A 62,148-nucleotide genomic window follows, 5' to 3' on the forward strand; every position below is an offset into this window, starting at 1 on the left:
AACACAAACTCTAGCCAATCACAGCTGACATTCAGCGAGGGCCGGTCTTACACTCTGGACAAGGTTGAAACCTTCTTGCTTGGGGGGCGAAAATGCTAACCACTGCACCGCCAAGCCGCCAGCACTGAAAACTTTGTTTTTATAATAATTTATAGGCCAGCACAAGCATAAATTAATATGTTTGAAAATTGCATTTTTTATGCTTTTATTGTAAATTAGTAATTGCTAAGTGTATTTTTGCTCTTCATATTCATGATTTTAATGAATATTCCTACTGGTCCCCAAAAGTCTCAAATTATGTGAGAAGGTGTCATTTGGTTGTGGTATATTATATTATATTATACATATATATATTTACACAGTTGCTCATAAAGTTTGAAATAAATATCTTTTTCCTTTTTCCATGAAATGAATTGGTGAACAATGTGAATTTATTTCATTTCACCTGGGTAATTGGGACAACATAATGTAATCATTGCAGATGGTCAAAAGTGATTACTGAGCATTTAAAGCAGATAGAATAACAGAGGATTGTGTTTGAAAAACAAAAATCATTCCAACTTTATGGGCGACAGTATATATCTAAGTCGTATATATAATTTTTGGAATAGGAAACAAGTATTAACTTGAAATTGAATGGGCCATAAGCTGGGTCCTGCATTGTTTTGCGTAACTTAAAGACGTGGTGATGGAGCTTCATTCATTTTTAACCATCAGTGTGAGCCAGTAGAGTGTGTGAGTGATGCTGCGCGTCTTACAGCTGCGGGGGTCGCTCAGGTGAGCCAAAGGGGCTGTAGGCAGTCAGGGCGATGTTCTTGGACCTGCAGAACTCTATCATGTCTGTCTGGACTAGGTATGGATGTAGCTCCACCTATGGATGGTATACAAAGTGAGCATCAATGCTGAAGGCCTGAACAATGGACACAAAAACATGATCTGTGACACAACATCACATGTAGTTTCTGACGGGGTAAACCGGTCATATGATGTTTGTACCATCATATGATGTAAAGCAATTACTATGTGGGAATATCACCCCTTAATACAAAAAAATCCTCATGTAAAGGATTCCTCAAGATGTTGAAACTTTCCTCTGACACTCCGCTCAAACCAGCGTCTGACGCCAACAATAACGTCGCAGTCAAAAGTCACTGAGTCACATTTTTCCTCATCCAGATGTTTGATGTGAACATGAACTGAAGCTCCTCACCTGTATCTGCAGGACTTTATGCACTGCTCTGATTGGATAATTGCATTAATGCGCAGTTGTACGGGTGTTTGTAATAAAGAGCTTGATGAGTGTATAAGGCAGACCATCACCAGACCACTCACTTTTTACTGTCACAGTAAATGAAAGTAAGATACATGGGTTCATACATTCATAGAGGGAAATAAGAATGTTTTGAATGTTCAATAAAGGAGTTAAATTTTCAGTACCTGGTTGACAGCCGGGGGAACCCTGCACAGAGCAAGCAGCCTCTCCAGCTGCAGGATGTTAAAGTTGGATACTCCAATGCTCTTCACCTTCCCTGAAACTTGTAGAGCTTCCATCCCCTGCAAACACAGCAACAGATCGTGACAGTAAACGCACATCTACCAGCCACTCCAAAAGGCTTATTTGGTTTAGGTAGGAGGCAACTAGAAGTGCACTTAAGGTATGTCCATATCACTTCTGCTATTTTAACAGCAGCCAAATTCATTAGTAAGGTGTATTTTAAACTAGTAAACAACTAAACTATTTTTAAGCTAGTGTGGAAGTTGGGCAACAGTGGATGAACTATTCAGATCTTAAATAGAGAAAAATCTAAAAGCAGGTAGACACACCAGTGTTCATACAAACAGAGAGAGTACATGTGTTCTTACCCTCCATACATCTACATAGTCTACGTCAGAGGTCAGTGTCTGTCCGTCCTTTTCCGGGAAAAGCTCATCACCCATTTTCTATGGAAGAATTTAAAGGTAAACAAAGGCAAAGATACAGCATGTATCCTTCTCAAAGTTTAGAACTGCTTCCCCTTTTGTTAAAGATATTTAGCAAATTTAGAAAAAAATATAGAGCCAGAAATGACACTTAAGCTGCATTAAATTATGTTTTTGATGTTGAATCAATACAGTGACTTGTAATTTGAATATGTTCAGTTGTGTAGTGGTGCCTAAAAAAGTGGGTATACTCCATAAACTGTATATAAAAAGGTATACTCTTAATTTATGCCCCAATTTTTAGGGGCTCGGATAATACTCTGGCTCTGATTGGCTCCCCCTGATACTCTTACCCTAATCAATAGTCCTCATGATTAAACCCAACCTATCTGGACCAATGAATGCAACAAGTACTGGCTCATCAGAGGGGAGAGGAGGGCGGGTCATGTCTTTGCTGTACAAGGAGAAAAAATGGTCTTGTAGCAGACTACTGAACCATGAACATCAGAGGGGATTTAGAAGTGGGTATGCAGTGTATAACCGCATATACCCTGCACTGCTGGTGGTGACAAACTGTAAGGTTGACTCCCACTAACACCTAATATTAAATGTTTTAACTCTATTTTCAGCAGCAGCTCTTTTCAGCAAACTCTGATGAGCTCTGATAAACCCACTGTATATCATCTGATCAAACAGCAGACAAAGCTGCAACTAGCAGCTCAAGACCTCTCCTTCTATATTGCATACTTTATACAGTGAGATTATTGAAGTTATTAAGTTATTATAATGTTACATTTGTTAGGTGGTTGGAAACACACGCTAACATATCAGCCATAACAATGAGATAAGCCATTGTGTCAGTTTGGTTTGGATGGTTCCTGCCCTCTGATGGTCAAGAATCATTTAATGCAGCTTTAACACATTTATTTAAAAAAAAAAAACAATGCCACAGTCAAAGATGTCTTTCCTAGCCTGGACCCCAACCATCTCAGACAGAGTAGGATAAGGGGTAGTACAATTTTAATTCTGTCATACTGTTTAGGATGTTATGCTCAACCTTCAGGCCAACAGGGAAATGCACAAGGTAGAGATCCAGGTAGTCCAACTGGAGATCATTCAGGGACTTGTTCAGGCATGCAGGGATGTCCTCTGAGTCATGGTGGGTACCCCACAGCTGTGAAGAACATGTACAGAACAGGAGGGTAAACTGAGAAATAAGATAAAATCATGGCCCACAGTATATAAAGGCAGCATAATGTGCATGAAAAGATTTTCTTTGCAGTTCAAAAAGGACATCATCATCATCACATTGCACCCTGGCCCCGCTATAACACCTGTTCTCTACAGCACCCACCTTACTGACAATGAACATGTCCTGGCGCCTGATGATGCCCTGCTGCATCTTGGAGTGCAGAGCCTTGCCAATATCCACTTCGTTGTTGTAGCTGTAGGCGGTGTCTATGTGGCGGTAGCCAGCAGCAATGGCAGCCTCAACTGCGCATTGGACTTTGGCGCGGGGCAGAGAGGAGCACTGCAACAAGTACTACAACACTTAAAAAATCTCTTCACTCTATGGTCATCATAAAAACCGCCAAAGGCTTCACTTCTCTTCGTGCTGTTCCATAACATTGGGGAGAATCACTCCAAGCTGAAATGCATTATAGAGTTTAGTAAAGGCTGCCAGTCTCCTCAGAAATGATCTAGTCCTCATGTAATATATCAGCACTTATACTAATGTCTCAAACTTCTTGTTGTGTGGTTAGAAACAGTTATTCACTTTTGATTGATGAGAAGATCAATACCACTCTCATACACATTGTGTACAGTTACAGAGCCTGCAGCTGCTAAGCCTGGTTTACCATAAAGACTGGAACAACAGGTAGCATGGCTCTGTCTGAAAGTAAGGTTGCCAGGAAGTTTGGGACATAACTACCTTTGAAAGCACAAATTGCCACATTTATATTTGTGTTTGTAATGATCAAGCAAATAAGATATAACATAATGAGTAAACTTTAGAGGTGCTGGTAGGCAGATATTGTTACAGAGCCATCAGTGCTAAGCTAAGTTTACCGGCTGCTGACTGTGGCTTCATGTTTAACGGGCTGAAATGAGAATGCACAAGTGCAATCAAACACAACATAAAAATACACAATAAATAACATTATAAATAGCAGCACAGGAAGAGATATGAGCTCACAGACAGTTAGAGAAGGTCACTTCATCAATACAGTACTATGTGGTAGGGTTTTTGTTACAGCAAGCAACAGGAAGTCTTTGTGTCTCTGGTCTTTCTTGTACCTTTGCATGTCAGAGAGTCTGTTTATAGATTTACAGACAAGCAACAGGGCTGTAAAATCTGCCCTAATACTGGAAGTCAGTGCAGGTGTGATGTGAACACTTCCTGTGATCCAGTAAGAACTCTTTGGCAGTAATTGAATATATAAAAAGCTAAGTGTAATGCATTGCACTACAGAACTATGTTTCTGAGCAAGGTTTTCCTCATTTGATCAATTAAGAGACTTTCAGTTAGGTTAAAGTTAGGGTTGGGTTAATCTTACAGGAACTGTTCTACATTTCAGGAAGTAGGCTACACTTTTTTACATTCTTGTCGAAAGTTAGATGAGAAGATCAATACCACTTTCATGTATTATCAATGAAGCTAGAGCCACAAGTCAATTACCTCACTTTAAAGACTAGATGCAGCTAACCTGGCTCTGCCCAGAGTTGAATGGCATGCCGATAAGATAAATAATTATATCTGGTTTGTTTAATCCAAACAAAAACAGAAAATTAACAAGGTTGTGGTTTCACAGGAAGCTACGTGCCAGTACTGGAGTTGCCAGGCAACTAGGGAAGACTCCAGGAAGTCACATTTTGGGTTTTGTAGGAATTAAACAACATGTTACATGTGTTACCTACAGGTTCTTCTTTTAACAGTAAGCAGAGCCAAGCTTATAGCTGCTGCCCCAGGCTTCTGGTCATTAAGCTAATCGACTCCTTTACCAAAATGTTGAACAATTCCTTTAATAAAGGAGGTGCGCTACAGCAGCCCCTTGCCCTTTGACCTGGAGGAGGGTACAAATAATAATCAAGACAAATAATCTGCCCATCAGAATCCAGTATTTTCAACGCCTCTAGGCTGATTTCATTCAATAAATACTCTGATGACTAAAACACGTCTGTGCAGCATTACTCTTAAACAGTTTGCAAGAAAACAAACTGATGACAACTGGATGGATTCTTTACAGTGTAAAGCAGTTACAGGAGTGAGTGTTGAGGCTACCTTCCATGTCCCCAGACCCAGAACTGGCATTTGTCTGCCGTCATTCAGCTCTATGGTCCTGGCCACCTGTGTGTCTTCCATGGAGAACATTTCACCACGTTCAGAGACAAACAACAAAACGAGAACCTCAGCAGAAACTCGTACACTGTCAGAGCTTCCTCTTTTCTCGCGTTCCTCTGCTGAGTCAACGTCCTTCCTTTTTCTCTGCTGATTTTGCTTCTCTATCTCTCTATGTGTTTCTTTCCTTCTCTCTCTCCTTTTTCTTCCACTCTCTCTTTGTCTGTCTCTCTCTCCTCCTGCCTTATCAGTGAGGTAGTTAATTATTGGACAACATACAAAGTACTTCACTTCCACGAAGTATTTATGTGTATACTCAGTAAGTGAGGAGGAGCGTGTTGCAAAGGTCACTTTTCTCATAGCATAGGGGTAACAGTGCAGTACCAGTAACACACACACACACACACACACACACACACACATATACACATACACGTACACATACACATACACACAGGCAGGGTCACATTGTAAGAGAAATGCTGTTGTAATAGTACCAGTTCAACATTAGATGGTGACATTAGATCACTGTATATGCAACTACGGTACAGATTTGCAGGAATTAGAATAACACTATAATAATTTATATCACATTCATGTCTGAGAAATAAAACCTCTCTGCAATTAAACAACTCTAGCCAATCACAGCTGACATTCAGCGAGGGCCGGTTACACTCTGGACAGGTTGAAACCTTCTTGCTTGGGGGGCGAAAGTGCTAACCACTGCACCGCCAAGCCGCCCAGCACTGAAAATTTGTTTCATAATAATTTTATAGGCCAGCACAAGCATAAATTAATATGTTTTGAAAATTGCATTTTTTATGCTTTTATTGTAAATTAGTAATTGCTAAGTGTATTTTGCTCTTCATATTCATGATTTTAATGAATATTCCTACTGGTCCCCAAAAGTCTCAAATTATGTGAGAAGGTGTCATTTGGTTTGTGGTATATTATATTATATTATATTATATATATTTACACAGTTGCTCATAAAGTTGAAATAAAATATCTTTTTCCTTTTTCCATGAAATGATTGTGACAATGTGATTTATTTCATTTCACCTGGGTAATTGGGACACATAATGTAATCATTGCAGATGGTCAAAAGTGATTACTGATGCATTTAAACAGGAATAAACAGAGGATTGTGTTTGAAAACAAAATCATTCCAACTTTATGGGCGACAGTATATATCTAAGTCGTATATATATTTTGGAATAGGAACAAGTATTAACCTGAAATGATAATGGGCCATAAGGTGGGTCCTGCATTGTTTTGATTATTTGCATTGTAGAGGGGCGTTTTGTCGTTATCCACAAACAGTCGAGCAATTGGGGCCCATAGCTCTCTTTCTTTACCTCGGGGCCTCCTAACAGATTTAAGGATTGGTTCACAGTTTCTCAAGTGTTACTTAAACAAGAGTCAGGAGCCCATCTGAACACTGAAACTGTTTTTTCTTGCTGTAACTTTTTCCTCCTGTTCATTAAGAAATCCCTTCACCAATGTGTCTTAACTGCAGGACAAAGTCCACAGTCCACAAAATTATAGTCTTTTTAGTGTAAAATGACCTCGACTCTTTTTGTGACCATCCCTCCAGTGAAGATCATCAGGGGAACACTGAGTGGAAAAACAAAGAGCGAAGAGAAAAACAAACTAAAATGAACTTTGAAACTTGATTTGATTCATGCAAATAAACTTTAGAAAACAGTTTTGCAAAACATGAGGGCTGTGGGTTTTGTCCTTCATCACTTACTGAAACAACATTATGGGATTTTTTTTTACGAACAGGATGAATGATTACAGCAAGCAGAACCTGTTTGGGTGTACATATGGCCTCCTAACAGACTGGAAAAACTACAGCCCATCCTGTAATACAATCTAGGGAATATTTGTTAGTTTTGGGGGAATGTGAGCATTTCTGTTTAGTTGCTGTTATTACTTGTTATTTGAAGATTGTATGATTTTACTGTTAAATGTCAAAACAGTGTAAAGAGATGAAGTACAAAGTGTTTGGGGACGGTTCAATCATGTCATGTAATTGTCATTTAATGTATCGTGTATTACTTGGTTCCAACAATGAAGGAACAAGATTAAGAGTCTGTTGCACCACTGTCAGCTCTCTGAGGTTGTACTTAGTCACAGTGTCGCTTTGAGCTAATTGCTAACGTCAGTAGCTTGTTCACAATGACAGTGCTAACATGTTGTTTAGCAGGAATAATGTTTACATGTTCACTACCTTAGTTCAACATGTTCATGTGTTAATGTTTTATAACCAGTCCTACACACAAAGCACAGCTGAGGCTGATGGGAACAAGTTCAAACAGTCCAAAAGTGGAGAAATTAGACGTAATAAAAAGTCAGAGGATCCATCCAGCAATCAGGCAGTAGGGGAAAAGTCATTAGGATTCATCCTCTAGGGACCATCTGTGCAAATGTTCATGGAAATACATCCAGTAGTTGCTGATATGTTTCAGTCTGGACCAGAGTGGTGGACTGACTGACTGTCGAGTGTTGCAAGAGAAATGCTGCCAAATGGAAAGAAATTGTATCCTCCATATGTTTATGGAAGGGCTCTAGATCAGAGGAGTCACAATCAACAGGCTGCAGAGTAAGGATCCATCTGTGTACTGTGCATGAAAAGTCACATGTACAGTTACATAAGAATCAAATACCCTGTGGAAAGCTGAAGAAGGGAAACCGGAGGCCTGAGGATAGAGTAGTGGTTTCCCACCTTTCCCAATTCATGTCCCACTTGAAAATCTCAAAAATGTTGGCGGTCCACATCTGACCCCATAACATTACAGAGGCCAAATAATGCCTTCTCAAAGCACTTTTTATTTGAATGATAACAATCGAACATTCAAGAAATATGTAGGAGGCTCAATTTTTTCTTTTTTGTTTGATGGGGAGAGATCACTTGTCTCTTGCCTCTGTCTCTTGACTCTCCTTCCTTTAATTCTTCCTGTTGCTAACCAGCTAATCATTTTGATTCTCCAGTGTTTCTTCTTTTAGCGTGCACAAACCAGTACATAATGTGGTCTGGACCGGCAACAAAATAAAAGTAGGAACTGTTTTGCAAAGGAATTTTTCGGCCCACTTGCAATACTTTCACAGTCCACCAGTGGGCCATGGCCACTGGAACCACTGGGATAGAGATAGCATTCCCTCACTGGCGAACACAGGACAGTCTTTTGATGGGTCTGCATGATTTGTGTGCAGAATGTTTCGTGAGAGTTGAGTATCTAATAATTATCTTCTCTTATATCAATCAGCACCAGTCATGTCAACATGTTTTTTTATTCGGTTACTATCAACAAAACTACTAAATAAGATTTTGTGTCTGTAAAAATATATATTTATATGCCTTTCAATATGACACAATCAACATACAAATATACAGAGAAGGTTCTGATAGAGCATGCCCATGCAGTCTAACACTTTGCACTGAGAGTCATTTTCTAAGTATACAGAAGATTATCAATACATAAAGTTTATAAAAATCGATACTGAATATATATATATATATATATATATATATATATATATATATATATATATACTGCCTCTAATTGTGGATCAGAGAGTAAAAAACAGGCGTAAAGTACCATAAAGGTGTGTTCATCATGCATGGATGCAGTTGATATCGAAGAGGCTACGTTACATAGGCATACAAAGCCGTACACAAATTATATAAATACACAAAAACAAGTAGAGGTTAATATAAGTTGCCTGTATAAAATATAAATATTTGGTCTTCTCATTTCATATGGTTTACATCAAAAATTACACCATGAATGGACCATCAGATACACTGCTCACAAGCTTTTGGTGCCACAGTGATGACAATATTAACACAGCTTTGACATCAGATTTGTGTAAGTATAACTTCATAACATGGTGGAATAAAATTTCAAAGCTGATTCCAGCTCAGTATACACTAATGAGCCAAGATATTATGACCACGCACAGATGAGGTGATAATCTCCTACCAATGGCGCATGTCAAGGTCTGGGGTTAGATTAGACAGACACCATGTGACATCATCCGGCAAGGTGTTGTGTTGGATTCACATACGTGCAAGTGCCCCTTCCATGCCCTGTCCCCCAACTGGCCTTCCCACATGTATGTCACAGACTCAGCAGTACATGAAACAACACACCCCCCCACCAAAGCAGGCCCTTGCACTGTTTTAACGTAGTCTGAATGCAGCCTTAGTTTGAAAGGATCTTAAAGGATCTGCTGCTAACATCAGGACCACACAACACTGTGAGAGAGTCCATGCTTTGGCAGGTCAGAGCTGTTTTAGTGGCAGAGGAAGGACCAACAATGTATTAGGTAGGGGTGGTCATAATGTTTTGGCTTATCAGTGTATGTGACAGTTCATCCAGCCTTTAAGGTTTAATCTCCACAAGGACCACACTGTTGGACTGGTGGAACTAGGTTCCATCACTGGTCCAGATCGTTGCTGTCGCGGCTGCGGGGCCGATAGTGGCACTGGCAAAACTCCCTGATCCGAACACAAGCCTCCACCATCATCTCTCCTGGCACCGTCACCACAATGCGGAAGAAGTTGGGATACTCAAATGCCTGGGAGAGGACACATCATGGATAGTCTTAGGTATTAAAGTGATGATGAAGCGCGTAGACAGATAAAGGAACAAATGGTACATGAAATGTAAATGATACGCAGTGACAGACAAAGGGATGGTGTCTTACCGAGGCAGGCAGACAGAAGACCGACTGCTCAGTTACCAGCCGTTCAGTGAAGTCCACGTCATTCTTAAAATTTGGAAAGTGATCCATGTCAATCCCCACCTAGAAAAACGTGCACATAAAAACAAAGTTTATATAATAAAATATTGTACAATCACAAAGAAAAGACTCAAATGCATGGATAGGCAGGATTAGAATGTGAATGTGATGTTAACATCTACCATTACTCATTCATTTTAGGTGATGTGGTGAATTTTAAAAGCTTTTTAAATGTTAAAATTACATATTCATTGATTTCCTCTTAATTTATGAATATGGCTATCAATTTTGAGATACTGTAATGTAATGTAAACTCAGAAATAAATGGCAAGCACTTTTTGAGGTCTTTGTCACCGCCACCATCAACCAGTCAAGTTGCAGTTTACATACATGTCCAGACTTATGTAGTATACTGTATGTAATAAAAGGTGTCAAGTGTATTTTATCATAATTAGTGAATTGATTTTCTGAGTTATGGCTAAAGACAATGGCCTTGACCTTTGACCTTTTATCACCAAATTATGATCAGTTCATACTTGAGTCCAAGTGAATGTGCCAAATTTGAAGAAATTCCCTGAAGGTGGTTCGCCAGGTCACCAGCGTGTAGGCAAAATGAAATATAAATATGCTGCTGTATATTTACAATATGACCAACTACTATGAGAACTAATCAATGTCTGACTTCATGCTCTGAGGCTATGTGCCCTAACTGCAAATATTTAGCACACAGACTGTCCAGACTGTATACATATGTTAAATACTCCAGCAATTTAGTGATGCGCTTCCATAACTTTGGGGATTTACAGGAGACAGATTTAAAAGACATGATTTGATTGTTAGAGCACCCTGCCTTGTCAAACTCCATGCTGCCAGTTTGTATAACAGGTTTTCTGAGCCACATCTGACATTATACTCTCTGACATGAAAACTGAACTTTGTGAGTAAAATCGGTGGAATGCCCCCCTTTAATTACAAAGTAATCTTGACATAATAAAATCTCATAATAAAATGTCGATGTTCAAAATGAACCCCACACACTTCTGGTACTGACCATGAGGTACATGGCTCCTGATGGCATGACGGGGTTCAGGCCGGGGATGGTGGACAGTTCATTGAAACAAATCTCTGAGTTGGACTGAAGAAGAAAAAATTAAAAAATATTACGTATTATTGTGGTACATATTACTGCAAGTCAGAATAAAAACAAATAAAACAAGAAAAAGTTTGAAGCATCTTATTTGTGTCAGAAATGATGAGAAGTGAATGGTTGTTGCCTTTGCTCAGGCAGAGATCAGGTCATTTGTTGCTTTAAAGCTGCACTAGCCAATCATTTTACACTAATACATTGTTTTTTATATCTACAGCACATTGAGCTTCTAATCTTATATTCTACAGAATACACACATTTGCATAACCGGGGTATTTAAAACATATACTCACATTTTTAATTGTACATAGCAGAACGTAGGAGTTGCTGCTGAGCATAAATAACACTACACAGGTAAGGGTCAGCTGACTGACTCATGTGTCCACGGTAACATTTGTATATTGATCAAACTGTAAATCTCAGTAAAATATTGAGATAGAGAGAAGATACATTGCACGTTACTCAGTCCTGATTAATTATCTCCATATTTACCTTCAGGAAGCTGATGGTGTCGTTGTAGAAGCTTTGACGTGTGTTGTTGAGGATGCCCTCCAGTGCTCCCTGGACAATGGTGCATGCTCCCAGAATGCGTTGGGTCAGTTTCACCAGCCCCTGTCGAATCTGCAGAAGAGACAGACAATTAGTAAAATATAAGAACATTGTACTATTAAAATATACACATATATATATGTATGTATATATATATATATATATATATTTATAAGATGTACCTGGGATCCAAATATATCATTCCTGTCATGGATCTGGATCCATCCCAACCTCCAACCAGGGACCAGCCAGCGTTTAGCCAAGCCGCCACAGGAAAGGATGGGAACGTCGCTGCTGAGAGACGCCATGGACGGACAACTGCAGCCTGGGAAAACCTAAAGACAGGAGCAGGAGAAGAATTGAATACGTTCAGAAAATCATCCATGGGAATGGGTCACCTTCAAGTTGATGGGGTTTTTGGCAAGTTTATGGCAGTCAAAACAAAAAGTTATTAAAACAAGCACAGCATGCAAATGATCTGTATCTCTTCATATTTAGCCCCATGAACACTTGTCAGAGCTGCACAATTAATCGAAATATAATTGAAATCACAATATAATTTTTTTGCATATCCTGGAGCCCTAGTAAAAAGTATCAAAAAAAATTATTTTTAAAGAATTTAAAATTATAGACAAATATGAATATCAATCTGAATTTGGAGGTGAGAGAGAAACCAAGTAAGACTAGAGACAATAAAAGAGTACAGAGAGAGAGCGATAACAGAGAGAGGATGACAGTAACCACAGTGATCTACGCTCCACCTACAGAAAGCTGGTTCTCATTAAAGCCGTACAGTATCTTTGACATTGAGCAGAGAACCGCCCCGCGTCCTATTGGTCAGACTGCTGTGAATGACACAGCAATTTTTGGCTTGTGGCTGTTTGAGCTCATCTAACATGCAGAGAGTCCCTCAACCCCTCCCCTCTCTGAAATCAAATATCTGCGATTACATGAAAACATCATGAGCAGCACAGAAAGGGTCAGGAGGGTGTGAGAAATTGGATGTATATTTGTTATAATAATCAATGACTTTACAGCTCATATACATTCTGCACAGACAGTGTTGTAAAAATGTACTGCTGAGGGTCTTATGTAGAAGAGGGACACGGGGAAATGCCCCACTGACTCAGCCTTGATTGGCTGGGGCAGTTCCCAGACACCCTGGCCCCTCAAAACACTCAAGTCATAAACGAGAGGCCCCACCACCACACCCCCAACCCAGCTCTCCACCCACCACACACCCCCTAATCCTCCCCGTTTCCTGCTTCTCCAAGATCTGACATCCGACTTAATTGCAAACACATGCAGCCAAAAAAGTGCAAAGTCATTCTGGTCTGTTTGTGCTCAAAGTGAAATGGTCAGATGGTGCTGGTGGTGGTTGTGTTGGTAGGGGGGTTTTCTCCACTCACAATAGCTGCTACAACAAAATTAAAAAGTGCAGATGTAAGCGTTTAACATGCATCTGTCCTTGTGAAGCTGATGGAAAGCTGCATTTTATTTTTGTGGCTGTGAGACAAAGTTTCTTCTCTAGTTTGTGACTGTACTCACTTCTGCTGCTTACATTACATTCACATTTACATTTACATTCACTCGTTTGGCCGACACTTTATGAAGAGTGACTACTTTAAAGCTTTGGTGCAATAGGAGACCTTGGTGTGACTTGTACCAACTGCTTCTGTTATCTTCATCAGTATAAAGTACACGTCTTCCCCCATAACTACAACATCCTCCCTGCACTCAGCAGAAACAACTGAAATTGACTTGGTTTAATAAACATCGCATTTTGCGAATGAATATACCGGACCTTTATTTGTCCATTCTAACACTAGTAAACCATTCATCTCTCAGCCCTTTGGAGTGGGTCTAGATACTCCCCACACCACGTACACCTCACCCAGTGAGAAGACGATGTCATGTCGCTAACAACAACATCTCAACCCAGGTTCCAGACGCTATTGAAATGAATGAAACAGCAGTAAATCCTGATTTGAGATCAATAAGTAGAAACAACAGAGAAGTAAAGGTGATGTAGAGGCCTGGCCTGAGACATGTAACACCAGAGGTACAGTACATGTAATGCACAGACTATATTCATGATAAACTTCTACTCCTACTCTGTCAGACTGTATGAGATCCTCCCACCACAGCAAAGTGGCATGAGATAATCATGGAGTGTTTTACTCTTGAATACTTGACCTGTCTGCTTCACTCTTCAAAGGAACAGTTTATGAACATATGAACTCCATATCTCAACCTTTCAAACACTACAGTGGCCTAAACACTTTGAAGTATTATTCTTGACTAATTATGAACCACAATGAATTGTAATGTCCCTTTACTTAAGGAAAGGGAGGGGCAAAATTTTTTAGTAACTACAGTGGGGTCTGGGTTTGTCTTGTGGTGGATATTCAGGTAAAACACTGGACACAAACACAGAAATAAAAAGCACAGACACGGACTGACCGAAGATTAAAGGGATAGTTGGGGTTATTTGATGTGGGGTTGTGTGAGGTACCCATGAATAGTCAGAGCATTACCCACAGATGATTCTGTTCAGCATGCTCCCAGTTAGAAAAACCATATTCCTACGCACGAGCGCACCTGTGGCCTGCAGCATAATACAGTGTGCTCCGTAGGTGTGCGTAGGAATACGGTATTTCAGCAGGTGAAAAGTGTAGTGCCAAAGGAAAGTTCTGTTTTCACAGGAAGATAAAGTGCTGAAAATATTCTACATGGAGTGTACATTTAAACAGATATTGGATTGTCTCAGTGGATGTTTTTAAAAGTTTTTCTCATGGCATCGTGGACATCAACACATTGCACTGCCTGTGCGGTCTGTTGGCTTTTCTAACCGGGAGCCCACTGAGCAGAATCTACTGTAATGTAATGACTTTTTAAGAAGTAGCTCACTATCCCTTTAACAAAAGATTATTATAGATCAATAAGGGGACAGAACTCATACTCGTTCCTTATCCCAACAACACAGAGTCAGAGTAACCCTTTTACAGAACAAGTACAAGAACGAGGGAGAAAGAAGTGAACACAGGTTGGTCGAGTTACACATCACCTTATGTTGACAACCAATAGCAACCGACTACAAACATACATTTACATATCTACTACTGACACACACTGTATGTCCTTGAACACAAGACACCTGAAGTTACTTAAAAACTCAACCCACATGTAACATGTAACATGTAACATGTAGAATGTAACATGTAACATGTAGAATGTAACATGTAACCCCTTGAGCTTTCAGATGACCTCTTTGCCCATTAACAGGATGAGGGAACAGTGGGCCTTTTTCAACACATATACTATTAATGATGCAAATCAGTGTCACAGGAGACACTCAAGACTGAATGAATGGTTAACTAAAAACTTCAACTATATATATTTATAGTATATATTTATATATATGTATTTAAATGATAAACCGACCATTTAATCCTCTTTTGCTTTCACAGTCTCCGACTGTCTCACTGCTAAAAAAAAGTTGATGTTGCAGACTGTGGAAAGTTTTGATGAGACTGAATCGTAGACACATGAGTCTATTTTCTACTGATTAGTTGATGCAGTAAGTCACATAAGGTCTTTTACCCAGAGTGATGTCTGGCCTTGTGTGAACCTACAGTTTGGTCTCCATCAGTTCATCTTTACCTCCTGACATTGTTCTTATGTACATGGTCACTATCAGGCTGTGTGCAGATGGAACTAGGTCAGACTGGTGTAGTTATTTACTTATGTTGTTCATGTGAGGGAACGTTTCATTTCATTACTGCTCTTTCTTACTTCAGTGAACACTCTGTACCTACAGCACCCTCCCTGCACTGAGCAGAGACGACTGAAACACACTTTCGCTCCAAAAAACCCTCATACTTTGATGAATTAATACTAGACCTATATTTTAATAGTCCATTAAATATAATAATACAGTGTGATATTAAAATGGACAGTCAAATGTAAAATGTCTTCAATAGTTGCAAGATTAATGCTACATGCAGCTGTATGACGCACCTTATGAGACAGTAACCTACGTGTAAAACTACTGACAATTCAACTCTCACCTTATCTCTTTTTTAATGAGCTGGCAAACATTCATCCCGCCTGTGTGTGTGTGTGTGTGTGTGTGTGTCTGTCTGTCTGTCTGTGTGTGTACAAGAGTCTGTATATCTGTGTATGTGTTTGCATGACCTTCAACTAAACTTTGACCAGCACAAACGTTTCAAGGCTGAAACACTGATGCCACAGATTTGGACTGAATGTGCTGACAGAGTTGTTTTCTGATCTTCAATTTGATCACTTTCAGGCTTAAAGGTCTGGTTCGCTATCTGTCTCTTTGATTTTTGCCTTCACCCCAATACATTGGAGATGAAAGGCGTTTCAGTTATGTTGCTCAAATCATTGAGAAATGGCTCTGGTCAGAAACAGTGTCCATGTTATTCTGGATAATTCTTTCTTTGGTAGGAGAGAGTACAGAGTAAAGGTGTATCCAAGTGCAGGAACGCAATGCAAACATATGTTCATTTGCTCTAGGGGAAATGTAATGATTCATCCATCAACTTGAGGATGAGAACTGACTTTACCACAAAATAAATGCACAGAGAAGAGGAAATGTAGAGGATCTGGAGTAAAACGACTGAGCTGTCACCCAGCCACACACTTATTGTTGCGTACTTGTTGCATTGTTTCTGAGAAAGAGCTGTTGCCCCTGTATTGGGGATCAAGCAGAGGGGAGGGAAGCACTGATAGCGATCCTGGTACCTCAGCTCTGAATACCTGCAGATGCTGAGTACCAATCTGATAACAAGACTGGCTTTTCTCTAAATTTAAGATATGTGATTCTTGCTGCACAAAGCACTGACAAAGAAACTGTATTTAATCCAGGTCTGTCAAATCATGGCCAACTTAGTACCAGTCCTGATCTTTTTCATGCATCCCAAGAAAAAAACATCTGTGACAGATATCTCAAAACCTGGGCAAATAAAACCCCACACTATCTAGAATAAGAATGAATTTGCACTGTGGGCAGAGCTTCACCTCTGAATCTGCATTTCAAACGGACAAATCCTCACTATATTAGACCTGGAAAACCTTACTGGTTGCTGCCCCCCAGGCCTCATTCACAGCACATGGCCTCTAATCCCCCCTGTGCTGATGTGGGGTTGTGCCCTCGCCATCCAGAGCCAGAGCAAATACCACCAAATGAAACACAACCTCTGCTGGCACTGTGTTGAAGAATGTGCCTCGCTGGTGTTACACAGGGCCAAGCACACCTGGCAACCTGTACTGAAATGGGACTGGTGTCGGTGTGTGGCTGTACTCACCATATCGGTGTAGATTTCATCAGCCAGAATGGGAACACAGTGTCTGGAGGCCACTGAAAAAAACAAGAAGCAACTCATTTCAGTGTTTTGCACGTGCGGTGTTTGCTTCTATGTTCAACCATGATGCCAGTTAAAAAGCTTTTGAGGAATTTCAGCTCTTCTTTGTTAGAGCTGCAGCTCACCTTTGAGGATCTTCTGTAGGTGCTCCTTGCTGAAGACTGAGCCGCACGGGTTGGATGGATTGGTAATAATCAGACAGGATGTCCTCTCGTCGATCAGGCTCTCCATGTGCTGCAGGTCAATCTCCCATGACTTCTCCGGCTGCAAGGCACAGATGTATGTGAGGATGAGGGCAGACGCTTTATTGTGCACGATAACACACGCTCATGATGTACAAAGATAGATGTTGTTGACTGACATCCTCAACAGCCAGTAAAAAGCTGTTAACAATAATACAGCCAACCACAACTGACCAAGCGCTTAAACCACTTCCTCTTTCAGTGTAACTATTTTTATGATGTAAGCCTCTCAGCAAAATGATTAAATGTAGAAACTGCAGCCGCAGCTGCTCAACAAGTGGCGTAGAGCAGGTTGTCCCCTAATCACAAGGTCAGTGGTTCAATCCCCAGCTCCTCCAGTCTGTGTCCGTGGGTAAGATTGTATTGTAAAGTGCTTTGAGTGGTCTTTTTTTGATTTTACAGTTCCTGTCTACAATGTCCCACATTCTTTACACTGATGGTAACAACTGTTTATTTCACTGTCTCCAAGTATCTTGTTTCCTCTCTGCCATGCACCAATAGCAGGAGGTCCACACCCTCCTCCCATCAGTGGCCTGATTCACACGTCTCCTCCTCAGATGTTTCCATTGGCCTCCAGTCACTTACAATGTGAAGTATTTCTTTGTCTGGGAGAGTGATGGACTCCCTGATTATAATGACTGATGGAGAAAAACTGATGTACTGGCTCATTACATTTTAATGTGATGATGGCCAAATAGTTGGGTTTACTGTGGTGGATCTTTTTAAGTTTGTGATTAACAGCTTGAGATCTGCTTCCACTCTGCTGAGTTGTGAAGCTCATCCTGAACCACTGGCAGCTTTATCTCCCTGCGGCAGCTTTCAGGACGTGTTCCATCTTTTTTTATTGCAAAATGAAAAATTGATGATAAGAGAAATATGAGAAAAAAAATTACTGAGAGAAAATGTTAAATCAAATGTGATGGCAGTGACGCATTAATATAAGAGGTGGGTAAACTAGAACCTCTTGTATTTACCATGAAAGAGGTCATCTATAATGTTATATACACTCTATATGATACTGACAGCTTTTGACTATACACAATATAAATTGATTAATAACCTCAAATGATCACCCAGAGCTTTTCACAGTGGCTGACTGCAGTATTTACAACATAAGGTAAATAAATAAATAACTAAATCCCCAGTGGCCCAAGTCTATGCATTTAGTAGACCACCAGTGTAAAGGTCACATCTGTCTGACCTCTGAAACTGCACAAAATCCTAATCATTACTATTATTATTATTATTATTATTATTATTATTATGAATTTTAAAACCATGGATTTTTTACATTTGCAAAACTTTTCCAGAGCCAAGAAAAGCTGTTGTAATCATGTGTGTAACAGTATCTCCATATAAATTCTATGGCCACACAACACACAAGAGAGCCAGGAAGAGTAACTGGATACTGTGTTACAAGACGGTGCCTCCTTGATTCATTTGAAAGATGCTCAGGCCTCCTGATTCCTTCTCTGGCTCGTTAAGTGGCACAAATAGAATCTACTGATCCAACTACTCATGAATTTTGATTGGACCAAATGACTCAAACTGTGGAAATAGTCATGTCAGAGTGTTTGTGATGCTCAGAATGAAAGATAAATCATTGTTGTACAACCATTTCATCCGAATGACAGGGTTAGTGGATGTCGCACGACCTGCAATTCTGACTGTGACCACAAGTCCAAAATAGTTTCAAAGTTGTGTGTGTGTTTTTTGGGGATCCTGCTGCTTGCATGCAATGTCAGCATTGTTAGGAGTGTTAACACATAATAGCCCTTGAGCTAACCTTATCCTGCATTTACAACAGTTTGTTACCACGTCTGTAGTAATAATTAGTAGGCTACAGTGGGAGTCGGGATTGTACCCTCTCACTTACCAGCAGGTTGTAGAGTTTGACCTTGATACCCATGGAGACAGCCAGAGTCTTATATAAGGAGAAGCCTGGGCATGGGACCAGGATGTTGTCCCCTGGGTTACACAGGACACTGATAGCCAGGTCAATGGCCTGACTGCAGCCGCTGGTCAAAATCACATCCTGGAAGAGGGCATTCACTTTTCAGAGCACAGACACAGACAACATCAAACATATCTCCGTCCATACCGATGATAACGTCATGCAGCTTGAATAAAGTCACTCTAACATCTAAAGTAACTTTGAAGACATGCACTCTGATGCATTACGATCTGATTAAAGGCCTATTTATTGTGAGCATAATATAAGTATTTTGTTTATTGCATCATGCTGCTCACTCACAATGTGGTTACAATACATTTAAGGTGTCCTATACTGGGATTCAGATTTAGAGATAACACTGCAGAGCAATGAGGATCAGAGAACATGAATGAAAGTGTGTCAGCAAAGGTGTGAGGCGCATGAAGAGTGAGTACCTCTGCCTCTAGTGGAGCCTCGGGGCAGCTGTAAAAGTTGGCCACTGCTTGCCGGCTCTTCAGATAACCTGCCGATACAGACATACATTAGAGCCACAGACAGTGAAGAATCAGAGCATCACTGACTGCTGGGGTTGGTAAACATGAGCAGGAGCCTGCGTGATTTACAGACACCAGACCATTTCTGAGAATTAGATTTCTCAATATGGTAAATGGACTGCATTTATATAGCACTTTTCTAGTCTTACCACTTACACTACTAGTCACATTCACCCATTCACACACACATTTTTATTTTATTTATACTTTATTTAATCAGGAGGTTACATCGAGATCAAGATCTCATTTACAAGTGAGACCGAAGAATTAAATGAATAACAAAGAGAAATATTAATAGCAGAAATACACATTTTCAGTGATTTAAGTATAAATTCAGATATGTATTCAATATATATTCAATATACATATATAAATATTAAAAGCCTATTTCCTGTGAGCATAATATCAGTATTTTGTTTATTATTGCTGGGGATCGAACCACCGACCTTCCGCTCTACCACCTGAGCCTCCTGAGTTTAAATTGAAAGTCACATTAAGTCACTAATGTGAATACTGTATCTCATATATGCATCTGTACCTCAGCGCTCAGGGCAATATAAAATAACTTCTATCTGTGAAGGAGGTTTTCTCACCCCAGTGTTCATCTTGTTTTCACAGGCTGTAGTAACCCTCACTGTGTTATTAATGGTTTACTGTCTGGACAGCTTTATTACTGATGGCGGACACCTGGAGACGTTCCTCTCTTCCATTACAAGGGTATTCAAGGTCTTATAGATAAGGTCAGAACATATGTCACAGAACATGTGACATTGTGGATTTTGGACACATAGCATCTTCACACATTATGATTTATTATAAACTTTAACATTATGTGGAGTAAGGTGTGGTAAAATGTTGCAATCATGTGAGACCTGGGATTATCGTCAGAAGAGACAACTTCAGAACTTGGTGTGGCACCACTATGGTTCTATAAAGCTCTAAATGGTCTTGCGCCTAAACACATCTCTGATCTACTTGTATGATACGAAGCATCCAGACCCCTCAGGTTCACCTGGGACAGGTTCACTCTGTGTTCACAGAATCAAAACCGTACAAGGTGAAGCTGCTTTTAGTTTCTTTGCCCCTCACCTGTGGAACAAACTTCCTGATCACCTGAGATCTGCTGAGACTGTCAGCTCATGGGCTTAAAACGTGACTATTTGCTGCAGCTCACCAATAAATTACATACATAACATCTTTTTAATCTTATGCATTTGAATGTCTAATAGACTAGAGCACCCCTTTTAAAATGGTGTCCTAAGTGTCCTACCTGATCTTATGTATTTAAATATTCTTATTTTTACTTATTCAAATTTGTTTTTATTGTTTATAAATGCTTTTTAATGTTCTATTTTTTATGTATTTGCATGCTTCTATAAAGCACTTTATAGAGGCCTTGTGTCTGAATGGTACTATATATGCTATATAACTTGCCATGCCTGCGGTTCACTTGCTGTCATTGTACTGCTCATCACTTTCTCTGCGGCACATCAGCTTTCAATAAGCACTTCTACATTTTGAACTCCTGGTCATCGTGTTTTCTTCCTCACAAGGAAGGACTCAAGTCAGTCAGTGTGACTCACCAACAGAAGGAGCGTAGCCGTTGTACTTTTGCGAGTCTATAGCGTCTTTCATGGCCTGAAGCACTGCATCATCTGTGGGCAGGTTTCCAAACACAGTGGGGTCCCCTGGGGAACAGATGTGGGGTTTATTTCATTTCTAATCAAAGAAACTGATTGGAAATCTATGGGTGTAGTTATTCTTTATTGATTACAGTCACACAGCATTGGATTAAACTGTAGAGAGCTTCTCTGAAAACTGTCTTACTGCTTGTTGTCTTATTGAACATGTGCATTGAATGTAAGCAACGAAGTTGTATCTGTCAGATGATTTGCAGAGACCCTCTTACCTATCGAAAGTGCAATCATGGGTTTATCTGGATTTGGGGTGATCTTCATGCCATCCACGATGGCCCTGATGGGGTTGAGCGTGTTGTTGGCCATCTCTGAAGGCTTCACCTCCCATCTCTGCCGGCGGCTCTTGGCTTTGGTTGGATACAAACTGCCATTCACACTTACATGGTGGATGCCGTTCCCGTGCACTCCCTTCCCATTGACTCCAGTCCCACTCAGGGTTTTGCCATTGAGTGTGGTTTTGCCGTGGACTCCATTCCCATTCATCTGAACCAAGTAAGACTTGTTATCCATCCTGGAACTGATGAGACCGACAGTGAGTGTTAGAACAGGAATACGGAAGTACATTTACTCAAATAGTTTTGTACTTAATCTTGGTACTTGTACTTTATGTGAGTATTCCATGTTATGCTCCATTATACATTTACTACTTCATACATTTGACATTAACAATGATCATCATATAAAATATAATGAACTGTTATTAAACCAGCCAACAGCGCATATAATACTCAAAAATTAGCTCCTCCTCACCCAGCTGCACCTTTCACATGCTCCTTATGTATCAATAATATAAAATAATCCAATAACAGCCTATAAAATATATAATAATGAAACATATTCTGCATAATGAGCTCTTGTACTTTTGATACTTTAGGTACATTTTGTTGTTAATGCTTCTGCACTCTTACTTAAGAAGCATTTTTAATGCAGGTCATTTACTTTAACAGTGTTTTTTGTTGTTTTTTTGTTTTTTTTGTTTTGTTTTTTGGGGGGGGGGGTTGCTTAATTTACTTAGCCTACATAGAGGATATGAAAATGTCTCTTTGTTGTGCTGATGCACAACTGCAAAAAAAAAAAAGAAACTGCCTCAAATTTGTTGTTTCATTCATCAGTCAAGATTAATAAAAATGGTCAAGAGTAATTCAAATATTCTTATTAATAGCCTAATTAAAACCTGTTCAGTCATTAATGCTGTTGATCATCATCCTGCATTGAGAGATTATTCACAGATGAATATAGAGAACATTTTCTCGCGTTGTTTTGCAGGATTCTTGCATTTGACTAATATCACTAATGCATTTACATTTTTATAAATCACAGATTATTATTTGGCATATAAATTGATCCCATGGTTTGTGAAACTGTCCTCCCGCTGTGACACAAAGAGCACGCGGTGATCAGTTAATCCGCATCATAAACAATTCTTATCATTATATTCTCAAGTCTTCATACCTCATTATTTAATCATGGTGCAAAACAAATTTACTTTGGAAATGAACTGACAAAGATTTATCTTCCAAACATGTACAAAATAGATGAAACGCAAGAGTTTATATTGTATTACAGTGTATGACGGCCATCAAGAGGCTGCACAGTTGCAGTGAAATTCGTACAGGACTGATGAATATCTCTGTGCATCCTCAATAAATCTGAGGTTCAGTTTTATAAACAAGAAAACTCTGAAAATATACATTAAAATATTCTACAACTTTCATATTGTAGAACCACTCATTCAAACCATGTTTTCATGTCAGAGCACAGATTAATTTAAAGGATTTACTCACCTCATTGAAAATGTCCAAAACTCTCCAAAAAAGTTAATTACATAAAGTGAAGTGTGCGGGATGCATCAAGCCGGTTTTATAGCAAGATCCTCGAAAATGGGTGTTGAACCCTGCCCAGACTTCCATTGGTGGAGGCTGAGGGCTGTGTCATTACACCCCTCTTACATCACTAACCAGAACCATACCACCTCAGACCCTCAACTGCATCAGTCACCGGCTGGAGAAGGGCGAGAGACTGGACGCCTCAGTGCGTCATGCGCACTGGCGTCAAAACAAAAAAGGCGCACAGAGTCCGTCATCATGGCACCAGGCATGAAATTCTATACATTCCTTATAGAGGAAAACTACAAGTGGGCTACCCCTTCCTTAATAGAGCGTCTTTCATCAAAAGAAATTCATTATTTTATTTCACAGTACTTTATACTTCACTACATTCCAGTGGTAAATATTATGCTTTCAGTGTGTGCTGTATTTGACAAATAAAATTTTCAAAGTCAGATTTTTGCATACAAAACATATGATGATATTAAAAGACAATATGATGCAACTTTATATATTAAGATATCAACAATATACACAAGACCTGTTGTTAAGACTGGTTCCATTTGGAGTAAGTAAAGCAGTAAAATGCAACTTACAGATTAATGCATTAATGACAATAATATGACAGTATAATATATAATATTGACACATCGGGCAAACTAAGTATTTTTAATTTGTATATTTTGCTACTTATAATTAATATAATACTCCATTTAAATGTCACCTCAGTAAAGGAAAGTTTTCCTCCTCCACCACTGTCCATATGATATATGTTATGTAACAACCCTTCTTGCTTCATTCATCCACTCCTGAAAAGCAGACCACAGGGCTTTCTAGAATTTGGTCTGCAAACACGCTACAATCTGCTACTGTTTCAGACAGAACAAACATAATCACCTGTCAAATCATCAATATGACTGAATATTGCAGAACCTCTGGGGACTCTGGGGCTGGTCCACAGTTCATAGTCAGCCTCAATACATTTCCAGGACACCATACAATTGTTTGAATAACCTCTAGGCCTATATACCGAGTCTCACTTTTACATCTTTTCAAATTTCATTACATTAATCTTCATGAAAATTTAACTTAGGTCTCTTTCTCATACACATGTAGCTATAGGTTGCAGCAGTAGCCTCTTGTGATATCTTGATGTGTCATTCCTTTATCATCTCCTGGCTGTGGAGCTTGGTGACATGACCACAAGATATAATATAATGAGTGACGCACCTGTACAACTACAGTGGCTCCTAATGACAAAGCGCATACCACAGTAACCCTTCTGTTTGGCTAAGCTAACCATCTCTTAGCTTCAGAACATCAAACTATTACTTTAAACTTACCTTAACTCAGGAAACAAGCTGTAAACACAACACTGACGTATTATCACCTTTTTGTTGATATTCCAAACTTGTCAGCAAACAATTGCCTATTTACACCTCCAGGAGATACAGAGCAACATTAGCATTTGTTTTGAGTTATCTGTTTGTGGTCCCTAACAGCTGAGGGAAATATCTGTTTTTTTAGCTACTAAATGCTCCACTATGTTCCCAAGCTAGTCGCTAACCTTGCCTGTCTGTCTTTTGTGGCAGAACAAGTAGCTTACAGTGTTTTTGTTTTGTTTTTTTTGCTGCTGCTGACACTGTGAGAACAGTGACAGTGATCAAAAATAGTAAATTTTGGCCCATAAAACCAAAACAATGAGATAAAAGTCGCAATAATACTCTATACAGTTTAGGGGAATTGCAGAGTCACTACAGTCAAATCCTTTTACATATAGACGTGGCTGACAGTAATTGACATTGACTATTCTCTGGTCCATATTTAATAGAACAGTTGCTTTTGATCAATGTAACATATTATTTTACATAACACAACAAATAAAAATGGTATGAACAAAAATATTGGGACCCTTAAGCTAATATTTTGTAGCTCACTCTTCTCCCAGCTGTGAGTTTCAGCTCTTCTCATGGATGTTCAGTTGGATTAAGATCAGGACTCACAGCAGGCCGCTTCAGAGCAGGTCAGTGTTTTTATCTCATCCATTCTTGGCTGCTTGTACATGTATGTTTGTCATTATCCCATTGGAGGAGCTGTGCGCTGCAGCTGATAATCTCCTGATTTCATTGTTCCCTGCACAGATTCTAGGCTCTTGTGCCAGAAGCAGCAAGGCAACCCTTTAACATAACTGAGTCTCTTCCATGTTTCACAGTGGAGATGCTCAGGTCCTTTGACGTTTGCAGTGAAATGCTGCACATGTTTTATCAGTCAGTGGTGGCCAGTGTACTCTTTCATGCTGCAGTCTGCTGGGGCAGCAGCATGTTTGAGATGAACACAAAGAGACAGGACATGCTGGTCAGAAAGGCTGGGTCTGTGCTTGGCAGGAGTCTGGACACACTCAGGACTGTTGTGGAGAGACGCATGTAATGTAAGATGGAGGCCATCTTGGACAATACCAACCATCCTCTCCACAACATTCTGGCAGGACAGAGAATCAGCTACAGCTGCAGCAAACGTCTCATCTCACTGCGCTGCAGAACAGAGAGGTTCAGGAGATCCTTTGCTCCCACTGCCATCAGGCTATACAACACCTCAGTCAAAGGAAGTGGACTAATCTAATTATTATTATTATTATTGTTATTATTATTATTATTATTATTATTATTATTATTATTATTATTATTATTATTATTATTATTATTATGAGCTAATGGACACATGAATTTCCCCTAGGGGATAAATAAAGTATTTATCTATCTATCTATCTATCTATCTATCTATCTATGTTGAAAGCTTCATTTTTATCTTGCAAACATGCATTTTAGGGAATAGTCTGTTTTTTATGTTTCTGTGGGTCTTCTTGAGTCTTCATCCATTTAGCCCACTTACATTCAGAAAGCAATGTATGGTTCAACTGGACACTTATGTACCTTGATCTTGGAGGTCAGTTTATATTTGTTTTGATGTTTACTTGGTTCCTCTTCCACTGTTCAAACTATTCTTCTGTTCAATCTGGGGTCAATATACCTCTTGCCACTATGTCCAGAGAGGTTGACTACAGTCCCATGAACCTGAAATGTCCATATTGTACACTTGTACACTGTGTTTTATTTGAAGTGTTGATCCATAAGAAGCTGTATTTGGCATGGTTCGCCTTGATGACGCTTTATGTTTGGACATTTTTTTTATTCCCTGTTTTATTTTGTAGTAGAGTTCCTTGTGTGTCCACTGTGTTTATATTTCCTGTCTTTGTCTTGTATTTCCCTCCTTGCTGAGTGTCTGCCCACCCTGATGTGTTTATGCATTCATGTGTACCTGTGTTCAATCATCCTTACCTCCCTGGTGTGTAGTTAGTCACTGTACTCCCACTTGTCTTTGTCAGTCTATCTGTTGTCCTACTGTTGTCAACCTGTAATCCTGCTTGTAGTTTTGCTCAGGTTTCCCTCTGAAGTTTGTTGTGCTCCAGTGTTCCCTGTGTGTTTTCAGATTTTCTGTGGTTTTGTTCCTACCTGTTTTTTTGGATTCTTATTTTGTAAGTCAGCCTTTGTTATTAAATCTTTCCCCACCGACCCCTTTGTTGTCTGCATTTGGGTCCAACTATCCTTCAAACATGACAATATTTGTGGTTTTATGAACCAAAAACCATCTCAATGTAGTTTTACATCTCCGCTCTCAGGCTTCTCTGTGGAGCTCTAGTAAAAATACAGGCCAACCACAGGTAATGGATTGTAGCCTTGGTAAAATTCAACCATGATGGCTTTAAAGGAGGTGTTGGTTTAGTGACCTCAGTGATGATGAGTGAATGAACCCTTAGGTGCTGATTCTGTGGATGTGCACTCTCCACAGGTTGTCCGGTAAGAACAGGAGTCCAATCACACACCCTAATGACCATGCCACTCATTTATTGCAGGTTATGATATTCATAAGTATGACTCATACTCATGAAGGCGTGTGGTTTCTATATAAAAGAGAGAAACAGAATATGTACAAAGTTAAGAATAAGCAATAATAATAATAAATATAAACAATATGTCCTACATACACATTGCAAGAGTAATGTGATGATAAACAACCCAAATTAATAAATAAGAATACAGTCCTCATGACTATCAGAGAACATTAACAGTATTTTGGTTCAAACTTATTCCCGAGGTGATACACACACAGCTTTAATAACGTTCAATGACGGCGCAACTGCCCTTTAATAGATGCTTTTGTGCACATACACTGCTGCCATAACATACATACATAAACAATCAACACTCCGATGGCACATACATAACTAATTAACTGAAATATTGTTGGGGATTATATGTATTACAAAGAATGGTAGTAAATACCAGATCACTGATAATCGACATGATATGATTGTCAAACTACTACAAGGCATTACAGGGTAAACACTTTGATGTAGCGATGTGGACCACCACAACACTGGAAACAATTGGTCAATGATAAGGACGAAGGTGCCCACAGTAACTGCCCACAGATCATCCTTTTCCTGTTGCCTTGGAGTGGATCTGAATGACTGGAAGATAGTTCCTGATGAAGTGGATCCAGAATTGATCTGCCAAGGCTTGGCAGTCGCCATCTGCGACAACTGAGGAGTTCTGTGTCAGGGTAGACAACCTGTGGTGTTGATTGGTCAGGCCGCCCCATCAGCAGCATACTGGGAGTGATTGGGTCTGGGTAACCCAGGGGCTTGGAGTTGATAATACTCTCTACCTCAATAAGTATTGTTGTCAAGACCTCCTTTGCGACAGTCTGAGATCCAAGGGTGGTAGGTAAAGCAGATTTGATGGAGCGAATCTCACACTCCCAGTAACGTAGAAGTGTGGCGCATGTGTGGGGTTGAAACGGAAGTGAATTTGCTGGTTTGCAAGTTTTGTCTGTAGAGGTGGGGTAAGTGAGTTGAAAGCTTCTCTGAGTTCAGAGCTGCCACCTTTGAAGTTTGTGCCTTGGTCAGATAACAGCTCAAAAGGCTTCCCTCGTCTTGCAATGAAGCGTCAAAGTCCCATCAGGAAGGAGTCTGTATCCATACGGGTGAGTATATCAAGGTGTACAGCATGAGTTGTTAGACATTTGAACACTATGCCCCATCGTTTCTCTGTGCATCACCCAATCTTGACTAGGTATGGCCTGAAACAGTCCATACCCATGGAATAGAATGCTGGGCGATGAAGGCATAAGCTAGAGGGTGGAAGGTCAGCCATTTTTGGGATGATTGGGTTGCTGCATCATTTCTGGCTTTCAGGACACTTATAGTGGTGTTTACACACAGCCTCTCTCGCATGAAAGATCCAGAACCGTCTGTATAGCTCAGCAAAGACCAGGTGGGCGAGTCCTGCGTGGGTAAGATGGCTGTCAAAGTCCTGGATGATGAGTTTAGTGATGTGAGCACAGTTGGATGCAGGGTGTCTTGGCAGAGGTAATCCCATCTGCGAAGCCGCCCCCTACGCGGATCAACTGGGCTTCTTGGTCATATTCAGGAGCCAATGCAAGTAATCTACTGCTTGTGGGTGTTGATTTCTGGGATACCAGGAAGCCGATTTCAGTCTCTTTGTACTTTTCTGAAGAGAGCCAGTTCAGCTTGCTTGTACTCATCTGCTGTTGGATCTGAGGCTGTGGCCACCCCACAACATGCTTGGACATAAGCCTCATGCAGTTCAGTAAACTTGTTGAAAGTCCATGCATCAGGCAGACATGGATCAGGAGTCACAGAGAGATGTCCACAGAAGTTGGCTTACACAGCTCAGCTGGATCATCTGATGAGGAGGTGTCTGGAGATACTGGCCAGAATGAATAATTTTGCCACAAGAATGGAGGTCCATGACTCCAGCGGTTGTGGTCAAAGACCTGTGACAGAGTCAGCCCCGGGGTTATGTCGTCAGCGGGATTGTCACCTGACTTAACACACCGCCAGGGACTGCCATCCATCAGCTCCTGGGTGTCTGCGACTCTGGAACTAACAAATACCTTGTAGCGGCAAGACTGTGACTGCAAGCAGTTCAGAACTGTGGTGGAGTCAGTCCAAATGCTGGAGATGTGGAGAATAAGCTCCTCCTTTTTCAGTCCCATGAAGGTGACCCAGCACAGACTCCTTAGCTGAATGGAGAGAATGGACCTTTTCTTTCCATAGTAGGGGGGTAGCATACCTTTGAACACCATCCAATACCACTTTGATGGTCTTCTCTTCCAGCATTCTGACTGCTGTCGTGTCTTGTTTGGAACATGTGACAAGTTTCTCATTCCGGTACGGTAGAACATCCATCTGCCAGTTTAGTCACATGACTGAGGAATTCGGCTGATGGAGTCAGTGTGTTGATAAAGAGGCAACTAAGGGGTGGAGGACTGGTGCAGAAGGACTTTGGCAGGGCCCTGAAGTGTCTAACCAAGTCGTGTTTTGAGTGCTGTTGGTCCACCTGGAGGCCCTAAGTGTACTGGCTTGACTTGAGTAATGAGATGAAGAAAGTCTGAGCCAGCAGCAGTGGTTGTGCCTGACTGATGAATGGAGAGGCAGACCTCTGAGGTGACGCAGACCTCTGAGGTGACGCAGACCTCTGAGGTGACGCTAAGTTGTCTGCAGGGGGTCAACGGGATTTGATTGTTTGGAATTGCAGCGAATGCATAGAAGGAGACTGACCTTCCTGACACAGTCCTGATGTCTTGACAGATGGTTCTGAGTGGTCCTCACTCTGTCCCTGAAGTCCTAGCCCTTCAGCAGTGCTGTGGAGGAATGTGTGCAGATCACTCCTCCTTTTCCTTTGTAGAGAAACACTTTAACCATCTTCACTAGCATACAGCTACTATTCAAGAAGAGATCTAGGTCTATGTCAATGACTGAATAGTTTCTGGGACTGGCCTCTCTTGCCTGATAGGTGTTGATGCATTGACATCATGCAGTACTTCAAGGTGAGTGTGGTTACACTGTTGACATTTAGCTTTGAGATAGCATTGTGTGGCTTGGTAATCCCTTCCACATCACCAACACCAATTTCCTGTTTTAATCCAGGCTACCTTTTTCTCTTTTGTAAATTTCTTAAATTTTGAGCATTGATTGAACAGCCAGCCCTGAAATGAGCCAAACGGTCAAATTCAGATTGAAATTCTTAAGTATTGAAGTGGAGCTACAAACTGAAGCCTGTTCCTGGTGCAAACCGCTGGATCATCATGCTGATGGTGCCACATGGTGCCACACCTGCATTGAGGTGTGGTGGAGCCCCCTACCCCTGCCTCTAGCTCACTCTCCTTGGCTACTAGACCCTCCAGCCAGACTGGTACAATGCTAGTGTGCGTCGAAAAACCAAAATAAACATATGGCAATTAAAGTAATACAACCAGATCACAGTGTCTCAGTCATGCTGTGAGCAAAAAACCCGTTCCAAGACCTCTTAAAGTTTTCACCTTCATCACTGATTTTAGATTGTGTTCATATGATACCATCTCTAACATAGACTCCATCCATGTTTTAAGGTCTGGAGAGGAAGGAGTTTTCAATAATGAGGGTCACTTGGGGCAACCATGATGATTCCGACCTTTATCATTGTAAAGTCATATTTTGATATATTGGGCAATTCTGTTTGGTCCCCTAGTAAGCACAGTAGGTGATACAGGTATCATCAAGCCCACCCACCTCCCTATTTGAAAGCTTTTAATTTTAATATTTTCAGGAGGAACAGAGCATTGTTTCAGTGAGGTCTAAGGGAGCAACACTTTAAGCCACATCTGTACAAGCAGTTCATTGTTCCATTGTTAATAGAAAATGGCTGCTTTATGATGTTCTTAGTGACACCTGTGCTTTTCCTACTATGACCATTTAAATTGTCTACAGTGAAAAAGCCATATGAACTACAATAACATTTACAAAACTAGATGTCCCATCGGCACAGTAGAGCAGTGGTTAACACGGTCGCATCACAGCAAGAAGGTTCTGGGTTCGAACCCCGGGCCTGGGGCCTTTCTGTGTGGAGTTAGCATGTTCTCCCTGTAATATGCATGTCCTAAGACATGGTTAATTAATAGGTTAATTGGCAACTCTAAAGTGCCCTTAGGTGTCAATGTGTGCACAAGTGGTTGTTTGTCTCTACATGTCAGCCCTGTGATAGACTGGTGACCAGGGTGTACCCTGCCCTTGCCCAATGTCAGCTGGGATTGGCTCCAGCCCCTCCATGACCCTACATAGCTAAGCAGTATAGATAATGGATGGATGGACTTTGTTCCATATGTAATGGATGTAAAACTGCATGCTGAAATACTTCAGTCAAAACAACAGGTCAAACACAAATTCAGCATATAGTAAGAGTAACTGTAAGGCATTAGCCCGTTGTCTCTATGGTGCTCCCTGCCCAAACAAAAAGTTACTTATTCATTGTGGGTATGACATACTAATACCTGAGTCAACAAAACGTGAAGTGTCTCTGTGTTTGCCAGATGTGAGCCTCTAGACTGTCCAGTCACGTTGTGTTAAATCAATAAGTGAGACAGACTAATAGTAATTTAGACAAAACACACTGATGATGGTGTTGTTGCCAAAGAAAAACATGTGTTTCATATTTCAAATGTATCCGATTTCCTACACTTCTGTTCAGAGGAGAGTGAGCAGCACTGAGGGTGAAAAATGTTGGTCAAACTTAAACAACATCTGGGTTAGTCAAGCTCTTTTTTTTTAACCATGGGGTCCCTGTGCTCAGCATCAGTTCATTTTACCCTCTCTGACTGAAATGAAGGTCAACAGAAGTCTGCTGTGAGTAATAACATGGAGGGGAAAAAGGCAATAAAAACTAAAAGGCATGGCTGTAAAGAAAAACTAAATAGAAATAGATTTTATTATTATATCATAAAAGCATAACTTATATCAGTCATTGCAACAGAGAAAGATATTTTGAGTTTCTTCTTAGTAGGATTTGATCATTTAAAGTCATAACAATCAGATAAAATAACACCAGCTTTATCCTTTAATAGAGATTGATTCTTGTGGCCAATCCTTTTTGTGGACCCTTTTTTGTTGTCCTTTGTACCATGATAACAGATACAACAACATGTCTGAGAATACCAGAGCCAGCCAGTATGAGCAGATGACTGGTTTCAGTTGTTGTGAGAGGATGTTCTGGTTGCTTGTGTGGCCCCAAAGTTCGACCCCGGGGTTCATCCAAAACTGCAAAGTCATTCCCTGGTAGTCCATCAAGGGGAGACCTCTCACTTTCAACATAAATATCAAAGCTGTCAGAAAGCTGAGTTAAAGCAAAACAACCATTTACATTAAAAGTGCACTTATACAGTAATGTAATAAAGTGGTGATATTATTTAATACAATTCTCATTTAAGAGGTGAAAGTCTCTGGAATGTATCTCCAGACCAGGAGGGTAAATGTGAGGGAGGAAATTGGGTGAGTGACATCAAGTCATCCTTGTAAGGGGAAAAGTAAACATTAAATAATAATATTCAATACATGTGAAGTCCCAAGTGACTGCAAATGACAGAAAACAAATGTTCATCATCTCCACATCTTTATGTTAGCATGCTAACATTTGCTAATTAGCACAAAACACAATATGCAGCTAGGGCTGATGGGAATGTCATTAACTTTGCTGATATAGAGAGCCACAGGAATGAGCTTAGACTTGGAAGTTAATTAGCATTTTAGCACTTCCTGTTCCCTCATCCTGAAGGCAGTTTTTTGAATAGGTTTTTGGTTAGATGACTGAAATAAGGTCTGTGGTTAAAACAAGCTCAAGACATTTTCATGTTTTATTCTACAACATAAAATAAGTCAGTAAATACCCCAGTCCTGATTTCTTTAAGCTTTTACATGTCTTTAAAAAAGGGTAGTTGCTAAATGAGACTACAGAGGTTGTTGGGGAGAAAATCAAACTATAAGCTGGAAGTTTTGTGATGGTGCTGTTGAAGTCATGTGACCGTGGTGTAGTTGGTTTGTAGCCTAACATTAGCTTTTTACCTTTAGCAATTGTATTTAAGTTCGAAACGTCATAAAAGTGGTGTTCACTTCTGTAGATTAGCTTGCTGATCAAAACATGTCAGCAGCACACTTTTTTGTCACAGATCTATAATATGGAATATATGCAGTAATCCAGAAGCCAAGTGAAAAATCCCATTGGCTTTTTGTGGAGAGAACCAGGGTTATACTAACTTCCGGGTGTGGCCTACATAGATACGTCATCTCTGCAGCAGTGTATTTCGCCATTGACAAACATTTTGGTCAGTTATCAGATGTTGGTGCTGGGAAAAAATGCAAGAGGATCTCCAAAGTTCTAACAATTAATCTTCAGGGCAACATGAATGTCCAAATTTTAGGACAATCCATCCAGTAGTTGTCTATGCATTTCACTCTGAACCAAAAATATCCACCTGCTGGTGGTGCCAGAGGAAAAGTCAGGAGATCACCAAAACCATTAAGATTCATTGTATGGGAGCCATGAATGACTTTAACAAATTTCATGGTAATCGGTCCAATATTTAATCAAAAAGCAAAAATGTCGACATAATGGTGGCATGAATGGAGAGGTCAGTGTATGATCAGTAGTCAGTAGGACTGGGAAAAACCCTTAAGAGCAAATAATCTTCAGATTTTACCATCTACAGTGGATTAAAATCAATTAACTGGTCGAATCCCCATTGTGTTGCCAACTCTGGCATCCTTTAGTGGAAGCACCAGTAGTGGTTAGCAACCACAACCTAAGGCTTTAAAAACAAAACAGAAAACATGCAATGTTACATCAGTAATCTACTGCTCTTCAGCCTCATGGTGGGAACATGTAACATCACATGTATCTGATGCAATACTGATATGAGGAAAAACTCAGTAAACAGTCACAGCTAGTACACCTGTGATTAAACAAATAAATAAATGTGTCCCTGATGAATTCTATAAAAAAACTCTCTCATACACCTGCTAGACTGTCGAGATCCTGCTGTGACACAGCTCAAAAAAATCTGTGCATCACAAACCCAGTCACTGATAACATGATGTTCAATTCAAGCATGATGTTTTGATTTCTGTCTTGGTGATATATAAGTTTCATTGTGTAAAATACTGTGAATTTCATCATGTAAATTATAATTTAGGTGTTTTTTTCTCTTAGAAGGGACTTATATAAGAACTCAGTACACACAGTTTGCCCCATACTTTGCACTTTGCACCTTGCCATTTATCCAGCACTGTATCACTTTGCCAAGAGCCTGGGCCACTTTGTCCTGTCATCGTTGGTGATGGCACCTGTGCACAAACAAAATATGTGCTACATGAACAGCATGAACAAATCCACTGAAAGGAAGATGAATGAATAAAAGCAAACAATACTTGTAGGAGCTAGACTGTGGGTGGGTTAAAAAACATTGTACTGTGGATAGGTAGACTGATGGACTTGTGACAGTATGTGACATAAACACGTGCACTCATGTGGAAAAGAGTTGTGTTACTCCACTCAAACCGTATGGGTCCCAACAAAGTGTAAGGTTTTGGATCCGGTTAGGGCCAATTTGTTACATGAAGCTTTGGGCTAGAGTCAGGTTTCAGTTTCTCTCTCTTTCTTTGGCTTTGTTTATTGTCTATATGTGTCCCAACAGAAGCCTAATGTTTAGCCTGACAAACTAATGGTCAGTAATGGACAAAATAAAGCAAAAATATAGCTCAGCTCTCTCATCAGGTTTGGGTTTTGCTCTTTTGAAATGTATGTTAAAGACTAACTTAATAAGCTGAAAAGCAGTTTTACTGCCCTCTCTGGTTGAGACTTTCAAGACTGTTTCATGTTGTGCAGCTGTAACCCCAACAACAGTTGTATAATGAAATATGCTGCAGGCGGTGGTGAGACAGATTCCGAAAGTCAATTTTAAATCTTATTTTAAAAAAAGTAAAATTAGAATCACAAAGGTTGTTTCCTCCACCAACCAGCCAAGCTGCAGGAAATATGGTCACAGTCTCTCCTTCCTGAGTTACAGTGTTGAATAATGGCCAGATGTGTTTTTACAGAACATTATGATGTCACAGTGAAGTTGACCTTTGACCTTTTGGATATAAAATGTCATCACTTCATTTTATCCTTATAGACATTTGAGTTAAATTGTGTCATAATTAGTGAATGAATTGGCCACAAACATGTTTTATGAGGTCACAGTGACCTTTGACCTTTGATCACCGGAGTCCTAGTGAATGTTTGTGCCAAATTTGAAGAAGTTCTGTTAAGGCGTCACTGAGATATCTTGCCCACGAGAATGGGACAGACGGACTACCGGATAACAATATGCCTCCGGCTCTGACTGTCACCAACGCAGAGGCATAAAAACAATTATGAAAAAGGTCCAGTCTTTGGAAAAAATATATCTGCTTTCTCACTGTGAAATTTAATTGGAAGTTTAATTCCAAAGTCAATGTTTGATTGGCGCCTGTTGGCAAAAAATAAAACAGTATTTCCATGTTTTTTATTTTAACTGCACAAATATTGGTATATAGTAAAAACTGTAAACAGTTAGTATGTAGAATGGAATTGGGCAACTTCATGGTCTTTCAGAACTAGTTTTTAAGACATTCTGTCTAACAATGTTGTACATTAAAGTGCCAAGTAGTTGTTCTCAGTGGCCACACTTGAAGGCAGAGTGAAAAGAGAGGGAGACAATTATATTTAAAAATGGGGATATGGTGCACATTGTCAGACTGTCTCATTCATAGTGTTGCACTCATGCAACTAATCAGTTCATCCTCAAGGCCAAATGGACATTTGTGCCAAATTTGAAGGGATTCCCATGGAGTTCTGGAGATATTGCGTTCACTAGGCCAAAATCATGTTTTGTGAAGTCTCCACGCCCTTGACCTTTGACCTTTGACCCCCAAAATCTAATCCGTTCATCCTTGAGTCCAAGTGAACATTTGTTCCAAATTTAAAGAAGTTCCTTCAAGGCGTTACAAGGCCGAAACTGCATTTTGTGAGGTCACCGTGACCTTGACCTTAGAACTTTGACGTTTAGCCACCAAATTCTGATCAGTTTGTCCTTGAGTCTAGATGAATGTTTCTACCAAATTTGAAGAAATTCCCTCAAGGCATTACGGAGAGATTGTGTTCACAAGGCCAAAACCAAATTTGAAGAAGTTTTGTCAAGGTGTTTCTGAGATATCATGCCCATAACAATGGGACGGACGACAGCCTCCGGCTCTCACTGTTGCTGGCGCAGGGGAATAAGAATAAAGAGTCTGTCTCACAGCTGGCCAATCTTAGTGTGAAGTGGGTGTGAATGTTGGGATGTCAGTTTGCCGAAAGTTACAGAAATGGTCGGACACATCAGGTCAGTGTTGATTATATTCTCAGATTTCAAAATCACCACCAAAGATGTGAACAAAAATATATACACTGAAACCAACAATATAAACCTTCGTGTAGACCAGGCATCCAGACGTACTCCGGGCTAACATTATATGAGGTTAGCGTCAATAACTGTGAATTTCAACTTCAGAATGCAGAACCTTGGTGAAATGCATGGTTCAGTATTTCATAATCAGATCAGAATGTGTGGTTCATTAACCTACTATCACAGAACATTTGTAATGAATGTGAAACTACTAGTCTCAGATTCACTTGAAGTTCCCTTAATTGTAAATCTCAGTTCAGTCACTGGCTAAGAAATGTACAGTGGTATGAAAAAGTTTAGGCACCCCTGACAATTTCCATTATTTTCATTTATAAATCATTGGGTGTTTGTATCAGCAATTTCATTTTGATCAATCAAATAACTGATGGACACAGCAATATTTCAGTAGTGAAACATGGTTTATTGGATTAACAGAAAATGTGCAATATGCCTCAAAACAAAATTAGACAGGTGCATAAATTTGGGCACCCCAACAGAAAAATCACATCAATATTCAGTCGAGCCTCCTTTTGCAAAAATAACAGCCTCTAGATGCTTCCTATAGCCTCTAATGAGTGTCTGGATTCTGGATGAAGGTATTTTGGACCATCTCCAGTTCAGTTAGGTTTGATGGTTGCCGAGCATGGACAGCCCGCTTCAAATCATCCCACAGATTTTCAATGATATTCAGGTCTGGGGACTGGGAATGCCATTCCAGAAACATTGTACTTGTTCCTCTGCATGAATGCCTCAGTAGATTTTGAGCAGTGTTTTGGGTCGTTGTCTTGTTGAAATATCGAGCAGTTGAAATATCTTGAACATTATTCTCAAGAATCTGCTGATATGAGTGGAAATCCATGCGACCCTCAACTTTAACAAAGATTCCCAGTACCGGCACTGTCCACACAGCCCCACAGCATGATGGAACCTCCACCAAATTTTACTGTGGGTAGCAAGTGTTTTTCTTGGAATGCTGTGTTCTTTCGCTTGCCATGCATAACGCCCCTTGTTATGACCAAAATAACTCAATCTTTGTTTCATCAGTCCACAGCACCTTATTCCAAAATGAAGCTGGCTTGTCCAAATGTGCTTTTGCATACCTCAAGCCACGTTTGTGGCGTGTGTGCAGAAAAGGCTTCTTCCGCATCACTCTCCCATACAGCTTCTCCTTGTGCAAAGTGCGCTGAATTGTTGAACGATGCACAGTGACACCATCTGCAGCAAGATGATGTTGTAGGTCTTTGGAGGTGGTCTGTGGGTTGTCTTTGACCGTTCTCACCATCCTTCGCCTTTGCCTCTCCGATATTTTTCTTGGCCTGCCACTTCTGGCCTTAACAAGAACTGTGCCTGTGGTCTTCCATTTCCTCACTATGTTCTTCACAGTGGAAACTGACAGCTGAAATCTCTGAGATAGCTTTTTGTAGCCTTCCCCTAAACCATAATGTTGAACAATCTTTGTTTTCAGGTCATTTGAGAGTTGTTTTGAGGCCCCCATGTTGCCACTCTTCAGAGAGAGAGTCAAAGAGAAGAACAACTTGCAATTGGCCACCTTAAATACCTTTTCTCATGGTTGGATGCACCTGTCTATGAAGTTCAAGGCTTAATGATCTCACCAAACCAATTCTGTGTTCCAGTTAATCAGTGCTAAGTAGTTACAGGTATTCAAATCAAAAAAATGACAAGGGTGCCCAAATTTTTGCACAGCCTATTTTTCACGTCTGATTTAATTTCATACAACTTAATATTGCTACACTAAAAATGTTTGTCTGGAAAATACCCCAGTACTCTGCTTTTATTAGAAAATGAATGGCACGCCACTGTGATCATTTTCTGTGAAGACGGAGTAAATTATTATGCTGCCTCAGAGGGGTGCCTAAACTTTTTTATAACACTGTATAAGCTTAATCACTCTCCAGACCTCCACTTGCAAGTGTAAAAAACACAATATTCTTTGATGACTGAAGAGCCACATGCAAAGTTTCATGTCCAGGTGAAGTCCATTGTGACACTAGTACCAGTCACATCCTTTACTTGTTCTGTGTTGAACTTTATGTCCAGGATGCATCATTCAAGGGCATATTTCGTAATCAATCCTCAGGTCAAAAGCCAGTAACCAGTGTCCTCATTTTACCTCCACCACAGAGGCTGGTTCTATCTACTATTCCCTCCAATAACACTGTGTAAACACACATAAGCAAACAGGGGGGGTACTGTTGACCTCAGAGCTGACCCTTCGTGATTTGCTGCTCACGTCCATACCAGTTTGTTTTTTTTAACCATCTTTGCACACACCACACAATTGACCATCATGAGGACAGCTGGTGCTGAGTCGTGCCACTTTGGAGCTCTCCTTACAGAGCTAAACGTCCACTGAGCTGATTGACTAACTCAGGAGAAAAGCACATAACTGGCCAAAGAAAGCAGACGTGACTCCCAGTGGGCGGTCCATGGAGAATAGGTCTGACCGAGTGCGATTACATGCGCACTAGTATAACAGCTTATCCCCGTTTCAGAAACCTGGATGTAGAACCTGGAGTACTCTGCTAGAAACAGGATACTGTGACATTTAAACACCATATCCAGACTTTAATCAAAAACAGGAAAAGGCTCAAAACCAGAACATTAATGCACATGTAAACACACTCACTAACATCAGCTGACAAGGTAACAGGCAAGTGGACACAGGCTCGTTCATCCTTGTGCCTTATACACTTTGTTTTTAAATCAATCTCTGAGCTCATAGAGCAGCTGAACTGATTTTGGTGCTGTGAAGAAGCACTGTGCACAAGTGGTTCTAACTTGGATCCTCTTAAGAAAAACACTGTGAGAAAGACCAACTCATAAAAACAGATTTGTTCTAAAGTTGATGAATGAAGAGTGATTTCATACTTAGAATTGTCTATCTTGTTCTGGAGTGGTCCAGACCTGTCATACAAGTCTTTTACAGACAGTCTGCCTTTCTCCACATGGCAGAAAACACTCGATTGACCTGAAATCATAACGCCCTTAACACTTGAATGAATTTGGAATAATACTGAAATTAACTAAAATGACAAATATGACTAATGCAAACTTTTTACACAGCAACTTCTACATTTCAGAACGGTGCTGCTCCGGTCACACATCATTAGCAGCTGTATTACTAATGTTTTCTAATTGTTTCTGGTCCTCAGTATTTAGGCACAGTGGTGCTTTGAGCTAAACGCTAACATCAGGATGCTAGCATGCTCACAGTGACATGCTAACATATAGGTGTTTAGCAGGTATAATGTTTTCCATATCACCATTTTAGCATGTGTGCATGCTAAAATTTAGCCCGTGACAATGTAGATGAAAAATTAAGGGATCACAAGAGTTATTAGAATTTTTACCAAGTGGGGATTCAGAACAAAAACAACTCTTGAAAGTTATCGCAGCTACAGTTGTTTTATGAATGTGAGTGGCTGACACAGCGTCTTGCTGGATGATGTCACATTGTGTTGCAGGTTGAAACAGGTTCAGCTTTGTAGCCAGCACACTGTGTGTTTGCATCCCCTCCATGCTACTGGGCTGGCCACATTCAAATATATGAGAGAGTGATATGAACGACAAGATTTCATGGCAGCCCATCCAATAGTTGTCAAGACAGTCAAAAGCACAAATGTGAACCTCATGGTAGTGGTAAAGGAAAAGTCCAGCAATGACCAAAGTCAACTGGATCATCATCTGGGGACCATGACTGTCTTTACAAAATTTTGTGCCAATACATTGAGTAGATTTGTTAGTAGTTGAGATATCTCACTGGATAAGTGAGAACCTTTGCCTGCTGATGGTGCCAGGATTAGTAATTAGGATTCATCCTCTGGTGACCATGAGTGTACATTCAACAGAGATATTTCAGCCTAGACCAAAGTGCTGGACTGAACGACTGATAAAAAAAAACATCACAAAGATCTGTTAAGAACCCCACTGGGTTATTTAGATTTGTCAACAAATCCACACTGAGAAACCATTTTCTGTAGTTAAAGAACAGTCAAACACTCAAGATGCCTTCTACAATAACACATATGATATTCAGCACTGTTCAAACATTTACACCAACTAGTTTCTGTTCATTGTGCAGTCTCCACCCCTAAAGGCGGAGGTGAAAACCCCAAGATTTTCAAGTTATGTACAGTATGTCCTTTAAAACATATTCAATAGTCTTTTAAATTGTAAACTGATTCTTGCATTTAGCAGGTCTTTGGCTACAATAATCTTCACAACAAGCTAAAAGTCATACATATCATATATTGACATATTATTATTGAGCAGATAGCTTACAGCGGTTTCATCTGAACTCCCTGCTGTAGCTGGATATGAGGTTGATTTTTGTTGTCAGCAACTTTGTCTGTATTATAACCTGGAGTCAGATGAATAGGAGTGTAACATTCCCTTCAGACTCGGCGTCAGCTCCTAAAACCTGAATCTAGCAACACTAACTGATAGACTGAAAAATCAGACAATATTAGCTTATTGTAGATATATTAGTATCTGTGTAGATGTCAGCCAATAAATAACAAGAAATTGCATTTTACTATGTAAAATGTCCAATTTCCTTCAAGCCTTGATCGTACAATTCTTTAAAAAGAGAATTTAAGAGATCTTTATGAGATTGTTCATGTTAAAACAGTGTACTCTTGGCAACATAGTTTTATGTGATTTTTTTGAAATCCCAAATATCAGTATTGTTCTCAAACCTCCACTATCACTCAGGCTATAGTCCATATGTTCAAACGTTCATATATGATTCAGGCTCCTGGCAAACTCATACTGTAGTCTTCTCATAGATACATAGTCTTTTCTTTTTAATACCAGGCTTGTACTCTGGGTCGCAATTAAGAAGCAAGTCCTCACTGTCATTGCTTGAAGAATAACTGGAGTAAAGAGTGTTCACATCAAAAGAAGAATCTGAATCTTCTTCCTCCTCCTTCCTTCTCTCTTCATTGCTGCCTTGTAACACAGGCTCTACATGTCTGGCTGAGGATCTCCCTTCGGTCACTCGGTAACACTCCTGAGCACTCAGCCTGGTAAGACTCACATAGGGCTGTAGCAGTGTGGACTGCAGCAGAACAGCCTGACTCAGCGCTGATAACCTCAGCTGGGCTCTGCGGACTCTGCAGGTGTCAGACCTGACAGCCAGACAGTCTGAGCTGGAGGTAGAGGAGACGACAGTGGAGCATGGTAGCATCTTTGATTGAGAAGGGCTGGTGTTGTTTGCCTGGGGTTTGATGGAGTTCTGAGGGACAACCTCTGGAGATGATATTGTAGACGAAGTGATATGATTAGCAGTAAAGACCGAGGTAGTTGGGGCCTTTTCATACGGTTCAGCCAAACGGTTTTGACTGAATCCATCCAGAGTCTGTGATTGTCTGGTGGTAGTGCAAGCCCTTCTGCGCTTTCTTGAAAGTCTGGAGAAAGACTGTTGAGTTTGTGTTTGGCTGGTGAAGGTAGCTGCATCATGGGATACAGAGCCTGTTTGCAATGTGGACGTGGTGTTTGGGGGATTTGTTGGGGCCACACTTTCTAATTGATCAAATGTAGAGTCTTTGTTCCTTGAGGTATGGCAATGAGGAGAGGTTAGTACCTGAGAACTGGAAGCGGAAGCTGTCTGCGTGTGAATAGACATGATGAAGTGATTTAGAGATGCTTGATGGGGTTTAAAGGTAGGGCAGCTGTGTCCGGCGGAGGCGGCAATGTCTATCAATCGGACCACCGGGGACAACAGAGCAGACAGAGGAGTGTCTCTGGAGGAGGGCAGAGGTAGAGCTTCAGTTTGAGAGTTATCACTTGCTGCTCCAGAGCTCTGCCCATCTTTGGGATTTGCCGGTTGAGACACCTCGGCTGCTATCTGAGCATGGGTGGTGGTCTGTGAAGGTGGATGTTGTTGGGCAGGGGGACAGGGGATGAGGTCAGAGGGGGTGAGGTCCTGTGATGAAGAGGTGGATGAGGATGACTGGAACAGTGGTGGAGAAGAAGAAACATTGGCCTGAAGCAGCAGCAGCTCTTCTGAACACTCGTCAGGACACTCCTGCAGGATGCTCTTCACCCATCGCTGGTGTTTGGAACAGAAATGAGGAGAGGAAGAAGCCTCCCGAACACATTCCCTGCTTCTCTGACTGCTTTCCTGCCTTACTTTGTCACTGCCCTCTTCCTCCACCCTCTTGATTACCTCACCATCTTCCTTTCTTTGCTGATGTCTCCTAACATCTAAATGACTGTCACTCTTCCACAAAAGGGGGCTATCCTTGGACACTTCCTGGGCAGCCCCCTCTCCTCCCTTAAAAACCTCTAGGGAAGTTTTGTCTTCCACTGACTTGAGAAGGACGTTTGTGGAGCTGCCATATGACATAGACTTTGAGAGTTGAGAGCTTTCCATTTCATTGTCTCCATGTTCTGATGACTGAGAAACCCTGGCTGGATGACAGGAAGCAACATCTAGAAGAATGGAGAGGCAGTTCATTTTGATTAACAAATGTGCAGTTAGCATTAGGATAAGAAATGTATTATGGGCTAAACATAGATACAATCTTTTGCTGCCATTTTTGCAAAGACTGTAACATAGGACACAAATACTTCAAGCACAATGAGATCTTATTGTGGACCATGTTAAAGGAGAAGTCTATTCTGTTTTTTGTTTTCAGTTTTTTTATATCAGGGATCATGTACAAAACACAAAAAAGCAACAGGCCCGGATGGTGTGTGTCCGAGGCTGTTAAAGGACTGTGCAGCCCAGCTGGCTGAGCCTCTCCAGAGGATCTTTAACTTCAGCCTTCAAACAGGGAGAGCACCGGTCCTGTGGAAAACATCATGTCTTGTTCAGGTCCCTAAAGTAGGACGAGCGGCTGAGATAAATGACTACAGACCGGTGGCCCTCACATCACACATCATGAAGACCCTGGAGCGGCTGCTTCTCCACCTTCTGAGGCCACAGGTTGAACCTGCACTAGACCCCCTACAGTTCACCTACAAAGAACATATTGGAGTGGATGATCCCGTCCTTTACATGCTCCACTGGCCCATTCTTACTTGGATGAGCCAGGTAGTTACATGAGGATTATGTTCTTTGATTTCTCAAGTGCATTTAGCACCATCCAACCCCCCATCCTTAAAGACAAGCTGGAAGAGATGGAGGTTGATCCCTGCTTCACGTCCTGGATTGTGGATTACCTGACAAGTCAACCACAGTACGTCAGGCTGGGTAACTGTGTCTCAGGGACAGTGATGAGCAGAACTGGAGCTCCACAGGGAACTGTTCTGGCTCTGCTCCTGTTCCCCCTGTATACGGCCGACTTTAAATACAACTCTGAGTCCTGCCACATCCACAAATACTCGGATGACACAGCTATTGTGATGCGTATCAGGAACAGCAGGAGGAGCAGTACAGGGATCTGACAATGGCCTTCAGTGAATGGAGCAACAAGAACTGCCTCCTTCTGAACACCTCCAAGACCAAGGAGATGGTCATCGACTGTTGGAGGTCCAGGCCCACCCTTCAGCCAATCAACATTGGAGGGAAGGACATTGAGGTGGTGCACACTTATAAATAAAAATAAATTTCCACTATGGAAATGACAATGGATGGATACATCACGTTACTGAGGGCAAAATAAAACTTAGTAAAGAGAAAACAACTAACATAAACAAATACCATGGCAATTCAGTCTGATTATTGGGCTGGAGCTGCATCACTGATGACGTTTAATACTTCCTGTTGTATTTTGTTAATGCATTCCTGAATTAATATTATAAGCGTGAGGAACATTCCAACACACACACTGCTCAGTTTTCCCAAATAAATTTTCTCATCAATCATTTTCTGAATATGTTACTGTAGTCAGTTCACGTTTGTAATTTAAGAGAATTAAATTACCATAGTAAAAACAATAGAGGGAACAGTGTGTGTGTGTGTGTTTGTGTGTGTGTGTGTGTATGTGTGTGTGTAGGTCTTTCTTACCGCAGTGCAGCAGTTTCCTTAGAGTTGTTGCTATGGTCGTGGAGTCAGAGGTAATTACTTCCAGCAGCAGTTTCTCCTCTTCAGTAACAGGACTTTCTTTCTTCAGGATCTAGTGAACATATTCATATAGTATATGAAAAAATTCCCATCATGGTCAGAGGTAATTCAGCTGTGGCTATTTTCTGGTTCTTCTATGGACTGAGTGAAAGGTACCCTGAGAAGTTTTTGTCCACTAATGGCGCTATGGAGCAATGTTTTGATGATTGGGACTAAATTAGTGTTCATTTTGTTGTCTGTATTAAAAATGCAAAAGCACACACAGATTAACTGTCAAACACATTTGATCGTCTGATCTTGTCTAATTTGAATGGGTCCATCTACTGGTTATTAAAATGCAATGGTTGGGTTTGTAGAAGATTGGTTTTGGGCTTGTTGTGCAGTGGTTAGCTCTCTCGTACTTAACTGTGTTGCATACATAAAGGTTCCAAATATTTTCTTTACTAATGTATTTAAATGGTAGTGTACAACCTATAATAAACACTACCACCTGGGCAAAGTAATTGCTGCATTCTTCATCAGACAAGCTGTTATTTCTTATTTTTCTGTTAATTTTCTTTTAGCCTAAAATCACTTGGATGAAATCTCATTCGAAAGCTTAAATTTGACTAAAATGCTGATTCTTGGTCTCGACTAAAACTTACAGATATTCTCTGACATACAAGATAAACCGATATAATAACACAGTACATAATAAACACTGCAGTGTTTATTCGTAGTACAACTGAGTGCAACACATTTAGAAATCACACCAGCAGAGTCAGTACAGCTTTTTACTATATGATTGTACATCTCATCAACCAAAACCATGTTTAGGGCAGCTTTTTTCAGATGGGACCAAACTGCAAGCAGATTAAAGTGTACAATACTGGAAAACACAAACCTTATCAATGAAAGTATCTCCTGGTAACACAGTCTCCAGCTCATGTAGATAGTGCAGCAGCCTGTCCTCTACTTTCTGGGCATAATGTTCACCGTACTGCGTCTCCATCTGTTTCTGAAACACACACAGCATGTGTCATATCATCTGGATATGTACATCGCAGTTTAGACACTTTGGCTTTAATCATACATTTCAAAAGGTAGAGAGTAAATGTATCAAGGTGCAAAGGTATGAAAAAAAAATAACCTGCGTTACACACAACTTGGTGTGATCTTTTCTTTTGCAGTCAGATGGTAAATGAAACAGTCAGGGTATGGGTTTCCATAGAAACCGGTTGTTTTGGTCCACAATGTTGCTCTCCATCTGTCTGTTTACTGTTTTAACTACTGAACTTTAATACTTGCGTTCCAGAGATTTCTGGGAAACTGTTTTTGCCTAACTTCTCTCCGCCGCATATAAACAAGACTTTTCTAGAGTTGTTCCTCACAGCAGTCAGAGAGTCAGAGAGTTTATTAGGTCTGATTGGCCACAAGAAGAAACAACTACCATTAATCATTCCTCATTACATCCTTTTGTGGATGTTGCACGAACATGGTTACCTCTACATGTGTATGGTGCACATAAGGATTTATCTTCAAATGCAGATCTGTAGCGCCCCCTGCCAGATAGAAAAGGACTGAGAGAGAAACCCTGTGCTGTGGACTAATTCAACAGAGAGCTACATGTCTGTAATAACGTGAGACAACACTGACCATTCATTCTCTTATACTCCCAGTTCACACCAACAACAGCAGGATAAACGAAAAATAAACTGAAAATATTTTGTTGAGACAAAAATTAAGGACATACAGTGCCACTTTTCCATTGGACCTCACTGTATGTGCTTATTAAAACTTCCTCTGGCCACTGAGTTGGCAGGTTAAAGAAACATTCAGTAGAATAACAGGATGTGTGAGCTGTGTGCTGAGTCCTATTTTCCTTTGTGCTTTACATAATAATATTTTGATTAAAGAATATCAATTCTTTATGAAATGGCTCGACAAAATGATCCGATGTAGAGGTGATCAGAAATCAGAATGGTCGTTAATAGTTTTCTCTCTAAAGCCTGAAAAAGAAGATCTGACAGAATGTTTAATTAGTATTTATCATTTATCATCATATTTGTCAGAGATGTATAAATTCTGTTATAGATGTCTGAAATTCTGATTTTGTAAATTATTCATGAGGGTTTTCTTTATTCTAAGATATTTTGTAGTATTGTATGAAAATGACTGACTTTAGTTCATTTTTGGTGTCCTGTAAGCCGAATGCAGACTGGGCCTAGTTGTATGAATGCAGCATGAGACAATAAATTTGAAAAAATTATATAAAAATATAATTTGTTTATTTATACAACTGGGATAAAAATTCAGTTGTGTAAATAAAATCTACTCATCGTTTCAGTAACATTACCATGTTACTATAAGTCTATTTAAGGGAAAATGCATTTTCAACCCACTCTAGTTTGTCTACAAGGTCAGACGTGGTGTAGAGGATAATGCATCTGGACTCAGCACACCAACACATCAGGATTTCATTTATGGACTTCTCATCTGCGTTTTACACTATAAGCATAAAATACATTACGCAACAGACCTGTGGAGCTAGAGGTCAATCAAACACTGGTTTCATGGATTATGAACTTGATTGTAGTTCAGTCGTAGTTCAATAACAAGACAATCCATCTCACCCCTTCCCCCTGTTCTTCCATCTCGTGCTTTAAGGTACCACTTGGCAAGACGAACACCTTCAATCAAAATGTCCTTCATCCCCACAGCCATTAAATCTATCAAACAAGGCACATACAGATATTCAGACCTTAATATATTTACTGTTTTTCTACCTTAATATAATCTCCAAGTTTGTCCTTGTCCATAGCAAGAGCTTGTGCCAGAGCCTTAAAGTCCATATTGTTCTTCCTCATGAGGAACATCTCATGTTGGTTCTGTGCAAGAAAATAAAACAGAAGATCATTGTTGCAGCTATTCATTTTGGTAAGATTTTAAAATAGGCAGTAGTTAAGGACGGCAAGGTGATACCATACTAACTTGGACAATGCTGTAAATGACATGCTTGTTTGATTACCTTGTCTATAAATAAGTAAGTTAATTTAAATTAATCAGACAGATTTTCTAGCTAATTTAAATAGATAATAATGCCCAGACAGACATCGTTAGATTTTTTTCCTCAAAAATTCACTCCATTTAAATAATTTGATGGCTGCTTCTGATATTAATTGCAGTGACTTTGCAACAATAACTTAAAATATTAATAAATCGCCACCCCATGAAGTTGATAAGGCTAATATTAGCAGACATGCGGCAACATTAGCATTCATTTGTATTTGTATTTATGTGCAACTGATCAATATAAGTGTAATACATACTCTCCTTTTAGCTCTGTTTTTTGGTCTCTACCAGCTCCTGAGGGAAATTTCTGTCTCTTTAGCTACTAAATCCTCCATTATATTCACCAGCTGGTCGTTTACTTTGCCTGTCTGCTGACTGGTGCTGAGCAAGCAATGTAAAGTGTTGATATCAGTGCTTTTTTAACTGAAAACAGCAGCTTTTCACAGCTGGAAACAAGGCCAATGAGAGTGGTGAGAATGAACCAAAACAGTGAGCTTAAAGAGGCTAAAATGCTCTGTAGAGTTGAGGGAAACTGCAGAACAGACCCCTTCCCCATTAAAAGTCATCTTTTTTCCATTCTTTATATTAAAACAATGATTAGTACAACTTTAGGTAAAATTGAAGCCCCTGACTTCTACACATTTCTAAGATCAACTGAGTAAGAGCATGTTTAGCTGTTTCAAAGACTTAGAAATATGCAGAACGTTGGACAGTTTCAGTGTTGGACACTTACACATTGATCTTGGTATTGAGGTAGTTTACTTGGGAAGAACTGGGCGATTTTAAACAGAGTATCAACCATTCCTTGACCCTCCCTGAGCATCCACATAATCACCTGGACAGAGAAACAATAACCAAGAGAGAGGGGTAGATAAACAGAAAGCACATAAATACAGCCATGGAATAACTCTACTAGAACATGTCAGTAGCACCAGTTTTACAGGCTGAGGGTTACCAGCACTCACTACCATACCATGGTTTTAAGGCCAAACATGACCTTCATGTGTTTGATGGGAGTCACCAGTCTGGGTAGAAGTCTGTAAGTGGCTTCCAGAAAGCCCATCACTTTTTCGAAGTGCTCCATGTCCCTGTTCTTCACAATGGAATATACCTGGGCAGAGGCAACACGCAGCCTCCAGGAATCCTCAATGCTAAGAGGCTGGGAGTCCACATCTGGCCAATCAGAAGGGTCCACAACTGAGCGAAAAAAACATGAAGCACGTCACATCCTCCTCGGATTTTAATTTCATTGTGTCTGTCATTTTTAGTCATCTGTTGTGTTTTGCAGTGACTGACAGTGACAGTGATCTCATCGGAAACATTTTCTCACACACAGGTCTTTCATATTGATGTAAATCTATTCAAATTAAAGCTGAGACTCTTTTAATGTGGTTTAAGAATTAAAAATGAAAATGAATGAATTAAATGAAAACTTAAAGTAATCAACAAAGATGTTAACACTGAACAACTTGTGGCTGCACTCACTTATCATATCTTTGCTTACATAGGCTCCTTATACATACTTACACATATCAATGTACTGTATAGTACAGCAGTACAGTAGACATGCATACAGTCTCTTATATCTGTCCTGCAGTTTGTTTCAACCTAGATTTCAAAGCCTGCATGCAACAATAGTTTTCTGTATGGTGACAGTTAAGCACACAAAACAAACAAACAAACAAACAAACAACGTTATTGATACAGTGCAATGTCATAAAACGTAATTAAAGTGTTATTACCCCAACTTTCAGTACATAAAAATAAGTGAACACCGACCTTCTTGTATATCCATCATCTTGTGAACCCAGACATACTCTATGATCCACACTGGTAACTTTGGTAAGCTCAGTAAACAGTTACTGTCAGCCTGCAGCGCTCTTCCCTCCATCACACTGATACCACGACTCTCAGCTCCGCGGGTTTGAAGCACCGGGCATCAGCCGCTGGACCTTTTAAAGTCGAGTTATGAATGGGCTCCGATCGCCCACCATGCTGGACATGTACAGACAAGTTGAAGATGTCAATTGTTCACCACCGAAGTTCTATTTACAGATCATTTCGGCTTTTGAAAAACTTGAAAAATCACTTCCGGGTCAAACTCACTGAAGACGGTTGTCATCTAAATAAAGTTTGTTTTAGGAAATTTTACAAAGAATCAGACATATTAGTTCTTAAATAAAAGAATCAGATATAATTTCAACAAAAAAGATGGAAATTAATAAAAATATATATATATGTATACATAAATTAAAAAATGATAAATATATAATTTAGGTGGGAGACTTCTTCAGACAAGCGTTTCAGAATATACATCAACTACTGACATGGACTTCTTGTTTATTACCAATTTAAGAGACTCAAAGTAACGTTCAAGATCAATTACAAAGAACTAAAATGATACATCCATGGTGAAAATATGCACATAGACCTTTATTCTGAAGTTTACTCTCCCTTGTGACGTTGTTGACCCGGAACTAGCTTTACTGAGCTGCGGTAACGTCCTCTCCTAAGTGTGTGGTGTTGGTCCTTTCCAACTAGTGCAAGGTAACCGAGATATACGCCGTCTTTAAATTGGCAAATGCTACCCTTGGTTAGTAGAATTACTAGTGTATTTTTTATATGTAACGTCTATATTCTCATGCTAACGACTTAGCTTTGTACCTTGTAGTGGCTATTGACTGGGCGCGCATGTTTCGTTGCACCAGGCTACCCCGTCGGCGGTGTTTAACGTACTGCTCAGCTATATTCTGCTGAACGGAGGAAGCGTTGCAGCAAACTAACCACATGGATGATCGACAAAGATTATATCTAATATAAAATGACCAAAATCTTGCTATGGCATCTCAAATTGAAATGTTTTAGCAATTGCGCCCCCCAGTGGTAGAAGTAAACACTGCGGCACTGGTATTGTGACCTTTATTTACTTAAGCCTTCAGAATCATTTTAAGATGCTATAATTACATTACACACACAGTGACTTTAAATTCAGCAGTAATTATGGTCATGTATGAAACAGCATGTGTCCTAGACCTTAAAGTTTATTCCGCACAACTACACCTGGATGCGCATCAATTTGATGTCATGCATCAAAATACTGCAGCCAAGTAATAAACCTGGTGGCAAGCCTGAAATCAGCGGAGTAGCTGTAAATCAATGCCCATGGTTTTGGAATGACATGTTAAACATTAAATTATAGGTGTAATGTTTGTCTGGACGTATGAGGGCAAGATTGGGCCTGAATTTAAATGTCTCATTGTCATCAAATTAATGACTTCATTAAGTCTCAAAATGTGGCATGTGGTCTTCATGACACAGGGTAAGAAACATAAAGTAACTACATGTCCTTCTCTTGTATGATGTCCCCACAGCACTGTGTATCACCCCCTGATGTGATACTTCTTCGCAGTTGAAGCTCCACCATGAACACAACATCATGTGTATCTTTGCTCCAACTCTCCAGAACGGGGTTCAGACTTTGTGCATCCAAAGCCCCTCACTGCAGAGCCTCAGCCTCGAGTTTACCAACAGTGACCTACACTTGTCTTTCACACATCTCACCCCACTCACCTGTACCCTGCAGACGCTCTTACTGCAGCAATGTCAAGGTGCGCTCCTATCTCCATTACATGAAACGGAAGATTATACCCTCTCCCAGTCCTCCGTATAGTCACGTGTGCCAAGTAGGAGACCCAGTGCTGCGTGCCAGCGCAGCTGCTGTTGACCCTGCAGCTGTAACAGGCCCGGAGATCCAAAAGGTCATCAACACCATGGTGAAAGTGATGCGGAAGCTTGATTGCGTTGGACTGAGTGCACCTCAGATTGGGGTGCCACTCCGCATCATGGCCCTGGAATATCCCAAGAGGATGTTGGAAGAGAGTTCGACAGCATCGAGGGAGGTCCGTGGTCTCTCCGTCCAGCCCCTGAGAATCTTCGTCAACCCACAGCTGAGGGTGCTGGATGGTCGGACTGTGCTGTTTCAGGAAGCATGTGAGAGCATCTCAGGCTACTCTGCCACAGTTCCTCGCTACCTGTCTGTGGAAGTATCTGGTACGCATGTTTATAACTTGATCCTGTGTTTCCTATACAACATTGCCTTTTACATTTTTCACCATATGTGCCAAATATCATCTGACACAAAAAAACAATAAAAAAGATTCTAAACGGAGCATTTTATAAGAGTATGAATAGTGTTAATAAGGGTGCTGACACTACACTAAGTTTCTGATGTGATATTGGCATCTCTGTGTCTTATTAGTAGACACATTAAAAGGACAGATACTAATACATCTCTGTATATTTTTCTTGTCCCCTGCATGCTCTTCCTGCAGGTCTGAATGAAAAGGGTGAAGCTGTCACGTGGCAGGCCAGCGACTGGACAGCTCGTATCGTCCAGCATGAGATGGACCACCTGGATGGGGTCCTCTATATTGACCGCATGGACAGCAAAACCTTCATCAACATCAACTGGCACGAGCACAATCAATAGAACCGGACAAATCCTCAGGACCGACCACGAACATTTACATCAGCGATCGGTAAAACTGATGATATGATTTAAGTTTTGCTCCACACCATCTGTGAACCTGAAATTCTTTTAGAATTTGGTTCCAGGATCATGGAGAATTGCTTCAAAAGAAAATACATCACAGCACTGGAAGTGTTTTTGTGGTTGCTACAAGGTGCATGGCAGAAACCCCAAAGCAGTTACATCCCTTTAAAATGCAGCCAAGAGAGCAAAGTTCTGTGGACCTCCAGATGCTTGATAAATAAAGAAGCTGATATGTACACGATAAAATTTGTGAATTATGTCTGACACTGTCGTGATGAATTAAATGCTTGTACAGCAAAAAATATGACCCATTTCAATAGATGACTTCCATCTGTTCAACTCCTGTAAATACACTGATGTAAAACATCATTAAAATTTTCCAGAAGCTATCAGTAAAGTTCTTTGAACAAAAATTTCAAATAATAATATAAAACACAATTTGGACGAGTCCACGTGACCCTGGTCAGATTTGGACGGGGGACGCAGGACATGTCCTGGAAAAACAGTCTTAACAACTGAATGCGAGTTTTCTGGAGTTCTGTCTGCAGGATATTTCCAAAATACTAAATGAAATATAGTGGACAGTTTGGCCAAATTACTGATTAGATTTTGATTTGATTTAATCCATCCAATGAAAAGCAGGCACCTCCAGGTTAAGAATATTTTACATATATTTCCTATTAAATTATTCCACAGCTGATCTGTCACCAAGCTTAAAAAGGCAGTTCATCATATTATAAATATGTGTATATACTGTACATACTGTACATCATTACATTGGCTCTCCTCATCCTTTAGTGCACTTTTCCCCGCTGTATCAGCTGAAATCTTGTCAAAAAAACATGTTGCTAAATTTATTAGTTTATTAATTAAAAAATAATCAGCAACAATTTTGATCACTGATTAATCATTTAAGTCATTTTTAAGCAAAAATGCCCAAATATTTCAACCAAGCCTTTAGGGAAATTGTGACGGCCATTTTATTAACCAAAATGATTTGATAAACCAAGAAAATAATCTGCAGATTAACTAATAACAATAATTGTTAGTTGAGGCCTTTGTTTGTTTCAAGAGCAATTACACACAAAAAGGAAGACAGAGCCACATACGCCAAAAAGTAAAGGCATTCAAATGTTCTCAGAAAGGACTTGATTAGTGTTCGATATGACTGAATACAGTAATAAAAGTGAGAACTGATGTTTCTGGTATATACCAGAACTCTACTGTCACCAAGTCATTTGCTCAGGTATGATAAAACACATTTAACACAGACAAGTGGCAGATTGACCATTTTTACTCCAGTCTGAGTGCAGGCATTGAATACAGATGAAAACAGATGTCCGTGTGCTTTGCACCAAGTTACATTCAAGTGACTCAAGAGCACAAACTGTAACCACAACCTCAAGTCTCAAAGATACACAATACTTTAAAATGATGATGATGGTTAATATGTCCATTTACATAATACCTGGATGAAGAAGAATAATGAGAGACGTCGCAAATAGAAAACTGGAGCACACATAATACTGCATTTCAGCATTGTGTCAAGGCAACATTTGGATTTGATTGTTCTTGATTTTAAAGTGTGCATATTTAAGGCATTGTGATTTTGCTAGTTGTGCCTCATTATTGCACCACTTTTCTAATACACATCACACAGGGGATGACTGGTCAAAGGTTTGGCCACAGGTGCATACAACAGGATTTCTGTACCAACAATCCCGGCAATACTCTTTCCCACAATATCTGCACAGAACCAGAGGGTTTCTGGGACATGTCTTCCCGCAGGCACACACTTCCAGCTTTTTGACTGTGTGGTGCTGACTTTGGCAGCGGTCTACATCTCTGCAGGAACGAGTGTGGAAGACACTGCAGGTGCGACACAGGACCTGAGGGTCCAGCTGGGCGAGGTTGCAGCAGTCGTGATAGGTGATTGGAGGAAGAGATGGATTTATGGATTCAGGGTCATGATACTGAACTAATGAAGACATTGCTGCGCTGCTGCTGGTGAGAGTTGGTATTGCCCTGTCACTCACTCTGAGACTTTCACTCTGTGCTGACGCTGCTCCTTGTTCTTTCATTACTTCAGCCATATTGTAAGACGTCACAAGACTGTGGTTCTTCATAATGCATTGCTGATGCAAGTCACAGGTGATATTGTGCAAAGTGTTGCATTCAATACAGCGATTAGGATAGACAGTAGAAGACTGGAGACAGCTGCAGAAGTGGTTGGCTTCAGCCTCACTCCTGCAAAGCTCCATCGCTTCTAACTGCCGACTGACTGACTGTGACTCTGCTTTGTCAAACCCTGACTCCTCATAGGGATGTCTGCTTTGCCTCTTGCTGGCGGAGCTTCTGGTGCTCTGTGACTCCAGAGGTGACACCTTGGGCAGCTGGCAGTTGAGTGTAGAGATGCAGACCTGCTGTGTGACAGCCAGGGAGGTGGATGAGGAGGACAAGGATGTCATTCCGTTGCTCTGTGTTTTGACAGGAGCGGGAGATGCACTACTTGCAGTCAGCCAGGCTAAAGAGCGGGGACTTTCGTCATCATTGACAACTGCCTCTCTCTGCCGCCCATTAACATGCTCATCTGTGTACAGATCCATGTCCATTTCTCCATCCAACGGCTCCATCAGTGGCTGCTTGACTTTCAGTGTCTTCTTGGTGTTTTCCAAGGCGACCTATTGACATGCAAGGACAATAAATCTTCAATAGTTATTTAACCAATCTGAGGATGATGGGTGGTTTTATTCAAATCCTTGCGATAATACAGCGTAGAAATGTGGTTTAAATGTTGTTAGAATCTGTAGAATGTCCACTTTTCCTTACATGTTCTTGTGAGATCATACATGACTCATCGCCTCTAAAATTTGGTTAAAGTAATATTACAGTGATATTACAAAATTTCATTTTATGAACCTATAGACTTTGGTAAACCCATTTCAAGTACCAAAACAATTCATCCACACCAGTAAAGGTTTGTTTTCACAAAATATTTGAAGAATTTCAAAAACAAGGCTTAAATTTTTCAGCATTTGGGCCAAATTATGTCTTTGCACAGTGCTCTACGACAAAAAGGGGCCTCATTACAGAAAGAGCTGAGATTGTTCTGAAAATTGTGATATAAAACACTTTGGTATTATGTTATATGCAAGTACCCTTTAAATATTAAAAAAATTTAAGAAATAATGTAGTAATCGAGAAAATGCCCTTAGACCTCAGAGGGCTGAGTACTGAACAGCAAAGCTCCCTAAAACTGTCAAGTATTAAAAGCTGGCATTAATGTCACTTGCGCTGGGCATTTCAAACAATAACCAGTAAAAATGTGTGAGGCATTCAAGCAGAAAAGAGGGTCATTTAAAATCTATCTGGAAAACTCATTTAATGAGCCTGAAACCCCATTTTAACTGGATTTATATTTGGAAAGGATATATGAAATAGAATATTACCAATGGTAAGACTCACAGATCTGGATAGAAATGTATCCGGTGCCAAACTGTAGCAGGAAATTTGTAAATGTCAGCATATTCCCACAGCCTTCTACATAAAAGATAATCTGTTTCATCTTGTTACAGCTCTTCATTGAAACTACCTGATGTTCACAGAGTGAAATACCCAAGGCCAAGACTCCATGGTCTTCTATGGTGGCGCCATTCCATCAGACCATCACTATTTGTGTCTAGACCATTATTTTATGCCTGACTTATTTGGTTCCTTTGGAAACTTTGGGATCTCCCCTAAAATGCAAATAAAATGCCTGTGGGTTTGACCAATGTCTAGACGCGTGAGTGGGGTTGGATTCATTTTCCAAACACCAGGCAAACATACCTGTAGGCTGTTTCCTCTCTGCCTCTCTCTCACCAAACTCAGCTCCCACTGGGGCTCACCTACATGCTTCCCAAGAGCTGCTTGAAGGAGGCGGCACTCACAACGGGCCAGGTAGAAAGCACAAGACAAGTGGAGGAGTTCATCCAGAGAAGCAGCGAGTGCCTGGAGAAAAAGTTGCTCGTGCCGAGAAGAGCTGGGCTGGTATCCTAACAGGCCAAACAGTTTCTTAATCTGTGGCATCGACAGCACAGGTTTGATATAGTGGGTGAACATGCCGGAGTACATCTGGGACACGAGTGGAAAAAAAAGAAAAACAAACAAATCAAAAATTAGAAAATCAATCAATCAAATATCTTTACTTATTTCTCATCAGATACATTATCTCTTTTACAAGAGAGACCTCGCCAAAATATCATATAGTCATGTAAAAACATGCGTCATATTTGAACCCCTGAACTGATTTTGTCCTGGACTGTCATGGCAAAAATAAAACCAAAGAGCGTTTTATTTTTAATGGCCATTTTGATGATATTATAATAGCCCAGACCCCCTAAATCAGAAATTTAATCATAGATTCCATCATTGTTTTCTGCCAACCTTGACTACTTTGTACTCTTCCCTCCAGGGACCGAGGTACAGGTTCAGGGCCGCTTGCTCCAGGACCTCAAAAGCTTTAGCCAGGCCTTGCAGCCCTCCTCTGGCTTTGACTTGCCCACCCCTGGCTGCTCTTGTTGCTGATGCCATTGCTGCTGCCTTGAGCGACTCCTCCATCACACTCAGTGGATCCAGACCCAGGCAGTGTATCTCCTGAGCATCTCCATCCCTCAGTGGCCCCTCCACCTGCTTCCACAGCTCCTCATCTCTGCACGCCAGGTTGGAGCCTCGTCCCATAATTTGCTGCTCCAGACTGTGATCATAGGCATTCTTAAGATCGCTGGCTCTCTGCTTGGAGTTGCTCATCTCTATCATTCAGCTGAGCGGGAGACAAACAGGACAATCAAATGAAGAATGAAACTCTGTTCTCATCTGATAATAACTGTGCTGTTCGAACATAATCATTATTTGGCCAATCTGATCTAATCCATTATTTTACAGTTTTTGCGATTAACACCAGTTTCCCAGATCCAGAAGATCCAAATCTTCTTAAATTAAAATGGAGGATGAGCTTCAGCAGGAGATTTGTATGTTAATGATATCTTGATCAGTTTTGAGACCAATTTTAATATATAAACTACATACACATGTTCCATATGCTAGTCAGTGCTTAATCCAAATTAATACAAAGGCTGTGATGCTCCAACAGTAAACTCCACTGCATCCTTACAGCTGTAAGCATGAGCACATCACCCACGGCCCTGTTCACTTCAGAATTCAGGTTAAGACTTTGCTGATTACTTTTAAGACTCTTAATGGTCAGGCCCCACCTCAGATCACCTCACCTCACCGACTTTATTCATTGGCACTCTGCTCCTGGATCTCTCAGATCTGAAACTCATCCCTCCTGTATGTCCCACGATGACAACTGAAGCTAAAAGGTGACAGAGCCTTTGCAGTTGCTGCTCCAACATTATAGACCCAGTTGCCATTGGAAATCAGATTTCAAGACACATTTTTATTCACTGGCCTTTTTAGCTCACAAACTTTTTACTTCGTTGTCATGTTCATAATTGTATAAAATTAATTGTATAAAATTGTATTTTTGTTAGTATGTTTACATGTTCTGTATACCCTATATTTACTATTCTTTCCTTGTGTTTTACTTATTCTATACATTTGTTTTATTTGCTTTTATCTATCTTAATTGTCCTTTGTACATTTGGTCAGCTCCAGTTGTTTTTAATTGTGCTCTAGAAATAAAGTTTACTTGAGTTGACTTAACTTCCTCATGCCTCAGGGCAATGTGGTGAATATAATTCTGCTGAATGCATTTTAATACATAGATTCATTTCCTCTCATAAGATGGCAAACTAGTAGGAAGAGATTTTTAGATAGAATACTGTTAAAACCAGACACCATTATGGCCATTGTGTCAGAGACACTGTCCACATTAGTGGTGATATACAGTATATATATATGATAATGCATAGAGAGACTCTACAATGCTCGTGGCTTTATAACAGCAAAGAAAATTTTACTATAACACTAGTACTTCAGTACAACTGTGGTTAAATCACTTGTCAGATGTTATCTGCCTTGAGATAATGGGTGCAACACAAGCTGAGGGAACTATGCCACTGGAAATACTAAGTATTACAACCCTTTGCTGCATGAAATATTACAAATTACGTTAACTATAATTGTTTTCGAGCTTAAATCCACTTGTGCTTAAAACCGAAAGTGAAACTTGTGACACTTTGGCCCAAGTGAAAGAAAAAAGATTATGTAAAGTTTCTTGTGTAATGAGCAAACTTGCTGACCGACACCGTAAGGTCAGGTTAAGTCAGGTCTCTGCTATAAACTGGCCTTGTTGTTGTCTGCAGCTCAGTTTTAGCATTAGCGTATTTCATCACTGACTAGCTAGTTTTGCTAGGTTAGCTGTTAATGTTGCGTCCTGTTTTTAATGGCGAGAACTTCAAACCAAATGTGCCAGTTAAAAAATCTCTTGCTTTTTTTCTAAACGATTTTGTCATAATATAGCACTCGAAAGATTTTCAGAAAGGTGACGGCTTGTATTCATTTCCGTTAACATACATTCCACCAAAACAAGTAAACTTTTAGCACTGGGTCAGACCATGGTGTTTAATTTTCGAGAAAAGACTCAGGAAGTAACATTTAATATTCTCAGAAAAATAAAAACGCCAAACGGATGAGAGGTGTATGTTGTCTTGGACATACGGCGAATTAAAGGCCGACCCCGTTGATTAAATTAATAGTTCGGTATATTCTTTTACACAAAACAACATTAAATTTCTACAATTGTGAACGACATCTCTAACCAGCCAACCATTACTGGTGTTAAAGCTAAGCTAACGTTATTTCGTCGTATTTTGACCATAGTATCAGCTTTGATTGACAGACTAGAGACACAAATACTCACCTGTTCTTGGCACTTAGTCAGATGTTTATCAGTGAATCGTATAAAACATTTCCGGCCACACGGTCATCGCCGTATAGCTGCTAGCTGCTTGATTTTCTAGAATAAAGTAAACATTGTCACGTGTCAAGGATTTCCCCCAGCTTCAGACGGGTTCGCTTGGTAGTTGTATCAGGGTGGGCCGGGAGGGGGGCGGGTGAGTGGGATTCTCCTGTAGAGAGTAGTTTGACTTCAAAAATCTGGATCAGAATCAGAATACTGTATTGACTCCCAGGGGGAAATTTAGTAATACAGTATAATTTTACATGTAACAGCAAAGAATATAGAATAAGAAGTAACATTATAAAGATAAAGATAAATACAAAATATAAATATAAAAAATATGTCCTTATACTATGATATATAAATAAAAAATAGAAATATGTTAAGAATGGTGGTTAAGATATAAAATTCAAATATAAATTAAATATATGGTGTAATTGCACAGGTAGTATAGGTATAAATAAATAAGTTATGAAGTAACGTCTGCTGACCGGGGTGCGATCAGTCCAGGGGCCAGTCTATTGGCTCTGAGCGTCTGACACTGAAGGACAAGCGAAGCTGTAAAGTTCGATGGCCACAGGCAGGAATGACTTCCTGTGGCGCTGTGTGGTGCATCTTTGAAGGAATTAGTCTTTCACTGAAATCGATGGAAACTGGATACATGTAAAATAGACATTACATTAATCGATGAAAAATAATAATAATTTGCCTGTCTCATGGATGTATTATGACAACCTAATCTCTCGTAACACATCCATGTAGTCTGGAGTTTACACCTACAGTAGGTGTAAGTGGCGGCTGGCCAATAGGGGGCGCTAGGGCGCCGCCCTCCCTGATGGAAAGTGATTTTTTATTTTTTTTTATTTTTTCCAAAATAATCGTTTAATATAATAATTACTGCTTATTCTACAAATAAATGTGTTTTGAATTATCAAGAACGAGCCATATATATAATATAAACCATTATTTACGGGGTAATCTGTGTCCACGGTCATTTCCCCTCTCTCCTGGGGCGCTAGAAAAGTCGCCCCAGCTCAGCCAATGGTAGACTGTTGCTGAGACAAAAAAAAACACATAGCAACGGGTAATTTAGCCAATAAGCGTCATCAAATTTGATAAGCTTGGGGCGCTGAAAATATCGCCCCAAGCCTATAAGTATCTTAGCAACCAGAAATAAGTGTGGGAAATCGAGATGGCGGCGTCAAGTAGACAAGACCAAGAACACATAGGGCTTCAGCTACCCGTAATTTCTGTAAAATCGCTCTTGCTAAACCACTTCGAAAGGAGAACTTTAGGGGAAAAACTTCGTGTTAAAGAACTTGGACCTGAGAAGCCCGGTCTGAATTTAACACAGCAGACACAGGAGAAAGGTAAAACGTACCAGAGGAGCTTCTCTCTGAACTGGTATGACATGAAGGCTTGGCTAACTGGATGTAGTTTTGCAAATGCAGTATTCTGCTTCCCGTGTTTACTGTTTAAAATGCCGGGGACATATATTACATGGACTGTAACAGGAGTTAGAGACCTAAAACATTTATCAGAGCGGATTAAAAAACATGAATGCTGGAAGGTGCACATGAACAACGCCGTCAAGCTAGCCATGCTAGGCAGGACTAGCATAGCTGCGCAGCTGGATGAAGGACACAGGATTGCGATGAGAAAAATCAATAAAGAGGTGGATAAAAATAGACATATTTTATCGAAGATCATTGATTGTGTGAAATTCTGTGGAGCTTTTGAGTTGGCATTGCGAGGCCACGATGAGACAGCATCGTCCAACAACCCCGGCATTTTTCGGGGATTAGTCGGACGGTGTGTTAGAAGAGCACCTGAAGACCGCCACTGCGGTGTTGGAAAGGCTGAAGACTATTCCTCCTGAAGGACAACGGGGAAAACTAATCGCCCAGGTCTATGACAGAGCTGCCGTGATGAGAGGAGCCACGGGTGGCGTGCAGCGCAAGGTTCAAGACGTGTACGGGAGTGCCCACTACGTTCACAGCTATGCTCATCAGCTGAACCTGATAATGCAGCAGGCAACATCCTACATCACCAATCGGCGCTTTTTTTCAGATCTGGGTGGATTTGCTGCATTTTTCTCCAGGTCATCCAAGCGAACTGCTGTGCTTGATCAAGTGGTGGCACACAGACTTCCTGGAGCTTCAACAACTAGGTGGAACTTTCACAGTCGTGCTGTTAACACCATTTATGAGCACAAGGATGACCTCCTGAAGTGTTTTCAGACCATCAGAGAGAAAGGTGAATTTGATGCAACAACTGTGAGAGAGGCTGGGGGTTTTGAGAGAATGCTGGAAGATAAAGATTTTTGTTTTTTCCTGGCATCTTTTCACAAGATCATGGCACATGTAGACATGCTGTTTAACCAGCTGCAGAAGAGGAACATCGACTCTGTCTACATCACAGGAGTCATTGAGAGGTTCACCAACAGCATACAAGCTATCAGGTAGGCTATGTCATTTTTCACATTGACTGATATAATGTTTATGAAAAGAAAAAACATAAATTAAACGTCTGAACACAGTAGAATACATCTCATATCATTGTCATTATCTGTCAAACTGTTGCCAGGTCGAGAGATATGTATTACTGTTTTAAAACTGATGATCTTTAAAAGCCCAAAAACTAACATAACATACACAAATATTTCAACAAAACGAAGTTTATCATCTTCCAAAAACCTGTAACTGAACCTGTGCTTCAGCCAAAAAAAAACAATAACATATTTAAATTAAGTTAATTTAGATTATGTGCGCGGCTGGTGAAATATTCTAGGTGGGGCTGTATGTCGCCAGAAGCCCTTTCGTGGTTAACTACCCAATAAAAAAACCCACCAAAAATACCATTTGTTTTAGGGATAAAAATAATTGATTCAATTGCCCTTTAGAAAT

At 40.3% G+C, this 62,148-nt stretch overlaps 4 protein-coding genes across 7 annotated transcripts; 1 reads left to right on the plus strand and 3 right to left on the minus strand.

Moving 5' to 3' along the window:
• Positions 1 to 754: 754 nt before the first annotated feature.
• Positions 755 to 5,455, minus strand: LOC111229797 (aldose reductase-like). Its single transcript, XM_022756266.1, has 6 exons — positions 5,204 to 5,455; positions 3,275 to 3,451; positions 2,978 to 3,094; positions 1,864 to 1,941; positions 1,438 to 1,554; positions 755 to 871 (listed from the first exon to the last, which is right to left on the minus strand). The coding sequence occupies exons 1-6, from the start codon at positions 5,291 to 5,293 to the stop codon at positions 755 to 757; spliced, it is 696 nt and encodes a 231-aa protein (XP_022611987.1). The 5' UTR covers positions 5,294 to 5,455.
• A 3,093-nt stretch (positions 5,456 to 8,548) lies between these two features.
• tat (tyrosine aminotransferase) lies at positions 8,549 to 23,404 on the minus strand. Its single transcript, XM_022755908.1, has 12 exons — positions 23,306 to 23,404; positions 21,734 to 22,038; positions 21,408 to 21,512; positions 19,726 to 19,793; positions 19,214 to 19,372; positions 17,221 to 17,359; positions 17,039 to 17,091; positions 11,891 to 12,043; positions 11,652 to 11,780; positions 11,064 to 11,147; positions 9,977 to 10,075; positions 8,549 to 9,847 (listed from the first exon to the last, which is right to left on the minus strand). The coding sequence occupies exons 1-12, from the start codon at positions 23,308 to 23,310 to the stop codon at positions 9,707 to 9,709; spliced, it is 1,440 nt and encodes a 479-aa protein (XP_022611629.1). The 5' UTR covers positions 23,311 to 23,404; the 3' UTR covers positions 8,549 to 9,706.
• Positions 23,405 to 50,248: 26,844 nt separating this feature from the next.
• On the plus strand, positions 50,249 to 55,946 carry pdf (peptide deformylase, mitochondrial). Of its 4 annotated transcripts, none has more exons than XM_022756402.1 (4): positions 50,249 to 50,333; positions 51,158 to 51,836; positions 52,118 to 52,324; positions 55,914 to 55,946. In XM_022756402.1, the coding sequence occupies exons 2-3, from the start codon at positions 51,209 to 51,211 to the stop codon at positions 52,273 to 52,275; spliced, it is 786 nt and encodes a 261-aa protein (XP_022612123.1). In that variant the 5' UTR covers positions 50,249 to 50,333; positions 51,158 to 51,208; the 3' UTR covers positions 52,276 to 52,324; positions 55,914 to 55,946. The 4 variants fall into 4 exon arrangements, with proteins under 4 accessions (XP_022612123.1, XP_022612122.1, XP_022612120.1 ...); XM_022756401.1 differs by lacking the exon at positions 55,914 to 55,946 and adding an exon at positions 52,401 to 52,691; XM_022756399.1 differs by lacking the exon at positions 55,914 to 55,946 and having other exon boundaries at positions 52,118 to 52,691.
• Positions 53,363 to 59,288, minus strand: LOC111229890. Its single transcript, XM_022756398.1, has 4 exons — positions 59,204 to 59,288; positions 56,764 to 57,139; positions 56,167 to 56,451; positions 53,363 to 55,019 (listed from the first exon to the last, which is right to left on the minus strand). The coding sequence occupies exons 2-4, from the start codon at positions 57,133 to 57,135 to the stop codon at positions 53,991 to 53,993; spliced, it is 1,686 nt and encodes a 561-aa protein (XP_022612119.1). The 5' UTR covers positions 57,136 to 57,139; positions 59,204 to 59,288; the 3' UTR covers positions 53,363 to 53,990.
• Positions 59,289 to 62,148: the final 2,860 nt, after the last annotated feature.

This window comes from Seriola dumerili, unplaced genomic scaffold (assembly GCF_002260705.1).
Source record: "Seriola dumerili isolate Sdu_G_001 unplaced genomic scaffold, Sdu_1.0 BDQW01000242.1, whole genome shotgun sequence".
Classification (NCBI taxonomy): domain Eukaryota; kingdom Metazoa; phylum Chordata; class Actinopteri; order Carangiformes; family Carangidae; genus Seriola; species Seriola dumerili.

Excerpts from the sequence above, each read along its gene's own strand:
- LOC111229890 (XM_022756398.1), bottom strand. The coding sequence starts at position 57,135 with ATGATAGAGATGAGCAACTCCAAGCAGAGAGCCAGCGATCTTAAGAAT. Across the intron at positions 56,452-56,763 it reads AAGAGTACAAAGTAGTCAAG|ATGTACTCCGGCATGTTCAC; the intron begins GTTGGCAGAAAA and ends CTCGTGTCCCAG. Across the intron at positions 55,020-56,166 it reads AGAGAGGAAACAGCCTACAG|GTCGCCTTGGAAAACACCAA; the intron begins GTATGTTTGCCT and ends GCATGTCAATAG.
- tat (XM_022755908.1), bottom strand. Across the intron at positions 17,092-17,220 it reads CCTACAGAAGATCCTCAAAG|TGGCCTCCAGACACTGTGTT; the intron begins GTGAGCTGCAGC and ends TGTTTTTTTCAG. Across the intron at positions 11,781-11,890 it reads ATGATATATTTGGATCCCAG|ATTCGACAGGGGCTGGTGAA; the intron begins GTACATCTTATA and ends TCTCTTCTGCAG.
- LOC111229797 (XM_022756266.1), bottom strand. The coding sequence starts at position 5,293 with ATGTTCTCCATGGAAGACACACAGGTGGCCAGGACCATAGAGCTGAAT. Across the intron at positions 3,452-5,203 it reads TGGGTCTGGGGACATGGAAG|TGCTCCTCTCTGCCCCGCGC; the intron begins GTAGCCTCAACA and ends TACTTGTTGCAG. Across the intron at positions 1,555-1,863 it reads ACTATGTAGATGTATGGAGG|GGGATGGAAGCTCTACAAGT; the intron begins GTAAGAACACAT and ends CTGTGTTTGCAG.
- pdf (XM_022756402.1), top strand. The coding sequence starts at position 51,209 with ATGAACACAACATCATGTGTATCTTTGCTCCAACTCTCCAGAACGGGG. Across the intron at positions 51,837-52,117 it reads CCTGTCTGTGGAAGTATCTG|GTCTGAATGAAAAGGGTGAA; the intron begins GTACGCATGTTT and ends CTCTTCCTGCAG.